We start from the raw sequence: 72,089 nt of genomic DNA on the forward strand, positions 1-72,089 counted from the left end.
ATCCCTTGTCGAAAGGGTCGCATGAGCTGATTGGGGATCTACAAGCTTTGTGCGGACACCTTCCTTATATCATGATAAATGTTTATTATTCATGCTAGAATTGTATTAACCGGAAACTTGATAGATGTGTGGATACATAAACAAAACATAGTGTCCCTAGTAAGCCTCTACTAGACTAGCTCGTTGATCAAAGATGGTTAAGTTTCCTAACCATAGACATGTGTTGTCATTTGATGAACGGGATCACATCATTAGGAGAATGATCTGATGGACAAGATCCATCCGTTAGCTTAGCATAATGATCGTTAAGTTTTATTGCTATTGCTTTCTTCATGTCAAATACAAATTCCTTCGACTATGAGATTATGCAACTCCCGAATACCAGAGGAATACCTTATGTGCTATCAAACGTCACAACGTAACTGGGTGATTATAAAGATACCCTATGGGTATCTCGGAAGGTGTTTGTTGGGTTGGCATAGATCGATATTAGGATTTGTCACTCCGAGTATCGAAGAGGTATCTCTGGGCCCTCTCAGTAATGCACATCATGATAAGCCTTGCAAGCAATGTAACTAATGCGTTAGTTGTGGGATGATGCATTAAGGAATGAGTAAAGAGACTTGTTGGTAACGAGATTGAACTAGGTATGAATATACCGACGGTCGAATCCCGGGCAAGTAACATATCGATGACAAAGGGAATAACGTATGTTATCATTACGGTACAACCGATAAAGATCTTCGTAGAATATGTGGGAACCAATATGAGCATCCAGGTTCCGCTGTTGGTTATTGACCGGAGAGGTGTCTCGGTCATGTATACATAGTTCTCGAACCCATAGGGTCCGCACGCTTAACATTCAATGACGATTTTTTATTATATTAGTTATGTGATTTGGTGACCGAATGTTGTTTTAAGTCTTGGATGCGATCATGGACATGACGAGGAGTCTCGAAATGGTCGAGAGGTAAAGATGGCCTCACAAGGTTTATATGATCGGACGGTCAAAGATGGCTAAAGCTTACCACGGCCGGTGGCCGGCGTCGGAGTTGAAAAGGATGGCAGCGTGGCGGCTCTCCTCGATGCGGGGGATGTCCCTTAGGGTTTTCGGGGTCGGGGAGAAACACGATGGGGCATGGCACATCTCGGCGACAGGGATGATCGCGTCTACAGCGTCGAGTGCTTACGATAGTGATGAAGCCGAGCGGCTGGAGCGAGCCAACTCCGGCGAGATTTGAAAGGCGTCAGGGAGTTGTTCCTGTGTGCTTCTGCGAAGGAGAAGGAGTCAGGTAGGTGTGGAGTAGAGAGGGATGAAGAAACAGAGGAGAAATACGGCTAGGGTAACCTTCGATGGCGACGGAATCGATCAGCGGAGGGGCTCCTGCGGCGGCTAACTCGAGCGAGATCGGAGTGGGATGAAACGGAATGGGAACTTCCAAATTTCTGCGAAAATCGGATGAGGAGGAGGAGGTCAGTATTTATAGAGAGGCTTGCGTGGGCAAGGGGCTGAGGAGATCGATCTAATCGATCTATTCGATCTGGTTCTGGTGTGTGTGCTGGATTCTGGGCGCGGCTTGAGGAAGAAGCACGCGCGGCGTCCACTGTTAGCCAGAGAGAGAGAGAGAGAGAGAGAGAAGGAAGGGATCGGGTAGTCGATCGCAAAGGGATTCGGCAGGGCGCGCGTGGCTGGGCTGCGCAAAGAGAGAGCAAGGGAGATGGGCCATGGCACCGGTGGGCTTTAGCAAAAAAAACTTTCTTTCAAATAAAGAAACAGAAAGAAAAAAGGAAATAAAGAAAAGAAGTAAAACTCTAACTAGACATATTATGTACCAAAATGTTTGGAAAAAGAAATCCTAAAACTTCAAATATTTTCCAGAGTCAAATAAAATCTACAAAAATTCATAAAAGTCAAACAGTGCTTCTTTTGCAATAAAACCCAATAAACATTTTTTAAATACCAAAATGATTTCAAATTTATTTTTCTCCATTTTTCTACTGTAGGGAATCATTTTACCCTGTTTCCATATATTTTATTTTTGGAGAAAAATAATTTGAATAAAACCCAAATAACTCCAAATTGAAAATGGTTTTCAAAATACCTTCAAAGGGACTTTAAATTTGATTTTTCAAAATTCCAACTCATATTTCATATGATTTGAAGAAGTCATTTTATCTTCTCTCATGAAAATCATTGAGTTGCATAAAGTTGCTGAATTTGAAATATTTTCAAATGGAATCCATTTTTTTCAAAACCCCTTTTCATTTCAAATGGAAGAAGTCATGTCATCTTCACTCTAGGGTTTTGTGTTTGAATTGAGTTTGAATTCACGGAGATCATAAATGCAAGGGTGAAAGTTTGGGAAAGTCATTTCATTCCCTCTCATTCAACTTTCAAAAAAAATCCACTCAATTTCACTCAATTAATCAAACAAACAATCATAAATATTTATTTAATATAACATTCCAAAATTTAGAATTTTGGGATGTTACATAGTAGGACTCCCCCCCCCCTTGGCGCGCCCCCTTGGTGGCCGGCCTCCTCCTCCCCTCCTTTATATACGGGGGCAGGGGCACCCCAAAGACAACAGTTATTCTCTTAGACGTGTGCGGTGCTCCACAGTTTACTCCTCCGGTCACAGCGCCGTAGTGCTTAGGCGAAGCCCTGCATGGATCACATCACCTTCACCGTCACCACGCCGTCATGCTGACGAAACTCTCCCTTGACCCTCTACTGGATCAAGAGTTCTAGGGACGTCATCGAGCTGAACGTGTGCTAAACTCGGAGGTGTCGTACGTTCGGTACTAGATCAGTTGGATCGTGAAGACATTCGACTACATCAACTGCGTTAACCTAACGCTTTCACTTTCGGTCTACGAGGGTACGTGGACACACTCTCCCCCTCTCGTTGCTATGCATCTCCTAGATAGATCTTGCGTGATCATATGAATATTTCTGAAATTACATGCTAGTTCCCCAATAGTGGTATCAGAGGCAGGTCTATGTGTAGATGATATGCACGAGTAGAACACAAAGAGTTATGGGCGATCATAGTCATACTGCTTACCACCAACGTCTCTATTTGATTCGGCGGCATTGTTGGATGAAGCGGCCCGAACCAACCCTACATGACCATGTTCATGAGACCGGTTCCACCGACAGACATGCAACTTGTTTTGCATAAAGGTGGTTGCCGGGTGTCTGTTTCTCAAACTTTAGTTGAATCGGGTTTGACTACGGCCGGTCCTTGTTGAAGGTTAAAACAGCACACTTGACGAAAAATCGTTGTAGTTTTGATGCGTAGGTAAGAACGGTTCTTGCTAGAAGCCACGTAAAACTTGCAACAACAAAGTAGAGGACGTCTAACTTGTTTTTGCAGGGCTTGTTGTGATGGGATATGGTCAAGACATGATGTGATATAAGTTATTGTTTGAGATGACCATGTTTTGTAAAAGTTATCGGCAACTGTCAGGGGCCTTATGGTTGTCGCTTTATTGTATGAAATGCAATCTCCATGTAATTGCTTTACTTTATCACTATGTGTTAGTGATAGTCGTAGAAGCAATACTTGGCGAGGCGACAACGATGCTACGATGGAGATCAAGGTGTCAAGCCGGTGACGATGGACATCATGACGGTGCTTTGGAGATGGAGATCAAAGGCACAAGATGATGATGGCCATATCATGTCACATATTTTGATTGCATGTGATGTTTATATTTTATGCATCTTATTTTGCTTAATACGCCGGTAGCATTATAAGATGACCCCTCACTAAAATTTCAAGGTATAAGTGTTCTCCCTGAGTATGCACCGTCGCTATAGTTCGTTGTGCCGAGACACCACGTGATTATCGGGTGTGATAGCTCTACGTTCACATACAACGGGTGTAAGACAGTTTTGCACATGCAGAATACTCAGGTTAAACTTGACGAGCCTAGCATGTACAGACATGGCCTCGGAACACTGTGACCGAAAGGTCGAACGTGAATCATATAGTAGAGATGATCAACATAGAGTTGTTCACCATTGAAAACTACTCCATCTCACGTCATGATCGGACATGGTTCAGTTGATATGGATCACGTGATCATTTAGATGACTAGAGGGATGTCTATCTAAGTGGGAGTTCTTAAGTAATATGATTAATTGAATTTAAATTTATCATGAACTTAGTCTTGATTGTTTTTGCATATCTATGTTGTTGTAGATCAATGGACCGCGCTACCGTTCCCTTGAATTTTAATGCGTTCCTAGAGAAAGCTAAGTTGAAAGATTATGGTAGCAACTACACGGACTGGGCCCGTAACTTGAGGATTATCCTCATTATTGCACAGAAGAATTACGTCCTAGAAACACCGCTAGATGCAAGGCCCGCTGCAGGAGCAACTCCAAACGTTATGAATGTCTGGCAAACTAAAGCTGATGACTACCCGATACTTCAGTGTGCCATGCTTTACGGCTTAGAACCAGGACTTCAAAGACATTTTGAATGTCATGGAGCATATGAGATGTTCCAGGAGTTGAAGTTAATATTTCAAGCAAATGCCCGAGTTGAGAGATATTGTAATATCCCAATTTTTCAATTTGGATGTTATACATAGGTCATCATATGCATCTCATATTTTACTTGCATTGTTCGTTGTGATCCTAGAAATCTTAAGCAACTCAAGGACCCAAGGAGAGAGTTGGCGATTTCATAAATTTTCATATTCGAATTTTTCTCGAATTTGAAAAGAGGATCTTTTTTATTTTAATAATTTCCTCTCCAATTATTTCCAATATTTAAATTAAAAGAGAGAAGATAATATGACTTCTTAAAAAAGGAGAGGAATATTGGAGGAAAAATATTAAAATCAAATTATATTTTATTTGCTATTTTATTTGAATTAGAAAAATATGCATTTTTAGGCCAGAAAAATGTTCACTTTGTTCTATATATTAGATTTAGACTGTGAAAATTGTTTTTGGCATTTTTACAATTTTTATTATATTTTATTAGGATTTTCTTCGGGCGAGATTTTATTTTTTAAAAAAACTTCGCCTGACTGGGCCGAAGGCCCAGCCGGCCCACGCGCACCGCCGCCTCCCCGAGCCCTGGCCGAGGCGGACTCGCCGGAGTCCGGCGCCGCCACGCCACCTGCGTCGCCCCCTGCCCAAGTCGGAGCCCCCCGACCCCCTTTATATGACGCCCCGCCCCGGCGCCACCTGTCCACCGCGTCGCGGCAGCCCGCCTCCACCGCAGTCGAGCCGCACCGCCGCCGCTGCCGCTCGCCACCATTGTCGCGCGCCGCCGCCGCAGATCGCGCCTGCGACGCCTGCCGCTTGCACGCCGCCGCCGCACGCCACCGCACGCCGCCCCGCTTCACCGGAGTCCCGCCACCGCCCGCCGGATCTCGCTGTCGTCAACCCCGACTAAATGGTATAAATCGTTCGGTTTTTTTAGGTTTACAGTTTTTTTCGGTTTTCGATTTAGATCGGTTAGATCGGTTTTTTCGAGTTCGCTAATTAGCGAACGTTTGTCCGAACGTTTCTGTTAGCAAACATATTCGTTCGTTTGTCCCTGATAACGAACGTTCATTACGTAGTTTTTCTTTTTATTTTATTTTTCGGCCAGGGACCTATTCGCGATTATTTTTATCGTAGATTAGCCCCTAATTTTCAAACCTCCGCAACTTTTTGCTCGCTCGTCCAAATCCAGTGAAACCAACGCGAAATTATTCGTCTCGAACCCCTCTTTCTAGTTAACCAACTTGAACATGGTTTTGACAATTTAAAATTTGGTTGCAAGCAGATTTGATTTTGAACTTCTTTTTATCGTAGTTTGTGTTTCGTAGCTTCGATTCGTTTGATTCTTTTTGCAAATCGAAGCTCTTCACTTGTACTTTCAGTTTGGATCTTTTCATTTGAGTTTTACCCTTGCATCTATTGCTTGAGTGCTTATGTATGTTATTGTTTGTTTACGATAGAGTTTCCGGAGTGCGAAGCGTGCTACTACGAGTCACTAGGGTTTTCAGATCGTCAGCAAGGCAAGTAACACTTTGATCATATCCCTTATCACCCAGTTTTTATGCATTAATCTCAATCCTTAAACATTGCATCAATAGGATCTTCTTAAACATGTGGGTATTGGGAAGTAGTTGTTGAGGTAGTACCTATTGCCCTTTTCATTCAAACCCTGGGAGTTACTTCTACGTTACGCTTATTATACTTTGCTATGCTATGCTCGTAGACGTGGTTTGGTTTGAGTGATTCATGACAGTTGTGAGTATTATTATGAACTAAGGGTTTACTTAAGGTGGCTACTTTAACACACATCTGGGTGGATTGGTTTGTGGGCACCTGGGGTAATCCAGTGCTGTCCAAAGGAGAATCCCGGGGTATCTGTGTGATTTTTCCTATGGTTCTCCACCCAGGCTCAAAGGGATCATTATGTTATTCATGCTGGAAACTTCCATGTGCAGCCACATGCCATTATGGGCTCTGACATAGTTGAGTAAGTTGTGGGAATCCTTTCCATGATGGGCTAGCAGATGTAGGGGATTGTAGGTGTACCGGCGTATCTATCGGTTATGGGGACCTCTTCGGAAAGACTGTATCTCGGTCATCCGTTTCTCAAACATCATGCAGTGCAAGAAATACAATGGAGGAGATCGAGTCTTGTGGGGAAAAGTGCGCAAACCTCTGCAGAGTGTACAAACTAATTATGATTAGCCGTGTCCCCGGTTATGGACATCTTAAGTATTTGGTGCTTGAATTATTATGTTGATCTCATCACTTTACTTAATTAACTTTTGGGTTAATGATTATTAATTTGGGATTGAGATGGGATTACCATTCTCAATGTTTTCAACAAACTTTGTAGTTAAATAAAAATATATTCCTTTGTTGTAGGGAAAAACTAGCTTTCTGCAAAAATATAATCATAGAGCCTCCACCAGCCAAATATGCATATAGTTATAGGTATTACATATTAATTGCTCTACGGTGTTATTTTGCCAGCATATTCCATGTGCTGACCCGTTTCGGGCTTCAACGTATTAAGTTGCAGACTTTTCAGATGAAGAGTAAGGTGCACTAGGTCGTTGTCGTGCACTCAACTATGCCGTTGGAGTTGATGGACTCATTTACCTCCGAAGCCTTCCGTTGTTATCTTCATTAGATGGCCTTCAGCCATATTATTGTAATAAGTTCTCTTTTGAGACATTCGATGTAATAAGTGTGTGATTTAACTCTGTTATAAATCCTCGAGTATTGTGTTTATCAGCATTACCGATCCAGGGATGACACTTATGCACAGATATTTGACCGTCTGAGGTCGGATCGCTACAAGATGGTATCAGAGCACATGCTGACTGTAGGACGCGACCACTAAGATAAGCCATAGTACCCTCTTCTCTACTCATTTCTGACTCTTCTCCACTTTCTACTCTATAGATGGCAGACCCAAGGAACAAGTTTACACAACCGGATGAAGATACACCTTTTGGACGACACTTGAAGGAGGCCACTAGGTACCTGAACATCGGAATACCGAGCTTCACCGGGACCTACACTGCCACTCTACCGGAAGAAGAGCGCTGGACAGTTCGAGTACATGTTCCATGAAGGACTTTCACGTCAGTTACGGAGCCCATAGAGTTTTCCTTTGATGCACTGACCTGGAGTCTGGGAAAGAGCATGGCAGCTCACATCGCCATGGGATGCATCGGCGAAGTATACCACAAGGATCTTAAGGATGTCGAGATGAGCAATGGGAGATGATTTGCACCAGGAGGGACAAGTCCATTGCAGCCTACATCCAGGAGTTAGACCAACACATTCATCGTCAGGAGAACCAGATGTGCGCCAGCATGATAGACCTGAAGAAGGTGATGACCAGGAACATGGAGCTAGAAGAAGAGCTCAAGTCTACACGCGATGGATATGAAGAGGAAATTGTGGTACTACTAGAGAAGAATGAAGACCTGAAGAAGAATCTAGGAGTATTCATGGGAGACCGTGCGCCAGGAGAGGACAACCATCCCGAAGACTACATCATCACCGACGACACCGACTCCGACCCCGATAGTGATGATGATTATGAAGACGAAGCTGGAGCAGATATCATGGAGTCTTCTTTCGGTCAAAATTTCTAGTCAACCACCATATTATCAGTAGTATTCCTCCATGTATATAGAATAGTCCGAGTATTTTGTAACGGTAGCTAGATTGCTTGTATGCCCTTGTTTGAATTGAGTGTTGTGATTAGGATTGTGTGTTTGTCTCATGTGCATATGGGTAGTGATTTTCTCCTTAGACCCCACTCTATTCTAATCTCTCCCCTGTAAACCTATCAGATGCCTCCGAGATGTGACCCCGGATTTGTCTTCCCACCGAAGCTTACTCAGTTGATCCAGCAGCAGAATGCCTTGATGCAGTTGCTAGTCCAGAACAAAGGCAACAACAACAACAACAACAACAACCCACCGCCACCACCTCCAGTTGACAACATAGCCCGTTTTCTGAGGTTGAATCCGCCGGTGTTTTCCAGTACCACCGAGCCGATTGCTGCTGATGACTGGCTCCGTGGGATTGGAAGGGAGTTGACCACCGCAGGTTGCACAGATGCTGAGAAGGTGCATTTTGCCGCACATCAATTGGATGGACCCGCAGCCTAATGGTGGGAGAATTACACAGCCACTTTTCCCATAGCCAATGTCACATGGGATCAATTTCAGCAAGCTTTCCACACAGCCCATGTCTCTATAGGAGCAATGAATATGAAGAAGCGTGAGTTTCGCAACTTACGCCAGGGAAATCGTACTGTGGGGCAGTACGTGGATGAGTTTAGCAAGTTAGATCGCTATGCCCCAGATCATGTGGCCACAGATGCATCAAAGAGGGAGAAGTTTATGGAAGGGCTGAATGATGAGATGAGTATGCAGTTGATGGTGGCAACATTTACTAACTACCAGGAGTTGGTAGACAGGGCCCTTATGATTGAAAGCAAACAACAGCAGATAGAGAGCCGCAAACGAAAGTATGGACAGGGGAAGTACAATTTTGGAGCTCAGCAGAAGCCTCGCTTTACCCCTAACTCTGGAGGTTACACCCATAACCATGGAGGCCATACTCACAATGGAGGAAGCTCACATAAACACAGTGGGCCTAAGAATGGAAATGGGAATGGGGGAAGCATCAGCCAGAACCGTTCCACTCCAACAACGCCCGCCAAGAAGGACCTGAGCCATGTTACCTGTTACAAGTGCGGGAAGACAGGACAGTACGCCAATGATTGCTCAGAATTGAAGAATGGCAACAGAAATGGAAACTCTGGGAAGAAGCCCAACCCTTTCACCAGAGGACAAGTGAACCACGTTAACGTGGCGGAGGTTGAAGAACAACCAGATGCAGTTATAGGTAAGTTTTTGATTAAGTCATTTGCTGCAATAGTTCTTTGTGATACTGGTGCATCACATTCATACATATCAAGGGGATTTGTGGATAAATATAAGTTGCCCACCAAAGTTCTTAAGACACCAATGTTAGTAAGCTCACCTGGAGCGGACTAATATGGCAAGCAATGGATGTTTTCAGATGCCATTGACCATAGGTAGTCATGTTTTCCCCTCAGACCTGATAATTTTGGAGTCATAAGGATTGGATGTGATATTAGGCATGGATTGGCTATCCATGTATGGAGGAAATATCAATTGTGCTAGTAAGTCAATTCTACTCACCACCCCGGAGGAAAAAGGATCAAGTATGTGTCTAGGCATGCGCCAAGGAGGACCCAAGTAAATTCCCTCTCGGGAGTTGTTCAGGAAGAAGTGCCTGGTGTGAAGGATTACCCGGATGTATTTCCAGAGGAACTACCAGGCATGCCGCCAGATCGAGACATAGAGTTTTTGATTGAGCTGTTGCCAGGCACCGGACCAATATCGAAGAGACCGTATCGGATGCCCGCAAATGATCTGGAGAAAATTAAGAAGCAGATTAAGGAGTTATTGGAGAAAGGTTACATCCGACTAAGTTCATCACCGTGGGGAGCCCCAGTGCTCTTAGTTGAGAAGAAGGATGGATCTTTGAGAATGGTTGTTGACTATCGGGCGTTGAATGAAGTAACGATCAAGAATAAGTACCCACTACCGATGATCAATGATCTGTTTGACCAGTTGCAAGGAGCTAAAGTATTCTCCAAGATTGATCTTCGATCAGGTTACCACCAGTTGAAGATTCGGGAACATGATATACCTAAGACAGCTTTTACCACAAGGTACGGGCTATATGAGTACACGGTCATGTCTTTTGGATTGACTAATGCCCCTGCCTATTTTATGAGCATGATGAACAAGGTGTTCATGGAGTTTTTGGATAAGTTTGTTGTGGTGTTCATTGATGATATTTTGGTGTACTCGAAGAATGAAGAGGAACACAAGGAGCATTTGCGCTTAGTTCTCGAGAAGCTCAGGGAACATCAGCTATACGCCAAGTTCAGCAAATGTGAGTTTTGGTTAAAGGAAGTTGGATTTCTTGGACATGTTATATCGGGAGAAGGTATAACAGTAGATCCTACCAAGGTTCAGTCTGTCACTGAGTGGTTGGCACCCACCTTAGTTGGAGAGATCCGCAGTTTTCTGGGACTCGCAGGATATTACAGGAGGTTCATTGAGAATTTTTCCAAGATTGCGAAACCCATGATGGAGTTGTTGAAGAAGGACACCAAGTTCAAATGGACCAAGGATTGTGAGGCCAGTTTTCAGGAGTTGAAGAAACGTTTGGTTACAGACCCAGTACTGATTCTTCCGGATATATGCAAGGATTTCCAAGTGTATTGCGACGCTTCTCGCTTAGTACTTGGAGGTGTACTTATGCAAGATGGAAGAGTTGTTTCATATGCCTCACGACAGCTTCAACCTCATGAGTTCAATTATGCCACCCATGATTCAGAGTTAGCAACCGTAGTGCATGAGCTCAAGACCTGGAGACATTTTCTTATTGGAAACCGTTGTGATGTGTACATGGATCACAAGAGTTTGAAGTACATTTTCATGCAGAAGGAGCTGAATCTCAAGCAGAGGAGATGGTTGGAGCTCATAAAGGATAATGATATGAAGCTACACTATCACCCAGGAAAGGCCAATGTCGTAGCAGACGCTTTGATCCGCAAGAGTTATGTAAATACCCTCGTAAGCGGAGGATTACCGCAGGAATTAGCTGACGATCTAAAGGAACTTTGTTTGGAGATAGTTCCAAGAGGTTTTGTTGCAGCAATGGAGGTACAGTCTATATTATTGGAAGGATGATAAGGAAATTGCTGAGATAAAGGAGAAGATGAGCAAAGGAAAATCCAAGGGTTTTCATGAGGATGAGCACGAGAATTTATGGTTTGAGGATCGTATATATGTGCCCAATAATGCGGAGATCAGGAAGTTAATACTTCAGGAAGCTCATGACTCGCCATACTCAATTCACCCAGGAAACACCGAGATGTATTTGGATTTGAAGGAACATTTTTGGTGGACAGGTATGAAGAAGGATATTACCGAGTATGTAGCAGTATATGATGTATGTTAGAGAGTGAAGGCAGGACATCAGAAGCCAGCAGGATTATTACAGCCTATGCCGATACCAGAATGGAAGTGGGACAAACTTGGCATGAATTTCATCACCGGATTACCCAGGACCTGATCGGGATATGATTCAATCTAGGTAGTAGTTGATCGCTTGACCAAGGTAGCTCACTTTATCCCAGTGAAAACTACTTATACGAGCGCGAAGTTGGCCAGGATATATATGACCAGGATCGTATGTCTGGATGGAGTCCCGAGGACCATCGTATCGGATAGAGGGACACAGTTTACTTCAAAGTTTTGATAATCAGCTGCACCAGACTTTGGGTACCAGGCTAGAGTTCAGTACAACCTTTCACCCGCAGACAGATGGACAGACCGAGAGACTCAATCAGATTCTGGAGGACATGTTGAGAGCTTGTGCGCTAGATTATGGATCTAGTTGGGATGACAATTTGCCTTACGCAGAGTTCTCATACAACAACAGTTATCAGGCTAGTTTGAAGATGGCACCCTTCGAAGCTCTGTATGGAAGAAGGTACAGGACACCGTTAATGTGGGATGAAGTCGGAGACTGTCAGTTGTTTGGACCAGATTTAATCAAGGAGTCTAAAGAGAAGGTTAAGTTGATTCAAGATAGACTAAAGGTAGCTCAGTCTAGGCAGAAGAGTTATGCCGACACCAAACGCAAGGAGGTAGTCTATGAAATCGGAGAAAGAGCATATCTTCGAGTGTCACCTCTGTGGGGAGTTAAACGCTTTGGAGTTAAGGGAAAATTAGCCCCGAGATTTGTAGGACCATACCGAGTTCTGGAACGTATGGAGAAGTTGCCTACAAGTTGGAGTTACCCGAAGGATTGTCAGGAGTTCATGATGTGTTTCACGTTTCCCAGTTGAAGAAGTGCCATGCAGAGATGGCTGATATTCCTCTGAGAGATACAGTGCCCCTAGAAGCAATTCAGTTGGATAGGACCTAACCTACGAGGAGAAGCCTGTCAAGATTCTCGAGTTTGCCAGCCGAGTTACACGCAGTAAGGTTATCAAGTTTTTCAAAGTTCAGTGGAGCCACCATACCAAGGATGAAGCCACCTGGGAGCGAGAGGAAGACCTACTAAAAGACCACCCACACCTATTTTCTAGCCAACCGAATCTCGAGGGCAAGATTCATCTTAAGGGGGGGTAGGTTTGTAACATCCCAAATTTTCAATTTGGATATTATACATAGGTCATCATATGCATCTCATATTTTACTTGCATTGTTGGTTGTGATCCTAGAAATCCTAAGCAACTCAAGGACCCAAGGAGAGAGTTGGGGATTTCATAAATTTTCATATTTGAATTTTTCTCAAATTTGAAAAGAGGATTTTTTGATTTTAATAATTTTCTCTCCAATTATTTCCAATATTTAAATTAAAAGAGAGAAGATAATATGACTTCTTCAAAAAGGAGAGGAATATTGGAGGAAAAATATTAAAATCAAATTATATTTTATTTGTATTTTATTTGAATTAGAAAAATATGCATTTTTGAAAATTGCATTTTTAGGCCAGAAAAATGTTCACTTTGTTCTAAATATTAGATTTAGACGGTGAAAATTGTATTTTAGCATTTTTAGATTTTATTAGGATTTTCTTCGGGCGAGATTTTATTTAAAAAAAACTTTGCCCGACTGGGTCGAAGGCCCATCCGAGCGGCCCAGCCGGCCCACGCACGCCGCTGCCTTCGAGTCGTGGTTGAGGCGGACTCGCCGGAGTCCCGCGCCGCCACGCCACCCGCGTCGCCCCCTGCCCATGTCGGAGCCCCCCGACCCCCTTTACATGCCGCCCCGCCCCGCGGCCACCTCTCCACCCCGCCGCCACAGCCGAGCCACACTACCGCCACTGCCACCCGCCGCCGTTGCCGCGTGCCGCCGCACCAGCTCGCGCCCGCGCGGCCTGCCGCATGTGTGCCGCCACCGCACGCCGCCCCGCCTCACGAGAGTCCCGCCGCCGCCCGCCGGATCTCGTCGTCTGTAACACCCTCGATGCGACTATAGCTCCCACGTGTCGAGGCACGACTTAGAGACATAATCGCATTGAAGGCATATGTCGCAAGTTAGACAATCTTCACAACATCCCATGTAATATATAGATAATAAAAGGGGAGATAACATAGTTGGCTTACACTCGCCACATCAATCAAGTACATAAATAACATTACATCATCCAAACACTCATGGCCCGACTACGGCGCCAAAATAAAAGATAACCCAACATGCGACACGGTCCCGATCACCCCCAACTGGGCTCCACTACTGATCATCAGGAAAGGAAACATAGTATCGTTGAGAGTCCTCGTCGAACTCCCACTTGAGCTCGAGCGCGTCACCTGGAGCGGAATCATCAGGCCCTGCATCTGGTGTAATAGTAATCTGTGAGCCACAGGGACTCAGCAATCTCGCACCCTCGCGATCAAGACTATTTAAGCTTATAGGTAAGGCAAGGTAAAAATATATGTGGAGCTGCAGCAAGCGACTAGCAAATATGGTGGCTATCTTGTTCGCAAAAGAGAGCGAGAAGAGGAGGCAAAACGCGAGCGAGAAACTAGAGAGCAACCTGCGCAAACCTTACTCCAACACCGTGTCCACTTCCCGGACTCCGCCGAGAAGAGGCCATCACGGTAACTCACACGGTTGATTCATTTTAGTTAAGTTAAGGTTCAAGTTATCTACAACCGGACATTAACAAATTCCCACCTGCCCATAACCGTGGGCACGGCTTTTGAAAGTTCAAATCCCTGCAGGGGAGTCCCAACTTAGCCCATGACAAGCTCTCACGGTCAACGAAGGAATAGACCTCCTCCCGAGACGTTCCAATCAGACTCGGTATCTCGGTTCTTCAAGACACTTCGACAGGTTAAAACAAGACCAGCAACACCGCCCGAATGTGCCGACAAATCCCGATAGGAGCTACACATATCTCGTTCTCAGGGCACACTCAGATGAGCGCTCCATACAACTAAAACCAAACCTCGAGTTTCCCCGAGGGGACGCTGCATAGGACTCTAGTTCAGACCAACACTCAGAGGAGCACTGGCCCGGGGGGGCTAAAATAAGATGACCCTCGGGCTCCGGAAACCCAAGGGAAAAATAGGCTAGGTGGAAAATGGTAAAACCAAGGTTGGGCATTGCTGGAAAAGCTTTAATCAAGGCGAACTATCAAGGGGTTCCCATTATAACCCAACCGCGTAAGGAACGCAAAATCCGGGAACATAACACCGATATGACGGAAACTAGGGCGGCAAGAGTGGAACAAAACACTAGGCGAGAGGCCGAGCCTTCCACCCTTTACCAATTATATAGATGCATTAAGATAACATGGCAATATAATGATATCCCAACAAGTAAGTAATGTTCCAACAAGGAACGGTCTCCAATCTTCACCTGCAACTAGCAACGCTATAAGAGGGGCTGAGCAAAGCGGTAACATAGCCAATCAACGGTTTGCTAGGACATGGTGGGTTAGAGGTTTGACATGGCTATTTGGGAGGCTTGAAAGCAAGTGGTAGGCATCGTAGCATTGGCATAGCAAAAGAGCGAGCATCTAGCAAAGCAAAGATAGTAGTGATTTCGAGGGTATGATCATCTTGCCTGCAAAGTTGTCAGAGTTGACTGGATCCTCGAAAGCAAACTCAACGGGCTCCTCATTGGCGAACTCGTCTCCCATCTCTACCCAAACAAGACAAACAAGCAAAAGTAACACAATCAACCACGTGCAAAGCTCAAACAATATGATGCAAAGGATGGTATGCTATGCGGGATGCGATGCGGGATGCATATGCAAGATTTGACAAGGGATGCATGAACCTGGCCTCAACTTGTGAATCCAAGTGTGCCACTGGAAATATGAGATGAAATCGCTTGAAAACGATATAAAGAACGCCGGAATCGGAGTTACGGTTTGGAAATGGCAAGCAAATCAAATATGACCACGTTCTGCGATTTACAGCAAGTAGCCATCTAAATGCAACAAGATGAACATGCTACAGCACCCAAACATGGCAACAAAATACATGGAAGGGATGCATTCCTGATGCTTAGCAAAAGTCTAGCACTGAGCTACGGCCAAATCATCCATTAACAGGTTCAAACAAGCATGGCAAAAATGCATATGGCAAACAGATTTCAGACTTAGTGAAATTAACACTTGTCTGGAATTTCAGATCAGGTAGCACTCTTCGGAGCAACAAAACTATATGCTACAGGACCTGAACATGGCAAAGTAAAGCATGGCCTGGAGCTACTCAAAGAGCTTAACAAAAGTCCCTTAGTGACCTTGAGCCAAAAGGGATCAGAAAATACAATTGCAAGCATGTGAACATGGCAAAAACATAATCAGTTCTCAGACTTTGTGAAAACTGGAGCATGCTGAAAACAGACATCAAGTAGGCATGTTTACGAGCTCGATGCACTCACTACGGAGCAAGTCATGACAATCTAAGAATACACCCATCAAGAATACACAAAATATAAGCTAGACATGGCAAGAACAATAGCATAGCATGCATGGATCAACTACAACATCCTCGGCAAAATCGCTAACAAGTAGACAATCTGCCCAGATTCACGAAGTAGCAAAAGTAGATCTCGATTGACTCAAGCTAGGGTGCTCCATAAATTCAAACAAAGACATGGATGGATAGAGAACTACAAGATTAACAAAACATCCTTACTGATCATCCTCAAAAGAGGCACAGATCACTAGGAAACAACATGAACATATGGCATCATGAGATAAACAGGTCAAGGACTTAGTGAAAATGCTAAGTCCCTGAAAACAGAATTACCAAGTGCCTCACTTTGCAAGCTCGTGCTAGTCACCACACACATCATAAAAATACATGGGTTGCACCTCTAGAAAGACGGCAAAATCCTTAACAAAACATATGTAGAGCTCATGGGCATATCATGCACACAATAATCATGGCAAAAATGACAAATATCTAAATGGAGTAGCAGATCTGGCAATTATCTCAAGTAGCACTCTTCTAACAGCATTTCGGGCATCAAGATGAACTCAAATGAAAATGATGCAATGGAATGAAATGATGTACTCTCTGAGACGAACATTTTGATATGCTATATGCCAAAAACGGAGTTACGGATGCAAAGTTACAATGCGATGAACAGCAGCATATGAGCTAGGGTTTCGGGCAAAAAGTCAACCGTCTCCGGATCTAGATCTGGCGGGTTACTGTAGCTGGCCAGGTACTGTAGCACGAACTCGCCGGAGATGGAAGTTTTCGCCAGAGAAGACCGAGGCCGGCGGGGAAGGGGTCTTCGGAGATGGATCCGGCGCGGGGCGGCGCCGTGGGGGCGAGGGCGACCCGCGGCGAGCGGTGCGAGGCCGGGCAGCGAGGGGCGCGCGCTCCCTACTCCGGCCGACGAGGTCAGGGCGGCCGGCTGGACGAAGCGCGGCGGAGCGGCGAGGTGAAGGCGGCGGCGCGAGGTAGAAGAAGGGCGGCGGGGCGCGGGCGCCGTTGCGGGAGAGCTCGGGCCGCGGGGGCCCTACGCGGGCCGAGCGGGCCGGCGCGCGGGTGGAGGCGCGGCAAAGTGGGCGCGGCGACCGGGCGAATAGGGAGGCGCCATGTGGCAGCGGCGGGCGGATCGAACGTGTCCGGCGGCGACGGATCTGAGATTTTTAGGGTTTCTGGGGAGGAGACCCGGGATTTGGAATGGGGGTTCTTTAAATAGACATAGAGGGAGCTAGGAGAGTCCAAATGAGGTGCGGTTTTCGGCCACGCGATCGTGATCGAACGATCTAGATGATGGAGAGGGTTTTGGTGGGTTTTGGGCCAACTTGGAGGGGTGTTGGGCTGCAACACACACGAGGCCTTTTCGGTCCCTTGGCTAACCGTTGGAGCATCAAACGAAGTTCAAATGGTACAAAACTTGATAGGCGGTCTACCGGTAGTAAACCAAGGCTGCTTGGCAAGTCTCGGTCCAATCCGGAAATGTTAAATCCCCACACACGAAAGAAAAGTAGAAATGACCACCGGAGGAGAACGAAGCGCCGGAATGCAAAACGGACAACGGGGAAAATGCTCGAATGCAAGAGATGAACATGTATGCAAATGCAATGCACATGATGACATGATATGAGATGCATGACAACGATAACAACACACGGATACAAAGACCCGAACCCGAGAAAATAAAATAACTTAAAGCCGGAAACGGCAAGAGTTGGAGTACAAATTGGGAAAGTCATATCCGGGGTGTTACACCGTCGGTCAACACCGGCTAAACGGTATAAACCATTCGGTTTTTTTAGGTTTATGTTTTTTTCGATTTTCGATTTAGATCGGTTAGATCGGTTTTTTTCGAGTTCGCTAATTAGCGAACATTCGTCCGAACATTTCTGTTAGCGAACGTATTCGTTCGTTTGTCCCTGATAACGAACGTTCGTTCCGTACTTTTTCTTTTCATTTTATTTTTCGGCCAGGGACCTATTCGCGATTATTTTTATCGCAGATTAGCCCCTGATTTTCAAACCTCTGCAACTTTTCAAACACTCTAGTGCAAGTGGGAGACTGAAGGAAATATGCCCTAGAGGCAATAAAATTGTTATTATATTTCCTTATATCATTATAAATGTTTATTATTCATGCTAGAATTGTATTAACCGGAAACTTGATACATGTGTGGATACATAGACAAAACACAGTGTCCCTAGTAAGCTTCTACTGGACTAGCTCGTTGATCAAAGATGGTTAAGTTTCCTAACCATAAACATGTGTTGTCATTTAATGAACGAGGTCACATTATTAGGAGAATGATGTGATGGACCAGACCCATCCGTTAGCTTAGCATAATGATCGTTAAGTTTTATTGTTATTTCTTTCTTCATGTCAAATACATATTCCTTCGACTATGAGATTATGCAACTCCCGAATACTGGAGGAATACCTTGTGTGCTATCAAACGTCACAATATAACTGGGTGATTATAAAGATGCTCTACAGGTATATCCGAAGGTGTTTGTTGGGTTGGCATAGATCAAGATTAGGATTTGTCACTCTGAGTATTGGAGAGGTATCTCTAGGCCCTCTCGGTAATGCACATCATGATAATCCTTGGAAGCAATGTGAGTAATGAGTTAGTTGCAGGATGATGCATTACGGAATGAGTAAAGAGACTTGCCGGTAACGAGATTGAACTATGTATGAAGATATCGACGATCGAATCTCGGGCAAGTAACATACCGATGACAAAGGGAATAACGCATGTTGTCATTACGGTACGACCGATAAAGATCTTAGTAGAATATGTGGGAACCAATATGAGCATCCAGGTTCCGTTGTTGGTTATTGACCGGAGAGGTGTCTCGGTCATGTCTACATAGTTCTCGAACCCGTAGGGTCCGCACGCTTAACGTTTGATGACGATTTTGTATTATATGAGTTATGTGATTTGGTGACCGAATATTGTTCGGAGTCCCGGACGAGATCACGGACATGACGAGGAGTCTCGAAATGGCCGAGAGGTAAAGATTCATATTATATATATATATATTATATAGGACAATGATATTCGGACACCGGAAGTGTTCCGGGGGTACTGGGTACATATCGGGTCACCGGAAGGGGTTCCGGGCAACCCCCGGCCAAGATTTGGGCCTATTGGGCCAAGAGGGGAAACACAGCAGCCAACATGGGCTGCTGCGCCTCCCATGTAGGCCGAATAGTAAGAGGAAGGAAAGGGGGGAGAGAGAAAGGAAGGGGAGGGATTCGACCTCCCCCTTCCTTCTTTCCCCCTCCTCTTTCCTTCTCCCTCCAGAGAACAAGGAAAGGGGGCGAATTGGGGTGGGAGCCCAAGTAGGATTCGGCCTACTTGGGCGCCCCCTGGCTGCCTCTTCCCCCCTCCAACCTATATATATGTGGGGAGGGGGGCACCTAGAAGACACAGAAACAAATGTTAGTCGTGTGCCCCCCTCCACAGTTTACTCCTCCGGTCATTTTTGTCGTAGTGCTTAGGCGAAGCCCTACTCGGATCACTTCACCATCACCGTCACCACGCCGTCGTACTGATTGAACTCTCCCTCGACACTTTGCTGGATCAAGAGTTCGCGGGACGTCATCGAGCTGAACGTGTGCAGAACTCGGAGGTGTCATACGTTCGGTGCTTGATCGGTCGGAACGAGAAGAAGTTCGACTACATCAACCGTTTTGTCAAATGCTTCCGCTTTCGGTCTATGAGGGTACGTGGACACACTCTCCCCTTCTTGTTGCTATGCATCTCCTAGATAGATCTTGCGTGAGCGTTGGATTTTTTTTGAAATTACATGCCACGTTTCCCAACACGTTGAACTTGCTTGCTAAGCCGAAGACTATCCAGCCAAAGACATTATCCGAAGAGGATTATCATCCTCGACTTTGAAGACAAGTTTGGGGGCTACTAAAGGTGTCTAGGACTAGGGGGTCCCGGCCTAGCCGGTCTAGTCCATGGACCGGAGTGCCAGCCCATAGAGGAGAAGAGACTTCGGAGGCCTCTAGTCTGTTTCGACCGAAGACTTGGGTGTACTTCAAGTACATTTGTTAGATTCGGCATGTAATCCCTAGATGGTAACCAACCATGTATGATCCTGGTTACCCCTGGTGCCTATATAACCAGAAGGGTTTAGTCCGTAGAGGGCCATTCATTCATCATCATCACCGTTACCCCTAGGGTTTAGACCACAACTTACGATCTCAAGGTAGATCAACTTTGTACTTTGATACTCCCATAATATAAGCAAGAGCATGACGTAGGGTTTTACCTCCTTGGAGAGGGCTTGAACCTGGGTAAAAGCATCGTGTCCTCTGTCTCTTGTTACCCATCGAGCCGATCTCACAGCTCGGGCCACCCTACCCGAGGTCTGTCGGTTTTGACACCGACACTTATGCACTGATTTTGTGATAGCCATAGTGCTTCATGTTATATATCTTGCTATCACATAGTTATTTATCTTGATTAGCATAAGTTTTTAGTGCACATAGTTAAGCCTCGTATATTTAGGTTTTGTTCTTGACAAATTAAACGCTAGTTTTATTCCGAATTTTTGAGCCTAAACCGCAATTGTTTCTAAACCGCCTATTCACCCCCTCTAGGCGACATCCACGTCCTTTCACACTATTCTTGTCAGTTCATAATACTTTACAAAAATTGATGCTAGTCTCCTCGTTACCGGTTTTGTTCTTTTTTCTCATTCTTGTGTTTTGATATCCATGTGAGCAAGTCACGCTTTGTATGGACAGAACATGGTAGATATTGTCACACCGATAGGGCCCCAATAATATCTCTTCATCACCAGAGGAGCAAATCTCAGTCTCGAGTATCGTCCCTTGTCATTCATTTTCGATGAACCTATAAGCTACCGTTATGATCACCCTATCACGGGTGATGTTAGAAGAACCCTAAAGTGCATCGTCCAGTATGAGGTGACTCGATACTCTCATGGTCTAAGGAATTATGCATTCGTCAAGTTTCTCATGTTATGGACTATTGACTTGTGATGAAATAATCTCCTAGTATAATATACAACTTTGGTCAATTCAGCACAAGTGTCCTTCTAACATCGTTCCCTCAATGTTGTTGGCATCATCATTACACTTAATTATTCCTTTGATCAGGAAAACAGAACCATCATGCAACACTTAAGCTAGTCCTAGAGGCAATACTAGGAATCTATTTGACCGCTTATAATTCTACATGTGCACATGTGTTTTCCTCTGAGCCTCTTGGTTTTCGCTGACTCGAGAACCATAGTAGTCATACATAGAATATAAACATTAATCATAAACTAAGAAAAAAGTAATATTTTTATTATTGCCCCTAGGGCATATTTCCAACAAGCACCATGTCCAGAAAATGAGCTTGAGGATACTACCTTGTAGGTAGAGTTACCAAAGACATTGTCTTGGACGCCTCCTCGAAAACTTGCTATTGTCGCTCATCACGGTAGGGATAGCAATCGTCATAAGATTGACCATAGGAGCCCCGAACTTGTTACATACCTTGATTACCACGGGCTCCATAAGAGTTGATGTGGCCACCGTTGCGATAACCTCGTCCGCCATCACCATGGGAACCACCACGTTGGGCAGTGGCGCACGCCGGTCACCAGGACCAGCACGAGATGTGCTGCCATGGGAGGAGGAGCACTCCCAAGATCACGATCATCACCGCCCAGCTCCATGCCTCGCCCTGCCATGACGGCTTTGACAAAAAGGTGTGAATCCGAAGTTTGCCACACCCGTGTATATTTTCCACGTCCCAGAGACCTAAACCCAAGTTTATCCATACAAGCCGCAAAGGCTGAACGTCAATCACATGGTGCAGTAGGGAAGGAAATGATCAATATCGTCCCACGCATGATTCCTGTCACAGAGTCATGGGGGGCATGCAGATCCTGATGGGCCACATTTGTCCCATCATCATCTAGCCGGGTCCGACATGCGAGCAAATTTGAACTTAACAGCCGATGTCCATCCACCAAGGTTGCATCCGACTCCGACAATGGTGATGCCGCAGATCGGGGAAGTAAGGAGGCATCCCTCCTCAAATTACGAACACTTTGAAGATTAACATGCACTGCCACATGGTGCAACCTACCCTTCCTTTTCCAAGGCATTACCTTGGTCCATAAACTATCTAGAAAATTGGTGAGTGTGATGATCGGATGGCCGACCACCGAGAGAGGTCCACACCGGGGCTTTGAAGAGCGTCGAGCGACAACCCCGCACACCAAGTCACCCACCATGGCCTCTTAAAATCCTTGCATGCCATCTCGTCGTTGCCCCTCTCGCGCCGGATTGAAAGCCGAGATCTGTAGGATCGCCCCAACCTCCTCGGCCAAGTATCCCGCGACGTGGTAGTCGTAGGCCCAAAGAAAGGGAGAACACAAACCAGGAACCAAACCACCTTTACTGTTGGGGTCGACTTTGTCCTCAAACTCATCGGAGAGAATCCAAAATCACCCCTCGACGGTCATCCGCTCAGCCCCGATCCGAAAACCAAGCATCATCCGCTTGGCCCCCGTCTGAAAACCAAGCATGGCAAACAATTTTGCCTAAAACTTTGGTATAACCCGTGGCCAAGAAAACCAGAGGAACACAACTTAGCTGTAGTGAATGATGATTTTTGCCACATTTCCAAGACTTGGTCAAACTTGACGGTACACCGTCCCCCGCGGCATCCAATCCAATGGCCGAGAATTGTCCACGTTATCACCGGACGCAACTTCCTCACCCAATCCACTGGGCCGTTAGAACGAGCTAGAGAGAAGCGTCCTCTCGTCACGCCATGAGAGCCGCTTGCTTCTGCTTGTCCTTCACCGCTGCCTCTCCCCCCCTCCCTTCCACCTCCACCGCTGCCTCGAGCCCACGCTGTCAGAGTCACGCCTCCTACCGCTGGTCCCAGCCACGCCATAGCCGCGGCGGGGTGGTCCGGGCCCTCCACGAGCGGCTGCTAGAGACACCAACCCCCGCACCAGCGGAGACCGAGGTCGAGGATGAGAGTGGTGTCGGTGAGATAGAAGACGGCGGTGAACGGGAGGGAAGAGATGGGCAGGCTGATATTGTGGGCCCGTCGGAGGCCCAGGAGCAGCCGAAGAGCAGGCGACGACAGCAGCAGGAGGAAGAGGATGCCACGGCGGAGCGCGCCCGGTTCAAGCTCATCAACGGCAAAGAGGTAGACGACTTCGTATTGCTTAGCTGCTCTAGGATCATGAATTGCCCCCGCACAAATAAGAATCGCTGATGCTTGTGAGAAATTGAGGATGAGACAATTAGATGCAGCTACCGAATTCACCGGAGATGGCCCTGTTTTCTTACATTCCAGAAAGTAACTCTATTTGTTATTTGAATCTATGGTGTGGTCCAAGGACTGAAACTGGAAGCTTGCTGCAGATATTTCAAGAGAAGACCTACCTAGTTGGAGTCGAGTGCAAGAGGGCCGCAAGAGATAACTTCAGCATAGAGGAATCGCTCAAGGAGCTTGAGCAGTTAGCTGATACTGCTGGGCTCATGGTTCTCGGATCGACCTATCAAAAGTAAGCTCCTGACCCCCTCTTTTCCTAACTGATTCTCATTGAGTTGTTGAGGTGGACCCTGCTATATCGGAGTAACTGATTCACAACGAGCTATATTTACTCCCCAAACGGCCTGCCATAAAGGCATTCAAAAAAAAAAAACTCCCCAAACGGCCTTTTTTTTTTCTTCTTTCTAAAAATCCTTCCGTTTGCCACCCAAATGTAGGAACCAGGAACCATGCTTTGTCTTGTCTACATCGTGTTTGAGGACATGCGGAGAATATTTGGCGTGACAAGTCCGAGTCCATTGTTGACGATTCATGTGCAAAAATAAAATTGATGAATGATCAGTATAGTTATTATAGGATGTGGCTAGGTCTCAGTCGACTGAGATTTAACCAAGTCTCGGTCAAATGACAATAACATGCAAGAGAGAAAAAGAAAAAACTGAATTATTTTTTTGCACGGATTTCAATGTAAGATCTTATGGATATAGCATCGACTGAGACTTAACGAAGCCTCAGTCGACTGAGACATAACAAGACTTATAGTAATACTAAAAGGAGTTCCAAACCTGGTAAGCAGGTCGCACAATCATATTATCAGACACAACTGTAGCAATGGATTCTTTCAGCAAGCGCCAAGCATGCTCAGATATCTAACTTGCACAACTTTATAGTGTTGGATTTGGTGGAAGCGTCTCAACACCCATACATGGGTGCCCGCGCAGTATTTATTGATAGATCGAGACTTTGGGTCTCGTAGGATTACAGATGGCTACGGTTGTTGAACCGTGAGGAAGAATACATGGAGGGACAGAGAGATAGAAAAATTAATATGTAACATTGCATGTACTTTTAGTGTGTCACGTACAGTCCTAGATTGTAGGATCGAACTGCTACTTATTGAGTTTGCGTTGGTTTTTTCCTTGAAGAGGAAAGGGTGATGCAGCAAAGTAGAGATAAGTATTTCCCATGACAACCTTGTGACACAAGAGATGATACCAAGATATGCACCAATGATATATGTATGCTATGGGAAGTATGATCACTAATGTGCACAAGTCACGTTGCCGGCAATACTCAAAGGCTAGTCTCGATGGGTAAGCAACGCGAAAGAGTAAGGCTATGATGGCTAGCAATGTAATGGCAAGAATGATGTATCACTATACCAAGATGAGTTTACCGCTTCTTGCTTACGGTATGGTGTCAAAATGGTCGAGTGGTCGTTATCGATGACGCGTCCGTGGCGAAGATGAGCGGCGGTGATGTTGATGTCGAACCGTACCTAAATAGCCGAAACACAATAGGACATGGAACCGCAACTCAAATTCTCAAAGCAAACGTGACAAAATTGTTGGAGTTGGTAGTGGTAAGTGATGGTGGTGTATGTAGTATATGGCGGTGCTATGCGGAAGAGGTGGTGGTATCCGGAAGTGTATGTGGGCACCGGAACAAAATTTGGCGAAATTGGACGGGAAACGGGCGGTGGATGGAAGTGATGCTGCCAGGGGCCGGATGTCCCGGCTTGATGGTCGGATGTCCGTGGGTGGTCGGATGTCCGGGTTGTCGGACAGGATGTCCGGGCTCTGGATCCGTGGACGAACTTGGTGAACTTCGCATGGAGAGGTCAAATCCAGGCAAAATTCGGGGGAATTTGTGGATGGAAATTGGGGAAAAGATGACGAAAAGCTAGATCTACCTACAACACATGAAATCCGCGGATCAAAACCAACAAAACTTCATCACACCAACAAATCACAAAAAAAAAATTGGGGCTATTTTTGTGGGGAATTTTCGAATTAGGAAGAAAATCAACAAAACAAGGCTAGAAAACACAACGGGGAGGCTCCGAAATCATGATCAACGTGGCTCTAGATACCAAGATGATATAGGGTGGAACCCTAGATGGCCGATCTTTCACGAAAGGAGCGGATCCCGCGAAGAACACGAAGAACACGAGGTGAAACACGAGAGAATCACTCAAATCAACAAGAACGATCACACATGTGCTAGATCCATGAACACAAAAGGAGATACAAGATCCACGATCAACAAGGGACGATACACGGTAACCGGTTCTTCTCCAAAGGAGGTCTTGATGAGGGCCACCCAAAAGGGGGTCTTGAATCCAAGGGGATCTTCTCCGTAGAGGGGCCGCGGTCTCTCTCGTGGAGTAGATCCGATGTGGATGAGCGAGGCTCTATCTCTAATATGAGCTATCACAACGCTAACCCTAAAACATAGGTAGGAGGAGAGTATATATAGTCTAGGGGGGAGGGGCGAAAGAGTACATGGGCCTCGGCCCTTTACTGTGCATAGACAGACGGGGCCGGACGTCCGGGCGTCGGGCCGGATGTCCGGGCTTTCGGGAGAAGCCGAATGTCCGGGCTGACGGGCTTTTCATCTGTCTTGTGTATGCAGCTTGTCCGGATATCCGGGCGTTGGGGCCGGATTTCCGGGCCGGGCCGGATGTCCGGGGCCTGTAGATGCTTGGCGGCTGGAATGCTGCTGTAGTTGATGTCTCCAGCGGCCGGATGTCCGGGCTCGGGGCCGGATGTTCGGGTCGTGGAGCTGCCTTCTTCTCCTTTCGGCGTTCCTCTTCATCCTTGGACTTGGCGGCTTGTCCATCTTCACGTGCATCTTCGGGAGGGTCCTCTTGGTACCTGATCATGCACAACATCTCGGATTTAGGTAGTAGCCATGTCTCTAGGGGATCATATGCAATATCACTAAGGAGAGAAGTCACCTCGGTCTCGAGAGCTCTAGCTCTAGCTCGAGTCATAGGTCCTCTTGGCACTTCGTGAGACGATGGTAGGTCCATGGGGATGACCGTAGGATGCTCCACATCAATACGTGACTCGCTGCCCCTACTGTCACTGGGAGAGGACACCGCAAGATTGAACCCAAAGCTAAGCACTTCTCCCATTGCAAGAAAAACCAATCTAGTTGGCCAAACTAAACTGATAGTTCGAAGACAATTACAAAGATATCAAATCATGCATAAAAAGAATTCAAAAAAGATTCAAATAATATTCATAGATAAGCTGATCATAAATCCACAATTTCATCGGATCTCTACAAACACACCGCAAAAGAAGATTACATCGGATAGATCTCCAAGAACATCGAGGAAAACATGGTATTGAGAATCAAAGAGAGAAAAGAAGTCATCTAGCTACTAGCTATGGACCCGTAGATCTGAGGTAAACTACTCATGCTTCATCAGAAGGGCAATAGAGTTGATGTAGAACGTGATCGTATCTCCCTCCGGCAGGATGCCTGAAAAGGCCCCAAGATGGGATCTCACGGGAACAGAAGGTCGCGGCGGTGGAAAAGTGTTTTCGTGGATGCTTCTGGTGGTTTGGGAATATATGTGAATATATAGGAGGCAGAACTAGGTCAGGGGGTCACTGAGGGGCCCACAAGGTAGGGGGGCGCGCCCTACCCCCCTAGGCACGCCCTCCACCCTTGTGGCCGCCTCGTGGCTCTTCTGACTTGATCTCCAAGTCTTTTGGGTGTCTTCTGGTCCAAGAAAAATCATTGCGAAGGTTTTATTCCGTTTGGACTCCGTTTGGTATTCCTTCTCCGCGAAGCTAAAAACAAGGAAAAAACAGAAACTCGCATTGGGCTCTAGGTTAATAGGTTAGTCTCAAAAATAATATAAAATAGCATATTAATGCATATAAAACATCCAAAATAGATAATATAGTAGCATGGAACAATAAAAAAAATTATAGATACGTTGGAGACGTATCACGCACCCGTCGCCCAGGCCTGCGTGCCACTAATCTCGGGCGCTCTTCATGTATCTATTCGGGGCAACCCTCTGTAATCGAATAGGGTGTGCAATTCAGTTATTCAACTTGGTATCAGACTCCACGCTCCTCTCGCCATGGCTACAGACTCCTCTTCTTCCTCGGCCACTAGCTCCGCCACCTCGCTTGGCTCTCTCTCCGCCACCGCAAGCACCCCCGCCGACACCAACCCTAATACCACCGGCAGCTCTTCCCCCCCATTCATCTTCGGCACCCAATCCTCCAACCCTAGTACCACTGCCGCCGCCACCACCTCTTAGTTTGCGCCGCTATTCTCCTTGCCGGCGCCGTCCCCACCGCCTCCTGCCCCTACTACTCGTCACCTCATCTTCAACGCCGACATCACCGCCCACTTCAAGTTTCTCTTGAACCCTGCCGATCACAACTATCATAAATGGAAATCTTTCTTTCTCATGGTTCCCGTTCGCTACGGCGTCACCTACCTCATTGAGCACCCCCCTCCACCCAACGCGGACTCCCAATACCGTGAGCTCGATGCCCATGTTGCCCTATCCATGTATGCCACCCTTGCCGATGCCATCGTTGACCATGTGACCGGTGCCACCACAACCTATGATCTCTGGCACTGGATCCGAGACTATTTTCTCGCAAATCGCGCCACTCAATACATGACCCTCAATCACCAGTACCGCAACCTCTAGCAAGGGGACCTCTCGGTTGATGAGTACGCGTGACGCATGAAGCTGCTCATCGCCGGCCTTGCCGACATCGATCACGTCGTCACGAAGGTGGACCTCACCACACAGTTTCTCCACGGCCTCGACAAGCGCCTCAACACCATCCGCGTCGTTCTCTGTGACACCGTGCCTCTCACGCCGTTCGAGACAGTCTTCTCGTGAGTCAAATTCGCGGAGGAGTATCTGGCCCAGCGCGCCTCTAAGGAGAGTGCCACTGTGCTCGCCGTCCACGACACCGATGGCCCCTCCAGCGGCTCCTCGGGTCACGGTGGCTCATCTTCGGCTGGAGGTCTCACGCCGCGCCCCGACGACCGTGGCGACCGCTCCGGCGACCGCGGCTCTGATCACAACCAAGGCCAGCAGCACGGGCGCGGCTACAACAGCCGCCAAGGCGACGGTGGTGACCGTGGCCGTGGGCGCGTACGGGGGCGTGGTGACCAGGGCAGCTGCGGCAACCAGTTCCCACTGCAGCACAACCCATACTTGGGGTTCTTCGTGCCTTACGGCATGGCTATACCGCCCCCCTCCCCCCGCCGTGGAGCCGCGGGCGCAAGGAGGCGCCGAGTGAGTTAGTCATGGGCGCAGTGGTGTCGGAGTAGTGGTGCGCCGGGAAGAAGATGTTGTTGATGAGGCGTCGCGCAGGGTTTGCCAAACCCGGGGACACGTCATAGACGAAGGCACGCGTCGGTGTTGCCAGCACCGGGCATGCATAGACGGACGAAGACGAAGTTGACGAAGCGTCATGCCAGGCTTGCCAGGCCCGGGGACACGTCGTGGACGAATGCACATATCGGTGTTGCCAGCACCGGGCATGCGTAGACAAGGGACCTGCACGAGCCATACGCCATGTCGAGGAGTCGGAGGGCCAGCAGAGAAGAAGACTCGACGACGGTTCTGGCGCCAATCGGCATGGGGGCCGATGTCACCAACGGTGGTTGGAGTAGACGAAGTGGTGGGGTAGATGACGGCGACGCTGGCGACGGGCTGGTGCTTGGACGAAGACGAAGGAGGTGGACGGGCGGCGGCGGTTAAGGGGGTAGCGGCGGCTGCCGAAGAAGAGCAGCGGCGGCTAGGTTAGTAGCGCGGCGGCGGTGCTCGAAGTAGGCGAGGAACTTGACAGCATGACGAAGACCGGTGCGGACGGCGGCGTTCCCGCGCCAAGGGAGGCGATGCGGCGCATACCACGGGAGGTCGACGTGCGGGGACGGCGGTGGACCATGGGCCGCGGTGCTACGGCCCGAAGGGGCGACGCAACAGCGGCGGGCAGGTCCGGGCGACGGCGAAAGACCTTGGGGCGGTCACGGGGCCGCGGGCCACGGCGCTATAGCCGGAAGGGGCGGTGCAGCGGCGGAGTGCGGGTCGGTGCAACCGCGGGGGACGGCCTCGGGGCGGCGGCGGGGACCGCGTATCGCGGCACTACGCCCCGAAGAGGCGACGCAACGGCGACGCGCGAGTCGATGCAGCCGCGAGGAGAACCACGGGGCGGCGGCGCTGCAGTCCGACAGAAGGATGCAGCGGCAATCTGTTGCTCGATTGGTGAAGAGGCGCGCTGAACTCGGCGATGATCTTCACGGATCTAATGGAATTGCACGCATGCGGTTGATCAGACCGGACATGGCTAGCCAGATCAAGAAGATGTGAACGAACTCGACGAGGTATCGGGGACATGCATCACGCGACTGTACAAGAGTGTTAGGTATGCAAGCATACATGCACGGGACGTGCAAGCAACCAACTCATGCACGCCGTGAGGAGCTAATGCAACGACGGGCTAGCAAAAGAACAGCCACGCCGCGAGCGGCCGCCACAGCTGGGGTGCAGCCCAGCCGGCCTCGGATGTTGTGATGCAGTCATTCTTGATGGATGATGAAGATATCGATGGATGACGATGGCTGGCGGAGAACATCATGCGGACGAACGCGCGGACCTCAAGCGTCCCTGAGACGCCGCATCTCGTTCCAGCTGAAGGCTGCCGGTGTTAGCGCCACAAGGTTGGAGTAGAGGTGCGGGGGTCGACGACGGCGGCGGGCGACGCAAACTGATCTAAGATCGGAAAACCAAAAAGTAAACGCCGATCAAAGCGACTGGAGAGAGAGAAAAACCCCGAAGCAAGGGCTCGGGAAAACAACTCTCTTGGGCAGCCGGTCAACACAACCGGCGGACGAACCCTAGGTACGGGCGGCGCGGCCCTCGACACGGCGGTCATGGAGGTCGACCGCCCCGGGGGCGGCGTGCGGGTGTGGAAGCGGCGGCGGCTAGGGTTTAGGATTGATTAGGCTGATACCATGTTAGAAGGGAGAGAGAGATTGTTACGGAATATGATGGATGTCATGCTTAAGCCTTGTGGGCATATATATATATATATATATATATATATATAGGATGGTAGTTTGGGACACCTAGGTGTCTGGGCACCTTACCTCGTAGCCGTTAGATGGTGAGTTGATGTATGACGTTTGTATATGGTAAATAATTAATGTGATTATATATGGCAATAATTAATAAGTATGGTAAGCGTGCATGCATGCATGACAACCATTTATGTTTAAATTAATAGATAGTCATAAATGGATTAAATCTTCCAAATTTTACGTTCAGGTATATACACATATATTTCTCATCAGAGTATGTACACATAAGTATATGCCGGTGCATGTATACATTAATTTAACGTTGGGGTATGTACATTTTTATGGGTATGTAGAGAAAAAAATAATGTCAAGGTATATACGCATAAATTTTATGTTTTTTTGCAATTGCATAAATTTTATTTTAGGTTATGTACATTTGTGTGTATGTGCATATAAATTTCACACAGGGATAAGTATATTTATGAGTATCTACACATAAATTTCACGTTGGATATATATATTTACGAATATGTACACGTAAATTTTAAGACAAGGTATGTACAGTTATGGGTATGTACATATAAATTTCAAGTCAGGGTATTTTTTTTTGCGGGGCAAGTCAGGGTACGTACATATAAATTTCACATCGGGGTATGTACATGATATGTAAAAAAGATTTCATGTCGGAGTATGCATATTTTTGTATATACATTTTTTTGTGAGGGCTTGAGTACGCACTAAAAAATATATTGGTTATCATCATACATTAATTATCATCTTGGGGTATGTTATGTTTGGGACGTATATTTCTTAGGTATATCAATTCGCTTATCGTGCATGGGTATATCATTTCTAGGTTTCTGTCATAGATGTATTATTATATGTGTATAAATTCTTTGTGTTAGGTATATGGGTACATAGGACAAATTCTTACTACATACATAAAAGTATTTTTTATTTTTAATAGCAAAAAAAGATGGGTGCATCATATGTTTATGAGTATTGTATTCCGATAAAGAATACAAGGCAAAAGCAAGAAATTGTACGCAAGGTATTATAGTGCATATATTATAAATAAAGATTTAAAAGAAACTAGGATGTCATATCATATATGGAAATAAATGGTATGCTATTATAATGACGTGCATTTTATGACAGGTATGTCATGCACCAATATTTGGAAAGAGATCAATCACATGGGGCATTAATTGCATGGTGCTTAGGTGCCTGGGCACCTAGGAGCCCCAAACAATTTACCTATATATATATATATATATATATATATATATATATATATATATATATATATATATATAGGAGTACAATGACCAACTTGGAGTACAAGACAAGGCAGGAACAAATCCTAGTCTATCCTATACTTCCTAATATACACTAGTAATCGTACACGTGCAAATGCACGTTTATCTAAAATAAAATTGATCCTTATTCAGTTTTCAGACTGGTATAGGTGTGAGCATATAATTTTAGTGATCTAAAACGTCTTATATTTGTTTATAGAGGGAGTATCTTTTATTCCAAATTGTTGCTACGATAGAGATCTTATTTGAAGATGAAACCATCCAAATATATTCACACGATTTTTTTAAGGGAATATATTCACATCGTTCACAGCAAACATCAATAGAAAAAACTCTCTATTAATATTTCAAACGACTTAAATGACTTCCACTATACATTGGAAAACTGAAAACATGTCTATGCTTATATGGTTGACTTACAATTCCATGCATGATTTGATTCCATTGTTTGATACTCCATCCAACTCTAACTCTTCTCTATAACTGAAAATCAACCAAGCAAAACAGAAAAGAGAAACAAACTATAAGAACATGAGTAAACCTTATCTCGCTTCGACGCAAATCATGGATGATTGTGGGCGCCCAGCCGCTGATTATGTAAAATTACCTTGAAGGTCCAGCTCTGATGGTTCTGCAAGCAAGTATCTTGTCTGGATATAATAGTTCTAGGCACAAACTTAAAAACTTTATTAGATGCTCCTGATGCACTGTAAGGCCTTGCAGTGTTAGCTCGAACAGCCCAACTGTATGGACATGTAAATCAGGTATCGACATGAAAACATGGACGAAGATTCTATATATTTTTGTAGGTGAAAAATAAATTTCAGTTAGTAGTTGCCGCAAGTATATATGTATTGACACATTCGACATACAGTATGATATATCAATAGTAAAAGTTCATATTATAACATTGTACAAATAGTAAGATATTTGCTCAAGATAACACATCGATTCACAAAACCAAGTCCCAAAAAGGTAGACCATCCTTCTGCATATTTGCACGGCAACACAATAGTCAGACATATGGAAAACTTAGCTGCATGTCAAAATCATACGATTAGAATCCATTAATCTTTAGAAATATATACTTGTTTTATCTAATTCAATCATCAAAAGCATATAGGTCCAGGAATAGGAGTTAATCTGAAGCATGTGTCTTGTTCTTAACTTCTCTTTGGCTGCTCTCTTCTCCTTCTGGTTGATCTGTTGAGATCCTTTTCCAGAAGCATATTCAGTAGAAGGAAAAATAATACTTTGAAGGAGAACCGTATTTTGATATTACAAAAAAGCACAAATTCAGTACAGGTAAGATTTAGTAGCTCCCGATGTTTCGAGTCATTTATGCAACTCAGAAATACCACAAAATATAACCAGGACTGAATAATTGCACAAGGAAAAGAGTAGCAAGTGTCCAGTAAATGCAACTTGGCACACGATCTAGCTTACGAACTAATGAATAGATTGAAAGGAAGTATTGCTACATGCATATATAATGAACATACAGTGAAGTACTGTCACAATGCACAGGTCAGTGAATTTGAACATTGTTCTTTATGTAACTGTAAAAACTAAGAATAAAGACCGGAACCATTTGTAATGAGTAAGAAGCCAATCCTTGAATTTTGGAAAATGTACAGTAAAATAATTAATCAAAGTTCAATGCAAAATAGAAAGATGTCCATTAAGAGACATACTCCTTTTCCAGGTTCCTTATGATCACATTTAGCACACCATCGATGTTAATAAGCTCATACGCAGCCTTGATCAAGCACCTGGATTATAAGAGAACATACATTGGACACTTTAGTAAAATGATGCTTCATGAACAGCTACATGCATATGTACCAGTCTGAAAGTGATACCTCCAGATTGCAAAAGTTTGTGACCTCTTGAGTTACAAATTTACAAGCACAAGGATGAAGAAAATATAAAGGGAAAGAAGAGAAGAATGCACCAAGCTGCGTCTGCGTGACTACTGTAGCAATTAGCAGTGTAATCATGCATCAGCAAGTCTTCTGAAAATCTCTCCGATTATAGTAGGTGGTTAAGGCCCGGTTTAATGAAATGTCTCCAAAGTGGCAAAGCTAGGAGATAGTACATTTGTAGCGAGAAAATAATTACAGAAACAATCTTTAGAAATGCATGCTTCAGTTCAGAGTAGTTGTTTCAAGAAACCAAACAACCCATTAAAAAATGCCAACTACAAATTGAGTAGCGGGCTTCAGAATTCTCGGAAGTCAAAATTGATTCATGCAATCTGTACACACTTGAAACCTACACCCCGTAGTCCGTGAACAGTTGAGGAAACTTGGTATGTGCAATCTGTACACACTTGAAGCAGTCAAGCAGCAAACAGAAAACTGAATATGAAGCTCTTTGCAATGGTTTACGAAAAGGAAAATCACATGAGTATGAGGTACACCGCACTGGAAACTGAACATGAAGCAGGCCCATCCATGGTGTTTCATGGAACCAGATTTCCTTCGCTGCTCCTCGTCTTGCATGTTCTTGCAAAAAATATAGAGTATGAGGATACACCGAACTGGTGGCTTGATGTTAGGTGTTCAGATAAAATAAACCTGATCAAAGTTCGCCCGCGTGGTGGCGAGGGCCCCAATGTGGCGGTGGTGGCGGCCCGCTCTTGCATCTGTGGGGCAGCAGCCGACCCGCGCTCATGTCCGTGTGGCAGATTCGAAGGAGCGGCGGGGTGATCCATGCTCACATCCGTGAGGCAGAAGAGGAGAGCAGCCGGCGGCGGCGGCGATCCGCTCGCATCTGTGAGGAAGCAGCGGTGGGCGGGACGTTGGCCGTGCGCAGCCGTTCGTCTGGCAGAAAAGGAGCGTTGGCAGAGGAGGAGCAGCGAGCGGCGGGCGGCGGGGGCAGAAGGCGTGCAGGCAGTTTCTATTTTTGTTGAGGCGTGGCGTGCGGTTAGTTTGATGATGACGAGCGGTACGGGGATTAGATCGGTTGATCAGTGGCTTGTTGCCTTAAACACAGAGATGTTTTAGACCCTTGGATCAGCTAGATAAACGGTTCTGGTTATTTGGATCTGCCTCCTCTCTTCCTTTTATAGGGGTAGTAGATAAGCATTTGTAGCTAAGAATGGATCGATCAAACTGTGACAAAGAAACAAAATTGTGTACAGAGTTGTAGTAAGGAACCAAAATCAAAGGGGTTCCAAACCTGGGTTGGGGAAACCTATCAAACTTGCAACCTGAGCAAGCTAAAAAGGCGATGAAATCAATGCTCTCACCTAAAGCAAGGAGGAAGCTTGCATGTGGTTGACAGTGAGGTGCAGAGGTTGTGGTTGTTGAACAATCACACATACAAAATTTAGGATTTTCTATTCCGTTGTGAAACACATACCTTCAATAATGAAAGAGTGACATTGCAAGACACTGGATATTACAATACATTTCAATTTAGCATCTAGAAATTGTTCTCCCGGTGGCACACCTGCAGGCATAGAAATATAGGACATCGCGGTGAACAATTTGAATAATATATTCTTATTGAAGTACAGTGAGAGCAAAACATAGCACACAAAGCGTAAATAGCAGACCTGAATATTCCAGCAGGAGTATTCAACTATTAATGGTAAAGACAAATGAACAGGTTTGCATTTCATTGAAGATGCTCTAGCCATAGGGTTAAATTCATTTGAAAAATCTGAAAACACACAGTTGTAAACCATTGCCTACGGAACTGAACACACATATCCAAAACACCTGAAATCGGGTTTCCATAATTCTTTGTGGTACACAGCTAAATTGTAAACTTATTCATATATTTCATTGCTTATTTGATTCTACAAAGAAATTTTTGGACACCATTGAGGACATCAACACTATAAGAGTGTGATGCATACTGTGTATATATTCCTAGAGCATATGTAAGTATCATGAGTAGGCGTATTCTTCAGATCTTTAAATGGGGAACGCTCGGCTGATCCTAACGCAGACGGACGATGATTTCTCATCTGTGACATGTATTGGGGAACATCCTAAATTAGTAGAATGACAAAACAATGGTACATAGGGATCTTAAGAGTAGGTATGCGGAGCTGTGATGTAATATTGAGAAGCTTAATTCTTAAATCCTAAATCAGTCCAATGACAAAACGATGCTACACAGGGATCTTAAGAGTAGGCATGCGGAGTTGTCATGTAATATTGAGAAGCTCAATTCATAAATGTTTGAGTAAATCAAACTGTTAAGTGTTTTAGTAAATCTGAAACTGTGACAAAATGGACCTTAGATGCAGGGAATGGTGATGAGTGGGAATGGTCTGAACCTGTATAAATAAAGTAGGTGTTCTTAGGGAGGAGGCAAAAATAGTAGATATAAAATATTGTGAGTGAGATTGCCTAAATATCTTAGATCAGAAAGCTCAGAATCTTCTGGGTGGTAATTTTCGTGCCACCCAAGGAATGTGCAGAATTTTGAGAGCATTGAAAAGGTAATTGGAGTGACAGCAAACAATTTGTGAACCATACAAAGAGCTTAAATACTCATAAATCAGATTGAGCTTAAATACTCATAAACCAGACTCTAACCCTTTTAGTGCTGGGTGTGGCATTGGCGTTGGATCATGATAATTCACCTGCGGCAATTGTCCCAGAATAATGGTGGTTAATTTTGTTCGCTGTGTGGAAGGATCATCTATGCACTAAAATAATCATAACCAGAAGGATCATGTATGCATCAGATTGTCTTGTGTGGAAGGAACATAACCACAAGCATGCTGTTCAAACAATTCACAATTCAATGTAAAGAAAACTTACTGGCTGGATGAGGTCGTTGTCGGCAGCAGAGGAGGACACCGCCACCCGGCCGCGCTCGCGTTTTTCCGAGTGGCAGCAGAGGAAGGCCGGCGGGATGCTCGCGCTCTCCCACCTTGTTGGGGCAGCAGAGGAGGACCGGCGGGCGACTGCTCATGCTCGCGGCGGAGGAGAAGAGGATGGGCGGGAGGAGGGCGGCGGAGGCGGCAGAGGACCGACGGGCGGCGGAAGGTGGGCGAGGATGAGCGGGAGGCGGGAGAGGATGGCGGGCGGCTGCAGACGGTCGCGGCGGCTCCGGCTGTCCCGCGGCGACGGGCTGTGGCGGCTCCCCTGGTGCGCGACGGGTGGCGGCCTCCAACTGTCCCAGGGCGAAGGGCGCGACGGTCAGCAGCGACTCCCGCAGGAAGGAGGGTGGCGCCCGCGGCGGCGGCTCCGGCTGTCCCGCGGCGAAAGGCGCGACGGTGGGCGGCTCCCGCAGCGAAGGAGCGACGAGCGGCGGACGGCGCGGGGAGGAGCAAGAGGGGGCGAGAGGTTGTGCGGAGGGGGCGAGAGATCGTGCGTACAGGTTTTTTAAAGGGCGTGGCTGGTTAGCGATCGATTAAGGGTGGGTTAGCGATCGATTAAGGGCGTGGTTGGTAGCGTTAAACACAGAAGGATTAAGAGCCATTAGATTTGGATGATGAATGGATGTGATTGTTTGGATCTGCCCCTCTCTTTCTTTTATGGTAGTAGTAGATTATACTCAACAGCCTCCACCACTGCCGCCATGGTTGTTGTTGTAGTGGCCACCGGCGCCGCTATTGTTGTAGCTGCTGCCGCCGTTGTTGTTGTAGCCGCTGTTGCCACCGCCGTTGTTGCTACCTCCGCTGCTGGAGCCCCTGCCGCTGGACTTGGGGCGGCCACCGCCACCACGGTAACCCTTGGAGGGCCCTTGTCGGCGATGTGATGGGAGAGGAAGCTCTGATACCATGTTGGATTTGGTGGAAGCGTCTCAACACCCATACATGGGTGCCCGCGTAGTATTTATTGATAGATCGAGACTTTGGGTCTCGTAGTATTATTGAGGGCTACGGTTGTTGAACCGTGAGGAGGAATACATGGAGGGATAGAGAGATAGAAAAATAAATGAAATATATCTCTAACTACTTCTGATTCCACAACTGCCTGATTCTATACGTGAGAGACAAGCTCAAGGCTGTCATGTCACGTGGTACAAAATATCTCCAACATATAGAACCAATAGCCTGCAGAAAAAGGAAATGCAATCTTGAATTATTGGTTGTCATATGACCACAGTTTGCCTGGATTGGTTCAATCCAGCCCCAATCTGTTGACGTATAATATGCTGCCTAGTCTCTTCCATCAGATCGGTCTTTTGGTTGCATTGGCTAGAGCATGTACTTCTACATGGTATCAGAGTCAAGAGGTCTTGAGTTCAAGACCCGGCTGGCGCAATTAAATTGCAGCCCACTTTCGGTCCACCTTCAGGCCTGAGGGAGCCACACGTGAGGGGGAGTGTTGACGTATAATGTGCTGCCTAGTCTCTTCCATCAGATCGGTCTTTTGGTTGCATTGGCTAGAGCATGTACTTCTACACAATCTAATACGAATATTTATATCTTATTGTTTGAGCTTAGGAAATGAAAACATACCACATACAACAAACTTTAGTCTGCTGTCAAATCCAGTAAGCTCATTTGCCAAATGAACAATCTAGATCTACTTTTTGGGTGCATTAATCCTCAGAGTATCTCCAGCAATGCCCCTAGTCAGGCCCCCAAATCAGTTTTTGAGGCCGGAGGAAAAAATAACTATCCAAACACCGAAATAGCCCCCCCCCCCCCTTCCCAAGCATCCAGTCCTTGTGTCAGGTTAATTAAATCCAATCGGGATAAAAGATTTTGCCCCCATCTAGCCTGTAGGGACTATTGCTAGAGATGTTTGTCACGTTGTACATATCTTTTTTTCTCAGTTAGGTCTCATGTTTTCTACTTTTCATCAGGCTTTCAAGTCCAAATCCAAGGACTTATATTGGTTCAGGGAAGGTTGCTGAAATTAGGAGTGCAGTTCAGGCCCTTGATATTGAGACTATAATTTTCGATGATGAGTTGTCTGCTGGGTGAGCTCACATCAGACTCAACGTGTTTATTTTATCTACTGAAGCTATTGCAATCAAAGAACTGTTTTTGTGTTGAAATGAGAAAAATATTACTCTCTCCGTTTGGAAATGTGATATGTACTTTGACTATTGAATATCAAACTTTGGCTAACAATTATGATCCAGTAATATGTGGGTTTGTTACACACAATTGATATCATTGGACTTGTGTTCAAAAGTACCTTTTATGACTGAACGTTGTAACGATTCAAAAATGCTGTACAAGAATTATAAGGTTAGATTTCAAACTTTGCACGGTCAAACTCTGCCCTGCATTTCCAAACGAAGGGAATACCACTCTATCTTTTGTTCGGTTTGCAATTTACGGTATGTTTGGTTGCTGCCCAATTTTATCCCACCAAAATTATGGTAGGATATGTTACTTCGACTCTTGCTTGGTTGGTCGCCAAGATCTTGGTTGCCTATGGAATCTCGCCAACTTTTCTCACACTCTTTTCATAAATCTTGCCAACTTTTGGGCCAATAAATGGTCAAGGAATTAGCAAATTGTTGGCCAATTTTGGTAGGGCATTGTTATGGCATGAACCAAACATACCCTTAGAGTGCCTCTGTTTATCTTCACTTCTGCGCCCCGAGGTTAAACACAAAGAAAAAAAAAAGAGAAGTCCAGTTATCTTTGTTAAGCTTCATGCACTAGCCAATCCACGCACTTCAACACCCCTCTCACGTGTGACGCGGGAAGTCAACTCGTGAATAGACCAAGTGGTACGACTCAAGAGGCCTATACATGGAGAGAGAGGGGACAACAACAATTTTTGGACATATTACGAAATCTAAGACTTGAACTCAAGACCTTAGGCTCTGATACCATGTTAAGCTTCATGCACTAGCCAACGTAATCAAAAGTCCGAACTGATGGAAAGGGCTAGGAAATCCACATATACACTTCAACAATCTTGTCCTGAGAGTTTATTCCTTGATTATTTGCTCAATTTTAAACAGACAGCTGCGTAACTTGGAGAAGTCCTTTGGTGGAGGTGTTCGAGTCTGTGACCGGACTGCTCTTATTCTGGACATTTTTAATCAAAGGGCAGCGACACATGAAGCTGCTCTGCAGGTAAACATAACAAATAGGTGTTAAGCGGTCCTTTAAGGTATTCTGTGACTGCTGCACTAAGTGATCCTATAAGATATTTTCTGAGGTTATGACTTCTCACCAATATTCGGATAACATGGAAAATGATCTTTTCAATACACTACTGGTGTAGTAGTGTATGTCCCTTGCCCCCTTTACATTTATGAATGCTGAGGGGGTATGCTGGGCTGTTAGGTTGCCATAAGGTAAAACATTTCTCTGGCATACTATCTTGAAGACGAAGTTGTACCAGCTCATCACCGTTTTGATGACATGATATTTGGAACTATATTGCTATTTGTGAACATCTGAAGTTATGTGCATAACTCTGTATCATCATCAGACTAAATTTCTACATAAACATTTAATGTGCGGACTTAATTGAGATATCTTTACAGTGGAAAGTAACTTCATTTGCTTTGGAATTGATGCACAAGTCCGATGTTTCCTTTTTAGGTCACCCTGGCACAAATGGAATATCAACTTCCTAGGTTGACAAAACTGTGGACTCACCTTGAGCGGCAGTCGGGAGGCCAAGTCAAGGGTATGGGTGAGAAACAAATTGAAGTTGACAAGCGCATCTTGAGAACACAAGTAATATTCTTGTTCTTACAGTTAGATAATTTATATGTGAACTGCCAAATACGAAACCACCAAGGTTCAAAATACTCCAATGCTTTAAGGACATTTAATTGTTCAATAGAGGAATAATGTTCTTATTCTGTACCTTTTTTTTGTGCCATGGAATCTGATCTCATCTTTTACTAGTTAAGATCTTCTCTATCATGTAAATTGTATCAGGGTGTGTATACAGTTCAATATATGTAACCAGAACATAGCCAGAGATGCTCCATTTCTTGTTTATTAAGTAGTTCGAGCAATGTAATATGTGTGACTTCATCATTTTGTAACCACCTATTGCCCATTTGTTAATTACATGTCACTTTCACCATTGTTGTGTAGAAGAAATGATGATTTGTAGCCATTTACTAGTTATGCACAAGTTCCTCGTGTTAATGTCTGAGAAACTTGTATATAATTTTGTTACTTCCTCCGTCCGAAAAAGCTTGTCCCAAGCTTGTCCCTTAAATGGATGTATCTAGCACTAACATGATGCTAGATACATCCATTTGAGGGACAAGCTTTTTCGGACGGAGGAAATACTTACTCTAGTTGCACTTCCTGTTCTTTTTCTGGAATTGATGATTTTCGAACCTAAGTATCTTCTGTAGATAAGCACTTTGAGGAAGGAATTGGAGTCTGTCCGAAAACATCGAAAGCTTTATCGCAACCGTCGACGGTCGGTGCCTATTCCTGTTGTTTCTCTGGTATAACCATGGAATTTTTGTTGAGTCTAATAGGAAGGTCCTTTTAATTATTAGTTATTAATAGATAAAGTTTCCAAAAAAATCAGGTGGGATATACAAATGCTGGAAAAAGTACACTCTTGAACCGCTTAACTGGAGCTGATGTGCTCGCTGAGGATAAATTATTTGCCACACTAGACCCAACAACACGGAGGGTGTTGGTATGTTGCTAAGAAACTGACATCTCAAGGAAACTTAGATATATGACACTTTTAAGTGTCCGTGCAAGGTACGACGTCTAATCAGTGCATGGACCACTTTGCAGATGAAGAGCGGCACTGAGTTCCTCCTAACAGATACTGTCGGGTTCATTCAGAAGCTACCCACTATGCTGGTATGCTTTCTAGACATCATCTTCGTGAACAAGCTTTATTGTGGCCCTCCTCCCCTTTATGATCTTCTGAGCATTAACTATTGGTGCTTGTCCAGGTGGCAGCATTTAGAGCAACACTGGAGGAGATATCAGAATCATCAATTATTGTTCATCTTGCAGATATCAGGTGTGCAACTAAAATACTCCCTCTGTCCCGGAATATAAAAACGTTTTTGACACTATGCTAGTGTTAAAAACGTTCTTATATTTTGGGACGGAGGGAGTACAAAAGATATTCTCATCATTATGATTCAATTCAATGCATCTATTTAGGTATCATAGTGTTTGTGTCATGTGTGTTCCAGCCATCCATTAGCTCAACAACAGATAGGTGCTGTTGACAAAGTACTGAAAGAGCTGGATATAGACTCGGTTCCGAAGTTGGTTGTGTGGAATAAGGTTCGTTGTTAGGAGTGACCTATACTGACGACAATCTAATCGCTTTAAGCTAATTTCAAGTGTTAGTACATGTCAAATTTTAAGCTTCCAGCTTGTGTTTGCTCTAATTTTTTTTTCGAGCCAGGCATAACCCCTTTCCATTACTTAGCATAACGGAAATACAAATAGTTTTAAGAGTTCAAAAGGAGACCTAGAAAGGGGAAGCGAGCTCAAAGCACCGCTGGGAAACCCACAATGAGCACTCGTCATCGAGCAGCTCACCATGGGGCGAAAACCCAACGACACCCTAAAACCAGCCGACTAACTCTAACCAGGAGAATTCCAACAAGTTTTAGGAGGGTTACTCCAGACATAAACCATGAGCCCACGCAGGGGCGAAAGGACTATTTTTCCAGATATAGTTAAGCACTAACTCACGCAGGAGCAAACGAACTATCTATCAGCAGCAAACGCTTCAGCTCTCAGTTTGAGGTTCCCCTCGGCGCTGCACAGATCCGCATCATGTTCGATGCATTGGTCCTCAGCATCTTGGCTCCGCGCTCCATCATCAAACCTGCCCAGTAGGTAGGAAAACCACATGTAGAGTAAACCACATCAAAAGGCGACCTCATCTGTTTAGACTCAAAGGTAACACTGTTACGATTAATCCACATCGCCCAACATAAACCTGCTAGACCAAAGGTATAAAATTTCTCCCCATCAGGTAAAAACATGTAAGCCCATGAATAGTACTGCCAAATGTTACTTGGACACAGATCCGTGCCTAGTACACAGCCTACAGTCCTCCAGAGGACTCTGGCCACAGGGCAAGTGAAGAAGAGATGCTGGGATGTTTCTCTCTCCGCACAGAAGGAGCAGGTAGGATTTCCCAGCCACTTTCGTCTACTCATCACATCTCTAGTTAGGATAGCGTCCTGAAACAGTTGCCAAAGGAAAATTTGAATTTTAAGGGGAATTTTTGCTTTCCATATCCACTTGTAGTTTGCCCCCGCCACATTTCTTTCCAAATATTCATAAACAGATTTCATAGTAAACCTACTTTTCTTCCCCAAGGTCCAGACCACTTGGTCGGCTTCGCCAGTCATCGGCCAAGTCCCCACTATAGATTTGATATTATTCCATTGCTCAAGCATGGGAGGGTGGAGTTGCCTTCTAAAAAAGTTTTTTTCCTCCACCCCTTCCCTGAACTTAGCAACCGTGATATCCTGATCATTGCAAATATCATAAATCATAGGAAACTGCAACTGGAGGGGAGGTTCATTGCCAACTGGATCAACCCACAGTCTAGCAAGATCTCCAGATTGTAAATTCACTTTTCTGCCAGCCAGGTAGTAATCTTTAGTTTTCATGATTGCTTTCCAGATTGGCGAGTCATTGAATTTAGTTTTGACAGAGGTCAACGTGTCTTGCTTAAAGTACTTGGCCCGGATCACATCCTGCCATAGCCCTTGTTTAGTTTCCAGCTTCCACCACCACTTGGTGAGGAGGCTTAAATTCTGTTTATGAAGATCCTTGACTCCCAGTCCCCCTTTCTCTTTGGATCTACAAATTCTATTCCATCTCACTAGATGGTATCGTTTACGCCCCTCATGTTCTTGCCAAAAGAACCGCTTACGGTGTTTATCCAGTTTCTCAATCACCCCTTTAGGAAGAAGGAACATAGACATGTAGTAAAAGACAATGCTAGTTAATGAGGAATTGAGAAGGATGAGCCTCCCACCCGAAGATGCTGCATTACCAATCCAGGATTCACAGCATTTAAGGAACCTCTCATCCATAAAATCCCAGTCTATGCTACGCAAAGAAGAGAAGCTGACTAGGACTCCCAAGTATTTCATTGGAAAATGTCCAATACTACAATTAAAGAGATCAGCATAAAAGGAAAGGGTACTATCATCTCCACCGACACAGAGGATTTCGCTTTTCATAAAATTGATCTTCAGTCCTGACATAAGTTCAAACAGGTACAATAGAAGCTTCAGATTCACAGCCGCTTCCTTATCATGTTCAAAACATATTACAGTGTCATCTGCATATTGCAGGATAGCCACACCCCCCTCAATCAAGTCAGGTGATAAGCCCGTCAGCATTTTCTCTTTTTGTGCATTAAGAACCATTTTCGAGAGTGTCTCTACAGCCAGGTTAAAAAGGAAAGGAGAATGGGGATCGCCTTGCCGGACCCCCTTGTGACTTTGGAAATACGCACCTGTTTCATTGTTCAGTTTAATGCTCACCGTGCCATTATGTAGGATTCGTTCGATCCATCCACACCAGGTTGCCCCAAAGCCACGATTACGATGACATTCTAGCAGGAAGTCCTAGTTTATCTTATCGTATGCTTTTTCAAAGTCCAATTTTAATACAATCCCACATTTTTTCTTTTGATGAGTGTGATGCAACACCTCATGTAGCGTGAGGATTCCATCCATTATATTTCTATGCTTGATAAAAGCATTCTGGTGCTTGCTAATCAGCTTATCAGCAAATACCGCAACCCTATTGTCCAGAACTTTCGTGATCAGTTTGTATGGGCATCGTAGGAGGCATATTGGGCGGTACTGTTGTATTTTCTTTGCTCCATTCATCTTAGGGATCAGTGTTATGACACCATAGTTCAGGCGTGCCACATCCAAGGTATTGTTGTGGAACGCTTTGAATAGGTGCATAATATCGTTTTTAACAAATCCCCAACAGTGTTTATAGAATTCCACAGGGATATTGTCAGGGCCGGGCGCTCTGTTACTTTCCATACTAAACAAGGCTTTTTTAACTTCATCTTCTGTAAATTCACTTGTAAGGATCAGGTTATCTTCTTCCGTAAGTTTTTCTTCATCCATCCAAGTATCAGGGGCAAGGTGAAATAAGTTTCCACTAGCAGGTCCAAAAAGATTTTTATAGTAGGCAGTGGCATGGTCAAGGAGATTTTGAGTCCCTTCAATAACAACTTCTCCATCAGTAAAGGAGTGTATCGTGTTTTTTCTCTTTCTGCCATTGGCTATTCGATGAAAATAGGCTGTGTTTTGATCCCCTTTAAGTAACCAACGCTCATTAGAGTGTTGCAGCCAAAAAAGTTCCTCATATGCAAGGATTTCATTAAGCTCTATATTTAGGGTTGTCCTCTCATATGATTCCGGGTCGAGGGGGCCTTCTTCTTCCTGTTTTTCTATTTTTTCCAACTCCTCCTTAATCCATTTTTTCCTCTTTCTAGCATGCCCAAAGGAATGTGCCCCCCACCCTTTATAATATTTCTTGAGGCGTTTCAACTTGATATTAAGGATATCGATAGGGTCATCAGAATGCACAGGTCTTTCCCAAATCTTTTTAGCCGTCCTAAAGAAATCCTCATTCTTAAGCCAGCTCAACTCGAATCTGAATTTGCGCTGCCGGGTGGGATTTTTTCTAATAGGGTTCGTCGACAGCAACAACGGGTTGTGGTCTGAGACATCTCGTACCAACTTACGAACTGTAACCATAGGGAATAGATCTTCCCAAGTAGGGTTCATAAGGATTCTGTCCAGTTTCTCCAGCGTAGGGTGTTTTTGCTTATTGGACCAGGTGTATTTTCCCCCTCCCATATGAATCTCTCTAAGGTTCAGGGATTGAATGATAGCGTTGAAGCTATCTGTATATTGGGAGTAGGTTAATTTTTTATTCTTGTCACCACTTTCACGTAAGATATTAAAATCACCACCAACCACATAAGGATTACTAATCGTGGCACATGTCGTGGCCAATTCTGCAAGGAAATCATTTTTTCTCTCTTTTTGGGCTGCCCCATATACCACCACTAGGGTCCACACACATTTGAGGTTCACATCAAAGACAGTAGTCTGCATAAGGAATTCACCCCCCGACCAGGAAATAATCTCCAAGGTTTCTCTCCTAGTCCCACACAATATGCCTCCAGACTTACCAATCGAAGGGATCCAGTTCCAATTGAACTTATCAAGAGGGTCAATTTTTCTAAGGAGTTTAGGGGTGAAATTCTTCTTCTTAGTTTCCTGGATACCAAGGAAGTCCAGGGAATGATCTTTTATTATATCAGCGAAGCAGGTAGTCATCCCTTTCTTACCTGCTCCCCTGCAGTTCCAAAATATACCGTTCATTTTTTCTTTTTGACACCCTCCTGCCTGGTGTTTCTACTAGGAAGCAGAGTAGATCCACCGGCAACATTTTGCAAGGAAGCCCCCCCTTTTTGACTTCTAGTGCAAGGTCTAGCTATCACCACATTAATCTTTCTCTTTTCTTCCTAGATCGGACCACAACAAAGTTATCATTATCCACATCACTATTATCCTCCCAGTTCATATTAAGAGGAGTCTGGTCCCCTTTTGCATTAGTTAATACCAAATGTCCCCCACCCACATCAGGTTGAGTCTGTTTGTCCTTAACAGTTTCCACATTTCTACATTTTTCTAATTCTCTAATGATATCAACATTAGTAAAATCAGCATCTGGGATGTTTACTCCCATTTTCACAGCTCTGAGAATAAGTTCAGGATTAGATAGCGTATCAAAAGAGTTGGGGACTCGAGGAATACCTTCGATGTCTCTCTTTTTTGCAGCTGCCCTGGCCTTTTCGTCAACCCTCTCCATCTTGTTCTGTGCATTCCTCAGACTGAACCGAAGATTTTCTTCAGTGACCGGGGGAGGAGCAGGGATCATTTCAATATCCCCCTCCATATCAGGAAACTCCACTCTGTATTCATTATTTTTGGCCGTCTTGGCCTCCCCAACCACCTTCTCAACCTGCTGATTTTTTTTCACAATATCAGAGTAAGATTTTTTGTTTTTTTGCATACTTATAACAGCAGAATTTTCATTTTGTTCTCTTACTTTTTCATCCATTGTCTCTTGATTGAAGGAATCTAAAAACAAGGTCGTGTGTTGTGACTCATCAGATTCCACACTCTCCTGCGACTCCCGAATAGGGTCCTGTTTTTCCCCCTGGGGAATGCAGGGAGATTTCCCTCCAAGCCCAGTGGAAAAACTACCCAGGTTAGCTCCAGGAGTCGACAGCAAGGAATTTTTCATCTCCATATTTTTTTCACCAGGATTAGAGGAAGCTTGAACAACTTTTTTCTCTCTATTAGGATCCCTCACCAGAATCTGATCCACTTCATAAAAGAAATCATAAAAATGATCACCAAGCACAGCCTCTGCGACTGCAGGAATCTCCTCCACATTTCTACAACCAATCCGGACCCTGACAGATGCCGGACGGTGCAAGGTAGCAGCATCTACTTCCAAAGGAACACCCACCAGCGAGGCAACATAAGCCAGATTCCTATTACTCCTTTTGTCCAGAGGGATATTGCTAATTTTGACCCAAGCTATTTCCATAACCCCTTTAGCCCCAACAGCAGATGACCATTTAGTAACATGAATAACAGCCCCGCTAGTTTTAAGAGTGATTTTCCCCACATAGCAAATTTGGGCCACTGCTCGAGGATTAGGAAAGCGCACTACAAAGGTTCCTGGTCCTATTGCATGAGCTGAACAGCGCCAATCAGTAGCTAAGTAAGCAGATAAATCAAGTTCCATTTGTCTAGTAGATGTTTCTCCCTCTACAATCGTGACCACAATGTTATTAGCCCTCTCTTTAAGCTGGTTGGCGGAGCAAGCGTCATGAATATAGTAAAACCCTTGCCCTTTGCCCTGGAACGCACACATCGGTGCCACACATTCCCATGGCAGAAATTCAGTACAAACATAAGCAAGGTGTCCTAATTTGCCGCATCTTTCACAATATGCTTGAGGGCATCGAATAGGAGGATGTTCATAAGACTTGCAAATGGGGCAGGCAATGGATTTTTTGGACGGAGGCACCTGAGCAGGGTTTTGTATTCCCTGTATGTGGCGCCGAGGTGAAGCAGATTGATGCCCGGTGGAGATGCCGCCAGATTCGGACTATTCCTTGGCCTTCTGCACCTAGATCCCGCCGTCTTGGTCGCGATGCTTGGGCGCCGCCGCCTCGTCCCACCGCGAGGCGCCCTCCGAGGCCGGCGCGATTGTGGAGGATGTAGAGTTGGTGTGGCCGCTTCCCTCGTCCCGCTTCCATGAGAACTTGCTGCGGTCGCCTCCGCGACCGTTGCCACGGCCAGGTTGCCGCCCTCCTCCGCGGTTCGCATGTCCCGCTCCGCCCCCTCCACGGTTCCCACGCCCCACCTCGGTCGCCATGGGAGGTGGTACCTTAGCGGTCGCGACCTCCGCAAAGGATCTGGGATCCCCTCCGACCTTGCCCTTCCACCACTCGAACGACTCCGAATTTCTCGATCTAGGGTTTTTCTCCGCCCCCCAGAAGTGGGAGAGTGAATCCTCTAGGTCAAGGATCGGGCGAGGCGGGGGCTTTATACCAGTGTTTCCCACCTGCCGATGGGGATGGATGGCCGGATCAGCTCCCACGTGGCTTGCATCCGCCATTGGCGGGCGGTGAGTGGGGCTTGGGTCCGTTTCGCCTGGACTTGGCCCACGCACACGCAGCCCCGTGCCCTTCCCGTGTACCGCATTGCCACGTCCCTCGCCCCGCGCCTCCTTCGTCGGCGTAGCGCTCGCCGCCGGTAGTCGATCTCGAATCTTCGCGAAATGACACGGGAAGGAAACAATCTCGCCGATGTCGACGATTTCCCCCGAACGGAGAAACCGTGCGTCCACCGTAACTCCGCGCCTGTCCGAGAGAACAAGGCGGAGAGCGTCTCGCCGTAGCGTGAGCACGCCGTCGGAGAAGGAGACTGTGCGTGTGATGAGATCGGCGGCGAAGGAAACCCGCCATCGCATATCCTGTTCGTCGCCAGTCGTGTTGCTACTCGAGCACGCCATATCTCTGATGTTGTCACACCCTGCAGTCAATGGCAGCTGCTGCTAGTCATCCTCCCACTCGTTTCCCTATAAAATGTTATTTTGGTGCACCAAGACATTGATAATTAAATTAGTAAATACCTAAGATCTGGATAAATAGTATTTTGAATTGCTGTTAATTAATATGTTTCTGAATTGACCGAAGTAAGTTGTATGGCATGCAGATTGACAATACCGATAACCCATTGAGAGTGAAGGAGGAAGCCGAGAAACAAGGGATAATCTGCATATCCGCCATGAATGGTGATGGTTTGGAAGAGTTCTGCAATGCAATCCAAGCAAAGTTGAAAGTATGAGCTGTTTCGGTTCTGGACTTTTGAGGCATGTGGTGCATCTTTAATTTATCTGAGGTGAATCACGCCTATGTATGTGTCTTGTGCAGGACTCACTGGTGCCCATAGAAGCTTTTGTTCCGTATGACAAAGGAGATCTGTTAAATGACATACATAAGGTTGGAATGGTTGAGAAAACGGTGAGTGTCCTGTTTGCTCATTGAAAGCAAAACATCAACTCATTTTTTTAAATACGGAGTACCCCGCTATGAAGTCAATCCAAACCCAGCATGTAAATTTCATAAACTACAAAAAAGGAGGACGCAAACTTTGAGATTTTTATGACCTGGCGCAATCAATCTTACCTGCAGGAGTACATGGAAAATGGCACGTTGATAAAAGCACACGTGCCTCTACCTCTTGCAAGGCTTCTCACGCCGTTGCGGCAGCAGGTGGCTGCTCCTCTATGATCATCCCTTTTCCAGCTCGAGTCCATCATCGGCCGTCATATGGTTTTTGTTGGCGGGCGACGTACAAAGTTTAGTAGGAGAGATTATCTTGTTTCCCACTTGACCTTTGTAGGGCAGCAAGTACACAGTTTTCCCAACAATAACAAGTACACAGTTTTTTTTCCTCAAATGATAACACCCATAAGTGTGGGCGTTTGCAACTTGGTCCAAACGCATCCGCTGCGGTTGGATGCTGTTGCACGAATCTCACAGCAGAGAGAGGGGGGTTCGTGTGCCACATCATCCCATGGGGGTGTGCGGGCGTTAGAGAACTTGCCCGAACGCCTGCAACCGCGGCTGGATTAGCGCGATTGGCACCCTCGTTGTGCGGGAGGTTGCCACATCGCCCGAACAACCCACGAACGCCACCTTCGCCCCCCATTTCACTCCGTCTCGCGTATTCACTCACAGTCTTCTCTCATTCCATTTCTCACCCCCTCTCATCCTCTCTGTCTCCCACACTGATGATGTCACAGCGTGATAACCCATAAGTGTAGGGGATCTATTGTAGCCTTTTCGATAAGTAAGAATGTCGAACTCAACGAAGAGCAGAAGGAAATGATAAACGGTTTTCAGCAAGGTATTCTCTGCAAGCACTGAAATTATCGGTAACAGGTAATTTTGTGATAAGGTAATTTGTAACGGGTAACAAGTAATAAAAGTAAATAAGGTGCAGCAATATGGCTCAAGCCTTTTTGTAGCAAAGGACAAGTCTGGACAAACTCTTATATAAAGAAAAGCGCTTTCGAGGACACATGGGAATTATCGTCAAGCTAGTTTTTATCACGTTCGTATGATTCACGTTCGGTACTTTGATAATTTGATATGTAGATGGACCGGTGCTTGGGTACTGCCATTACTTGGACAAGCATCTCACTTATGATTAACCCCTATTGCAAGCATCCGCAACTACAACAGAAGTATTAAGGTAAACCTAACCATAGCACGAAACATATGGATCCAAATCAGCCCCTTACGAAGCAACGCATAAACTAGGGTTTAAGCTTCTGTCACTCTAGCAACCCATCATCTACTTATTACTTTCCAATGCCTCTCTCTAGGCCCAAACAATGGTGAAGTGTCATGTAGTCGACGTTCACATGACACCACTAGAGGATGGCAACATACATCTCATCAAAATATCGAACGAATACCAAATTCACACGACTACTTATAGCAAGACTTCTCCCATGTCCTCAGGAACAAACCTAACTACTCACAAATCATATTCATATTCATAATTAGAGGGGTATTAATATGCATAATGGATCTGAACATATGATCTTCCACCAAGTAAACCAACTAGCATCAACTACAAGGAGTAATCAACACTACTAGCAACCCACAGGTACTAATCTGAGGTTTGGATACAAAGATTGAATACAAGAGATGAACTAGGGTTTAAGATGAGATGGTGCTGGTGAAGATGTTGATGGAGATTGACCCCCTCCCGATGAGAGGATCGTTGGTGATGATGATGGTGATGATTTCCCCCTCTCGGAGGGAAGTTTCCCCGGCAGAACAGCTCCGTCGGAGCCCTAGATTGGTTCCGCCAAGGTTCCGCCTCGTGGCGGCGGAGTTTCGTCCCGTGAGCTTGCTTATGATTTTTTCCTCGACGAAAGACTCCATATAGCCAAAGATGGACATCAAAGGGCCACCAGGGGGCCCACGAGGCCACCCTCGTGGATGGTGGGTAGCCCCCCTCTGGTACTTTCTTCGCCCAATATTTTTTATATATTATGAAAATAATTCCCGTGGAGTTTTAGGACTTTTGGAGATGTGCAGAATAGGTCTTTAATATTTGCTCCTTTTCCAGCCCAGAATTCCAGCTGCCGGCATTCCCCCTCTTCATGTAAACCTTGTAAAATAAGAGAGAATAGGCATAAGTATTGTGACATAATGTGTAATAACAGCCATAATGCAATAAATATCGATATAAAAGCATGATGCAAAATGGACGTATCAACTCCCCCAAGCTTAGACCTCGCTTGTGTAACACCCCGGATGTAACTTTCCCAATTTGTACTCCAACTCTTGCCGTTTCCGGCGTTAAGCTATATTTATTTCTCGGGTTCGGGTCTTTGTCTCCGTGTGTTGTTTCGTTGTCATGCATCTCATATCATGTCATCATGGGCATTGCATTTGCATACGTGTTCATCTCATGCATTCGAGCATTTTCCCCGTTGTCCGTTTTGCATTCCGGCGCTTCGTTCTCCTCCGGTGGTCATTTCTAGCTTTCTTTCGTGTGTGGGGATTAAACATTTTCGGATTGGACCGAGACTTGCCAAGCGGCCTTGGTTTACTACCGTAGACCGCCTGTCAAGTTTCGTGTCATTTGGACTTCGTTTGATACTCCAACGGTTAACCGAGGGACCGAAAGGCCTCGTGTGTGTTGCAGCCCAACACCCCTCCAATTTGGCCCAAAACCCACCAAACTCTGCTCCATGTCCTAGAGCGTTCGATCACGATCGCGTGGCCGAAAACCGCACCTCATTTGGACTCTCCTAGCTCCACTTATGCCTATAAATACACCCCTCCATTTTCGGATCTCTCCCTCTCCGAAACCCTAGCCAAAAAAAAAAGATCTCCAGCCGCCGGACATGTCCGGAGCTTAGCCGGACACGTCCGCCGCGCCCCCTCGCCCACTCCGCCGCCGCCGCCGGCCCGGGAGGCCCAAGAGGGGCCCCCGCGAGCCCGTCTCTCCGCCGCGCGCCCCCGCGCCTTCGTCCCCAACGCCGAGCGCCAGCCGCCGCCGCCCCGTTCGACGTCCGCCGCCACCACGCCGCCCGAGCCGGCCCGTGCCACCGGCGACCCGCCTCGGATCCGAGCTCCGGCGAACTCCTCCCGGCCATCCTCGTCGCGCGAGCCCGATGAACAGTGTCGGATGAACAGTGCATGAACAGTGATTCCAGATCTAGATCCGGTTGACTTCTCTCCCCCGAACCCTAATTTTTTATGCGATCTTTGACCTGCTGTAACGTGGCATCCGTAGCTCCGTTTTGGACATATAGTATATAAAAATGTTCGTCTCGATGAGTACATCATTTCATTCCATTGCATCATTTTCATTTGAGCTCATATTGATGCCTGAAATGCTGTTAGAAGAGGGCTTCGTGAGTTAATTGTCAGATCTGCTAGTTCATCTTAGACTTTTGTCATTTTTGCCATGATTATTGTGTGCATGCTATGCCTGTGAGTCCTTCATATGTTTTGTTAAGCATCTTGTCATATTTCCAGAGGTGCAACCCATGCATTTTTAGGATGTGTGTGGTGACTTGTGCAAGCTTGCAAATTAAGGCACCCGGTAAATCTGTTTTCAGGGACTTAGTAGTTTTCACTAAGTCTGGGATTATTTAGTTCATTATGCCATATGTTCTTGTTGTTTCCTAGTGATCCGTGCCTCTTTTGAGAATGATCAGTAAAGGAGTTTTGTTAATCTTGTAGTGATCTATCCATCCATGCCTTTGTTTGCAATTATGGAGCACCCTAGCTTGAGTCAATCGAGCTCTACTTTTGCTTCGTGGTGAATCTGGGCAGATCGTCAACTTGTTTGCGATTTTGCCGATGTTATTGTAGTTGATCCGTGCATGCTATGCCATTGTTCTTGCCATGTATAGCTAGAATTTTGTATCTTCTTAATGGATGTATGCTTGGCTTGCCATGACTTGCACCGTAGTGAGTGCATCGAGCTCGTTTACATGCCTTCGTGAGTTATATTTCAGCATGTCTCAGTTTTCACTAAGTCTGAAAACTGATGGTGTTTTAGCTATGTTCGTGTGCTCGTTTATATATTTTGTGATCCCTTTTGGCCCCAGGTCACTTAGGGACTTTTGTTAAGCTTGTTGAGTAGCTCCATGCCATTTTCTTCTTTGTCATAATCAGGTCATGTATCATGTTGTTTTGCTGCTCTGAAGAGGGCTTCGTGATCTGAAATTTCAGACAAGTGTTAATTTCACTAAGTCTGAAATCTGTTTTGCATTTGCGTTTTTGACATGCTTGTTTGAACCTCTTAATGGATGAATTGGCCATGTCTCAGTGCTAGTCTTTTGTTAAGAATCTTGTGGGCATCCCTGCCATGTATTTTGTTGTCATGTTTGGGTGCTGTAGCATGTTCATTTCATTGCATTTAGAGGCCTACTTGCTGTAAATCGCAGACCGGTGTCATTTTTGAAATGCTTGCCATTTCCAAACCGTAACTCCGATACCGGCGTTCTTTATATCGTTTCCAATCGATTTCATCTCATCTTTCCAGTGGCACCCTTGGAATTCCAAGTTGAGGCCAGGTTCATGCATTTCCTGTCATATCTTGCATTTTGCATCCCGCATTTGCATCCCGCATAGCATATCATCATTTCATCATATTGCTTGGTCTTGCACGTGGTTGATTGTATCCTTGTTGCTTGTTTGTCTTGTTTGGGTAGAGCCGGGAGACGAGTTCGCTAACGAGGAGCCCGTTGAGTTTGCTTTTGAGGATCCAGTCAACTCTGACAACTGTGCAGGCAAGATGATCATACCCTCGAAATCACTACTATCTTTGCTATGCTAGTTTGCTCGCTCTTTGCTATGCCAATGCTACGATGCCTACCATTTGCTTGTCAGCCTCCCAATTGCCATGTCAAACCTCTAACCCACCTTGTCCTAGCAAACCGTTGATTGGCTATGTTACCGCTTTGCTCAGCCCCTCTTATAGCGTTGCTAGTTGCAGGTGAAGATTGGAGGCCGTTCCTTGTGGGAACATCTTTTATTTACTTGTTGGGATATCATTATATTGCTATGTTATCTTAATGCATCTATATATTTGGTAAAGGGTGGAAGGCTCGGCCTCTTGCCTAGTGTTTTGTTCCACTCTTGCCGCCCTAGTTTCCGTCATATCGGTGTTATGTTCCCGGATTTTGCGTTCCTTACGCGGTTGGGTTATAATGGGAACCCCTTGATATTTCGCCTTGATTAAAGCTTTTCCAGCAATGCCCAACCTTGGTTTTACCATTTGCCACCTAGCCTTTCTTTCCCTTGGGTTCTGCAGACTCAAGGGTCATCTTATTTTAACCCCCCGGGCCAGTGCTCCTCTGAGTGTTGGTCCAAACCGTCAGCCGCCGGTGGCTACCAGGGGCAACTCTGGGCTGGACTACCGGAAGTTTAGACAATCTGAGTGTGCCCTGAGAAAGAGATATGTGCAGCTCCTATCGGGATTTGTCGGCACATTCGGGCGGTGTTGCTGGTCTTGTTTTAACCTGTCGAAGTGTCTTGAGTTACCGAGATACCGAGTCTGATCGGAACGTCTTGGGAGGAGGTCTATTCCTTCGTTGACCGTGAGAGCTTATCATGGGCTAAGTTGGGACTCCCCTGCAGGGATTGAACTTTCGAAAGCAGTGCCCACGGTTATGGGCAGATGGGAATTTGTTAATGTCCGGTTGTAGCTAATTTGAACCTTTATTAATTAAAATGAATCAACCGTGTGTGTTACCGTGATGGCCCCTTTCCGGCGGAGTTCGGGAAGTGGACACGGTGTTGGAGTAATGTTTGCGCAGGTTGCTCTCTAGTTTCTCGCTCGTGCTTTGCCTCCTCTTCTCGCTCTCTTTTGCGAATAAGATAGCCACCATATATGCTAGTCGCTTGCTGCAGCTCCACATATATTTGTCTTACCCTTCCTATAAGCTTAAATAGTCTTGATCGCGAGGGTGCGAGATTGCTGAGTCCCTGTGGCTCACAGATACTATAACTCCAGATGCAGGTCTAGGTGATTCCGCTCCAGGTGACGAGTACGAGCTCAAGCGGGAGTTCGACGAAGACTCTCAGCGTTACTACGTTTCCTTTCCCGATGATCAGTAGTGGTACCCAGTTGGGGGTGATTGGGACCGTGTCGCATGTTGGGTTCTCTTCTATTTTGGCACCGTAGTCGGGCCATGAGTGTTTTGGATGATGTAATGTTATTTATGTTCTTGATTGACGTGGCGAGTGCAAGCCAACTATGTTCTCCCCTTTACTATTCATATTACATGGGATGTTGTGAAGATTGCCTAACTTGCGACATATGCCTTCAATGCGATTATGTCTCTAAGTCGTGCCTCGACATGTGGGAGTTATAGTCGCATCGAGGGTGTTACAGCTTGTCCTCAAGCGAAAGCCGAAATCGAAAAATATGTCCACATGTTTAGAGATAGAGGTGTCGATAAAATAAAATATGGACATGAGGGCATCATGATCATTCTTAGAACAACGACATATACATATATTGTCATATGATCTCTTATGCTAAAGTAACAATTCATTCACATACTCAAGTATGAATCAGAAACTTCGTTGAAAACTAACAAACTACAATCTCAGTCATTGAAGCAATTGCAATTTATCTAACATAGGAAAGAGTCAATATAAGAGCTTCTCAGCAAGTCCACATACTCAACCAAAATTTAGTCTTTCACAATTGCTAACACTCACGTAATATTTGTGGTTATGAAGTTTTAATCGGACACAGAGAAAGATAGGGGCTTATAGTTTTGCCTCCCAACCTTTTACCTCAAGGGTAATGTCAACAATAATAGTTCATGAAAACTCACATCCAATTAGCCATATATATCAGGATCTTTCCAACACGTTGTGCTTGCCAAAGGATAAAATGTAAAAAGGAAGGGTGAAGATCACCATGACTCTTTGCATAAAGTATAAGACATGAATAAAAGATAGGACCTTCACGAAGGGAAGCAGAGGTTGCCATGTGCTTTTATGGTTGGATGCACAAAATTTTAATGCGAAAGAACGTCACTTTATATTGCCACTTGTGATATGGACCTTTATTATGCAGTCCGTCGCTTTTATTTCTTCCACATCACAAGATCGTATAAAGCTTATTTTCTCCACACTAATAAATCATACATATTTAGAGAGCAATTTTTTATTTCTTGGAATGATGACAACTTACTTGAAGGATCTTACTCAATCCATAGGTAGATATGGTGGACTCTCATGGCAAAACTGGGTTTAAGGGTATTTGGAAGCACAAGTAGTATCTCTACTTGGTGCAAAGAATTTGGCTAGCATGAGAGGGAAAGGCAAGCTCAACATGTTGGATGATCCATGAAAATATAATTTATCTTAGATGTGAGAAAACATAACCCATTACGTTGTCTTCCTTGTCCAACATCAACTCTTTAGCATGTCATACTTTAATGAGTGTTCACAATCATAAAAGATGTCCAAGATAGTATATTTATATGTGAAAACCTATCTTTCTTTATTACTTCCTATTAATTGCAACGATGACCAAAACCATGTTTGTCAACTCTCAGCAATGATCCATAAAATATGTGAAGTCATTACTCTCCATAAGATCCATATGATCTCTTTATTTCTTTTTATTTCTTCTCTTTTATTTTATTACCTCAAGATCATAGCAAAATAATCAAGCCCTTGACTCAACACTAATCTTTATTATATATAGCTCATGGAATTGATTACATAAAAGGATCATAAAGCAAAACTCACAACTAGATCATACTAAAACTTTATTCTACTAGATCAAGAAATTACCAAAAGGATAAAACTAAGAAAAACGGTAAAGATAAAAGTGATGGTGATACGATACCGGGGAACTCCCCCAAGCTTGGTAGTTGCCAAGGGGAGTGCCCATACCCATGTGTTTATGTCTCTTTCTTCGGGGATGGTGATGATGGAGATGTTGATGGCGTGTGCTTCTTCCTTAATTTGCGCTTGAGGATAGAATTTTGCTCCTTTAGGTTCTCGATCTCCCGCTCAAGGCTTAGTACCTTTTTGCATAGTTCTTGTTTGTTCTCCTGCAAGAGACGAAAAGGGATGAACTCGATCTTAGGTTTCTTTGCTCTATTGGGGAGGCTTGACTTTTTGAACTCCACATGTATGTCCCTAGGTTGAGGTAATGGGACTTCATCTTCATCTGAGCTCATCTCCTCCTTTCCCCTAGGCTCATAGTCTTCTTCTTCCTCCGTGGTCCAACCACCATGCTCCAAATCCCCGTAGACCTTATGATCTTCAAGGTAATCAACCACATAGCTTTCTCCCTCCGAATCTTGGGATGACATATTGCTCTAATCTGCAGCAGAAACAACTCGAAACAAAAACAGAGGATATTTGCGTGATACGGTGGTCAAAACCTTCGGGAGATTATATAGTGAGTTTTTACCGACCAAAAGAAGTATCGTGCAAGAAAACGGAGTCCGGAGGGCACACGAGGTGCCCACGAGGCAGGGGGGCGCGCCCAGGGGGTAGGGCGCGCCCTCCACCCTCGTGGAAGCCTCGTGTCCTTTCCGGACTACTTCTTATTTTCCTATTTTCTTAAATATTTCAAAATGGAGAAAAAATGCCATTAGAACTGTTTTGGAGTCGGTTTACTTACCGTACCACGTACCTATTCCTTTTCGGAGTCTAAAACGTTCCGGAAAGTGTCCCTTATGTATTCCTCCGGGGTTATGGTTTCAATAACATTAGTTTCAACATTTATGGGATTACCTGAGATATAATGTTTGATCCTTTGACCGTTCACCACCCTCGGATTTGTGCCTTCGAAGTTGTTGATTTTTATGGCACCGGAACGATAGACCTCCTTGATGATATAAGGACCTTCCCATTTAGAGAGGAGTTTTCCTACAAAAAATCTTAAACAAGAGTTGTATAACAATACATAATCACCTACCTTAAACTCATATTTTTGTATCCTTTTATCATGCCATCTTTTAACATTTTCTTTAAACAGTTTGGCATTCTCGTAGGCCTGGGTTCTCCATTCATCAAGTGAGCTAATGTCAAAAAGCCTCTTCTCACCGGCAAGTTTGAAGTCATAGTTGAGCTCTTTAATAGCCCAATATGCCTTATGTTCTAATTCGAGAGGTAACTGACAAGCTTTACCATAAACCATTTTATATGGAGACATACCCATAGGATTTTTGTATGCAGTTCTATAGGCCCATAATGCATCATCAAGTTTCTTGAACCAAATTCTTTCTAGATCTATTAATAGTCTTTTGCAAAATTAATTTAAGCTCTCTATTGCTCAGTTCTACTCGACCACTAGAGTATGGATGATATGGAGATGCAATTCTATGATTAACATCATACTAAGAAAGCATTTTACGAAAAGCACCATGAATACAATGTGAACCACCATCAGTCATTAAATATCTAGGGACTCCAAACCTTGGAAAAATAACTTCTGTAAGCATCTTAATAGAGGTGTTATGATCAGCACTACTGGTTGGAATAGCTTCTACCCACTTAGTAACGTAATGAACAGCAACTAAAATATGTGTGTACCCATTAGAGGAAGGAAAATGTCCCATATAATCAAAGCCCCAAACATCAAATGGTTCAATAACAAGTGAATAATTCATAGGCATTTCTTGACGTCTACTAATATTACCAATTCTCTGGCATTCATCACAAGACAAAACAAACTTACGGGCATCCTTGAAGAGAGTAGGCCAATAAAAACCGGATTACAATACCTTATGTGCAGTTCTGTCCCCAGCATGGTGTCCTCCATAAGCCTCGGAGTGGCACTTGCATAGGATCTGTTCCTATTCATGCTTAGGTACACAACGTCTAATAACACCATCTACTCCTTCTTTATAAAGATGTGGGTCATCCCAGAAGTAATGTCTTAATCATAAAAGAACTTTTTATTTTGTTGGTATGTGAAACTAGGTGGTATAAATTTAGCAACAATGTAATTAGCATAATCGTCTTACCATGGAGCAGTACAAGAAGCATTTATCACAGCGAATTGTTCATCAAGAAAGCTATCATCAATAGGTAGTGGGTCATCAAGAACATTCTCTAACCTAGACAAGTTGTCTGCAAAGGGGTTCTCAGCTCCCTTTCTATCAATAATATGCAAATCAAATTCTTGTAGCAAGAGAACCCATCTAATAAGTATAGGTTTAGCATCTTTCTTTTCCATAAGATATTTAATAGCAGCATGACCAGTGTGAACAGTTACTTTAGAACCAACAATATAAGGTTTGAACTTATCACAAGCAAATACAACTGCTAAAAACTCTTTTTCAGTAGTAGCATAATTTCTTTGGGCACTGTCTAGAGTTTTACTAGCATATTGAATAACATTTAATTTCTTATCAACTCTTTGTCCTAGAACAGCCCTTACAGCATAATCACTAGCATCACACATAATTTCAAATGGTAAATTCCAATCAGGAGGCTGAACAATAGGTGCAGAAATCAAAGCTTTCTTAAGTATTTCAAATGCTTCCACACAATCATCATCAAAGACAAAAGGAACATCTTTTTGTAAGAGATTAGTCAGAGGCCAAGAAATTTTAGAGAAGTCCTTAATGAACCTCCTATAAAAACCAGCATGACCAAGGAAGCTTCTTATACCTTTAATGTCCTTAGGACACGACATCTTTTCAATAGCATCAACTTTAGCTTTATCAACTTCAATACCTCTTTCAGAAATTTTATGCCCCAAGACAATACCTTCATTAACCATAAAGTGGCACTTCTCCCAATTCAAGACAAGATTAGTTTCTTCACATCTCTGCAAAACTCGATCAAGGTTGCTTAAGCAATCATCAAAAGAAGTCCAGTAAACGGAGAAATCATCCATGAAAACCTCAACAATCTTTTCACAAAAGTCAGAGAATATAGTAGTCATACATCTTTGAAAGGTAGCAGGTGCATTACATAAACCAAAAGGCATACGTCTATAAGCAAAGGTACCGAAAGGGAAAGTAAAATTTGTCTTTTCTTGATCCTCTTTTGACATAGGTATTTGAGAGAAACCAGAATAACCATCTAGAAAGCAAAAGTGTGTATGTCTGGATAATCTTTCTAGCATTTTATCAATAAAAGGTAAAGGGTAATGATCCTTTTTAGTAGCTTTATTTAATTTGCGGAAATCAATTACCATTCTATAACCTGTAACAATTCTTTGTGGGATCAATTCATCTTTATCATTATGAACAACATTAATACCTCCCTTCTTAGGGACACAATGGACATGACTTACCCACTGACTATCAGCAATGGGATAAATTATACTTGCCTCCAAAAGCTTTAGTTTTTATTTTCTTACTACTTCTTTCATCTTAGGATTTAACCGTCTTTGGTGATCAACAACTGGTTTAGCGTCTTTCTCCAGCTTTATTTTGTGCTGGCATAAAGTGGGACTAATGCCCTTAAGATCATCAAGAGTATATCCAATAGCAGCACGGTGCTTCTTCAAAGTTTTCAATAATTTCTTTTCCTCATGCTCTGAAAGGTTAGCACTAATAATAACATGATATATCTCTTTCTCATCAAGATAACCATATTTGAGAGTATCAGGTAAAGGTTTAAGCTCAAACACGGGATCACCCTTAGGTGGAGGGGGATCCCCTAGGATTTCAACAGGCAAGATGTGTTTAAAAATAGGTCCCTGTTTAAAGAATACTTCATCTATTTCCCTTCTTTCATTCATAAACATATCATTTTCATGACCTAGCAAATATTGTTCTAAAGGATCACTAGGAGGCACGACAATAGAAGCAAGACCAATAATTTCATCTTTACTAGGCAATTCTTTATCATGGGGTTGCCTACTAAACTTAGCAAAATTAAACTCATGAGACATATCCGCTAAACCAACAGAAACAATATCCTTATTGCAATCTATCTTAGCATTAACAGTATTCAAGAAGGGTCTACCAAATATAACGGGACAAAAGTTATCTTGTGGGGAACCAAGAACAAGAAAATCTGCAGGATATTTAACTTTCCCACACAAGACTTCAACATCTCTAACAATCCCAACTGGTGAAATAGTATCTCTATTGGCAAGCTTAATAGTAACATCTATCTCTTCTATCTCAGCAGGTGCAATATCATGCATAATTTCTTTGTATAAGGAATGAGGTATTGCACTTGCACTAGCACCCATATCACATGAGCCATGATAGCAATGATCCCCTGTTTTAACAGAAATAACAGGCATGCCTACAACAGGTCTATGTTTATTTTTAGTATCAGGTCTAGCAATTCTAGCAGATTCATTGCAGAAGTAAATAACATGCCCATCAATATTATCGACCAAGAGATCTTTAACCATAGAAACACTAGGTTCAACTTTAATTTTCTTAGGGGGGTTTAGGTGTCTTAATATTACTTTTGTTAACCATAGTTGAAGCTTTAGCATGATCCTTTATTCTAACAGGGAAAGGTGGTTTCTCAATATAAGCAGTAGGAACAACAGGATCATTATAAGTGATAGTCTTTTCTTCAACTTTAATAGGCGCAACTACTTTTACTTCAATGGGAGGATTATATTTAAACCACTTCCCCTTAGGGAGATCAACATGAGTAGCGAAGGATTCACAGAAAGAAGCTACTATCTCAGAGTCAAGTCCATATTTAGTGCTAAATTCACGGAAAGCATCGGTATCCATAAAAGATTTAACACAATCAAACTTAGGTGTTATACCTGACTCCTTACCTTCGTCCAAGTCCCAATCTTCAGAGTTGCATTTAATTCTTTCCAATAAATCCCATTTGAATTCAATAGTCTTCATCATAAAAGATCCAGTACAATAAGTATCGAGCATGGAGCGATTACTGAGAGAAAGCCGAGCATAAATTTTTTGAATAATCATTTCTTTTCAGAGCTCATGATTGGGAAATGAATATAACATTGACTTAAGCCTCCCCCAAGCTTGAGCGATGCTCTCTCCTTCGCGAGGCCAAAAATTATATATATAATTACGATCACGATGAATCAGATGCATAGGATAAAACTTCTGATGAAATTCCAATTTCAATCGTTGGTAGTTCCATGATCCAATATCATCACATAGCCTAAACCATGTCAATGCATCTCCCTTCAAAGATAAAGGGAAGACCTTATTCTTGATAACATCCTCGGGCAAACTGCAAGCTTAAATAATCCACAAACTTCATCCACATAGATTAGGTGCAAATCGGGATGTAATGTTCCATCACCTGTGAAAGGATTAGCTAGAAGTTTCTCTATCATACCCGAAGGAATTTCAAAGTAAATATTTTCAGTAGGTTCAGTAGGTTGAGGAGCAACTCTTTGCTCTACTAGTTGGGGTGAAGATACCCCGAACAAGCCCCTCAAAGGATTATGTTCCATAGTAACAAGTGACAGTAAATTCAGCACACTATATAAATTTTTCCTTACCAAATTCCACCTACCAAAGGCGCTTCACTCCCCGGCAACGGCACCAGAAAAGAGTCTTGATGACCCACAAGTGTAGGGGATCTATCATAGCCTTTTCGATAAGTAAGAGTGTCGAACCCAATGAGGAGCAGAAGGAAATGATAAGCGGTTTTCAGCAAGGTATTCTCTGCAAGCACTGAAATTATCGGTAACAGATAGTTTTGTGATAAGGTAATTTGTAACGGGTAAGAAGTAATAAAAGTAAATAAGGTGCAGAAATATGGACCAATCCTTTTTGTAGCAAAGGACAAGCCTGGACAAACTCTTATATAAAGGAAAGTGCTCCCGAGGACACATGGGAATTATCGTCAAGCTAGTTTTCATCACGTTCATATGATTCGCGTTCAGTACTTTGATAATTTGATATGTGGGTGGACCGGTGCTTGGGTACTTCCCTTACTTGGACAAGCATCCCACTTATGATTAGCCCCTATTGCAAGCATCCGCAACTACAACAGAAGTATTAAGGTAAACCTAACCATAGCATGAAACATATGGATCCAAATCAGCCCCTTACGAAGCAACGAATAAACTAGGGTTTAAGCTTCTGTCACTCTAGCAACCCATCATCTACTTATGACTTCCCAATGCCTCCCTCTATTCCCAAACAATGGTGAAGTGTCATGTAGTCGACATTCACATGACACCACTAGAGGGATGACAACATACATCTCATCAAAATATCAAACGAATACCAAATTCACATGACTACTTATAGCAAGACTTCTCCCATGTCCTCAGGAACAAACATAACTACTGGAAAATCATATTCATGTTGATAATCAGAGGGGTATTAATATGCATAATGGATCTGAACATATGATCTTCCACCAAGTAAACCAACTAGCATCAACTACAAGGAGTAATCAACACTACTAGCAACCCACAGGTACCAATCTGAGGTTTGGATACAGAGATTGGATACAAGAGATGAACTAGGGTTTGAGATGAGATGGTGCTGGTGAAGATGTTGATGGAGATTGACCCCCTCCCGATGAGAGGATCGTTGGTGATGACGATGGTGATGATTTCCCCCTCCCGGAGGGAAGTTTCCTTGGCAGAACAGCTACGCCGGAGCCCTAGATTGGTTCCGCCAAGGTTCCGCCTCATGGCGGCGGAGTTTCTTCCCGTGAGCTTGCTTATGATTTTTTCCTCGACGAAGGACTCCATATAGCCAAAGATGGGCATCAGAGGGCCACCAGGGGGCCCACGAGGCAGGGGGCGCGCCCAGGGGGTAGGGTGCACCCCCACCCTCGTGGACGGTGGGTGGCCCCCCTCTGGTACTTTCTTCGTCCAATATTTTTATATATTCTGAAAATAATTCCCATGGAGTTTCAGGACGTTTGGAGATGTGCAGAATAGGTCTCTAATATTTGCTCCTTTTCTAGCCCAGAATTCCAGCTGCCGGCATTCCCCCTCTTCATGTAAACCTTGTAAAATAAGAGAGAATAGGCATAAGTATTGTGACATAATGTGTAATAATAGCCCATAATGAAATAAATATTGATATAAAATCATGATGCAAAATGGACGTATCACGGCAACGCATCAGCGATTCCACGGCGAGACGGCGGTGGCGCTCTTGGTGTCTTGTTGCAGGTGATCGTGCTCCAGTAGCCGTTGCAGCGTTGTCGGAGAGTGCACCACCTGAGGTAATGTCATCGAAATCTTCGCCCCCCTTCTCTCCATCTATAATTTTGTGCCTCGAACCGATGGAGAATCCACGGCGTAGTGTTGGGGTTCTTCGTTCCCTGTCGGTGGGAACTCTTCGGGGAGTCGCCGGTGGGCTGTAGATGGTTTTTGTTTTCCGCATAGTGGCCGTTGGATCGGTCCTCCAGTCGCCTGCGGTATTCGTGCTCCCCTTTCTAGCGTCGAGTTAGTTTTTCTTCGAATTGTGAATTCTAGTGGATGGTGCACTTGGTCGATCGAGGTTGTTTTGTGCTACAAATGTTGTGAAGCAGGGATTGCCTCCCTAGTTTCGAGCGTTTTGATGTGATTTCAGAGAAGTTCAAGAGCATATCATGAACCCTAGATTCCGTTTCTGATGGTTAGATTCACATGCGGTTTTGTGCTTAGGTTGATGGCAAATGTGTGTGCTCTAATCATAATTAGTTGCCTCTGTGTTGTTCCAATTGAAGAGAAGCTTGTCCAACATCGTCTGAGATGGTTTGGGCCTATTCAGCGCAGGCCTCCAGAAGCTCCAGTGCATAGCGGACGGCTAAAGCGTGCGGAGAATGTCAAGAGAGAGCGGGGTAGACCGAATTTGACATGAGAGGAGTCCGTTAAGAGAGACCTGCAGGATTGGAGTATCACCAAAGAGCTAGCTATGGACAGGGGTGCGTGGAAGCTTGCTATCCATGTACCAGAGCCATGAGTTGGTTGCAAGATCTTATGGGTTTCACCTCGGACTAGATTTTGCTACCAGTTGCCGTTCTATTATCTCAACATATGGCAACTCCAATGCTACCCAAATGCATGATACGTCCATTTTACATCATGTTTTTATGTTGATATTTATTGCATTATGCACCGTTATTTCACTTTATGGTATAATACTTATGTCTTTTCTCACTTATTTTACAAGATTTGCATGAAGAGGGAGAATGTTGGCAGCTGGAATTCTGGACCAGAAAGGAGCAAATCTGATATACCTATTCTACACAACTCCAAATGTTCTGAAACTTTACTGAGAATTGTTTTGGAATATACAAAAAAATATTGGGTGAAGAAACAACAAAAGGGACCCACCATGTGGCTACAAGCCTAGGGGGCGCACCCTACCCCCCATGGCGCGCCTCCCGAGCTTGTGGCCCCCCTAGCCAGCCCCTGATGTCCATCTTATGCTATATGAAGGGTTTTGACCTAGAAAAAAAATCATAAGGATGCTTTCGGGATGAAGCGCCACCGTCTCGAGGCGGAACCTGGGCAGAAGCAATCTAGGGCTCCGGCTGAGCTATTCTGCCAGGGAAACTTCTCTTCAGGAGGGGGAAATCAAAGTCATCGTCATCACCAACGACCCTCTCATCATGGGAGAGTCAATCTTCATCAACATCTTCACCAGCACCATCTCCTCTCAAACCCAAGTTCATCTCTTGTATTCATTCTTTGCCTCAAAACCTCAGATTGGTACCTGTGAGTTGCTAGTAGTGTTGATTACTCCTTGTAGTTGATGCTAGTTGGTTTATTTGGTGGAAGATCATATGTTCAGATCCTTAATGATATTTATTACCCCTCTGATCTTGAACATGAACATTGCTTTGTGATTAGTTACATTTGTTCCCAAGGACATGGGAGAAGTCTTGTTATAAGTAGTCATGTGAATTTGGTATTCGTTCGATATTTTGATGAAATGTATGTTGTCTTTCCTCTAGGTGGTGTTATGTGAACGTCGACTACATGACACTTCACCATGATTTGGGCCTAGGCGAAGGCATTTGGAAGTAATAAGTAGATGATGGGTTGCTACAGTGACAGTAGTTTTGTAACGCCCCAAGACCGGAGCTTCAGTTACCTTCCAGGGTTTTCGGGTTTCGTCGTGTGTTTTGTTTGGTTCGTTGCATCATGTGCATTGCATCATGTCATCATGCCATCATTTCATAAATCTTTTGCAACTCAACTAAATAAACCGTCTGGATCTTCGATCCATTTAAACCGAGGGAATTCACATGGTGAGTTCTCTTTATAACATATCATCCCAGTATTTAGGGACCTACTATAAATATTCCATTAGTTTGGAATTATCCGCAACCCACTTGCATGTTAAATCTTTGACCTTTCCTTCTTCCAATTTCCGACTCTCAAACTTTGTCGATAATTCTTTTGTTCTTTTCCCAAGCTCCACCAAAAACCTGAACATTTTTGGCCACACCAAACCTAGTCCCAATTCAAAACCATTTGAATTATATTCAAATGAATTTGAATTTAATTCCTGCAATCTTGCCACTTCTATTTTTCTGTGGTCATGCTTATTTTTATGAGTCCAGGAAAATTATCCCATGCCCAGATTCCATCCCTAACTTCTCTTTCTTTTCTTTCTCTTTTTCTGTTTTGTTTTTAAATGGAAAAAGAGATTTTAGAGAAAGAGAGAGAGGGAGAGTAAACTAGCAGGCCCACAGCCTTCTAAGGCCCAGCCGGCGCCCTCCCCACTGGGCCGACCTCCAGGCCCATCTAATCCTAACCCTAATGCCAGGTGAGGCCTCCCACTCGATCCCCTGGCCCGATCTCTCACGAATCCCTCTCCCTCCGCCGCCAGACCCATCTCCTCGATCCCCATCTTCCATCTGTCCCTCCTCTCGCTCTCCTCGCATCGCACCAGAGGAGGAGACCCGCAGCCCGATCCCCATCCCTCGACCTCACCACTCGGCGGCGACCAAAGCCAGGGCGCCACCCACCTCCCTCCGCCGTCAAGCTCCAGCACCACGTCGACGCTCCGCCTCTTGCCGACTGGCCCCGGCCACCAGTGCGCCATGGTAAGCCCCGCCGCCATGTCCGGTCGCTGACGGCGACCACGACCAGCACCTGCGCCTCCCTGATGCCGAAGCCTCGCCACCAAGTCCCGCCTGCGCCCTCGGGACTCACCGGACCCCTTCCTCTGCTCCAAGTCCGCCGGCCACAGGTGCCGCTGCCGGCTGTCGCCCCATCACCATGCGGTCCTCGTCCACCTCCTCGCCCATGCCTCCCCGTTGTTCTGCCTTCACGTGAACTGCTGCAGGAGCGCCAACGTCACCATGCCGCTGTTCCCGTCGCTCCACCTCCCGCAAGCCCGACCTCGCACTACTGCTCCTCTGCTTCGTCCTCTGCCGCGACCATCTCCTCCTGGACGCCTTGCTGCTACTGTTGCTGCAAGACCACCACGGCGCCGCCATGGAGTCCCAGGTCCGAAGATGACCACGACCGTGCATCTCTCCTTGTATCACTTTGGAGTTCGAGACCATCAAGTACCCCGACGCTCATCACCATGCATGACTACAACATCAATGGAACCACTACCCTCGACTCAGGGACGCCAAGTACCTCTACGACCCGTGTATGACTGCGTGATTTCACCAAGTACCCCTCGGATGCGCCAAGTTCGACTACATGGACCACCAAGTTTCTCTACCGATGACTCGAACGACTACGAAACGCCAAACGTGTACCACTACCGTCGACCCTCGAAGATCCCTTGGACGTCAAGTTCCTTGTTGACCCCGAACACCTACGAAGTGTGAACATCTACGAAGCGAGAATGACTACTTCCACTACCGCCGTCGTGAGAACGCCTACTTCCCTCTACGAATGAGAGCCGTCCCCTTTGCACGCTCCGAAGGTATAACCCCGAGACGACATCCGTGAACGAATGCTTGCGATGTTTGAGATGCACCCGTTGTCTGCACCGTGTCCGAGTTGTCACTTGCTCGGTCCTCTTCGTTTGCCGCTAACCTGTGGGAATCCGGTAACCGGGAGCACCCCACCGTTTATCGCATGACCCGCATCCGCACACTTCTCCTTTGCATCGGTATCTCAATCGAGTTACCGGGAACCGGAACGTTGCCGTGGCACCGTTTCGTTATCGTTGCTATGGCACCCCTTTTGTTTCCGCCACGATGACAAATGCTTCTTAATGCTCTTGTCAACTTTTATAAAATTGCATAAACTTGAACATGCCATCCGCATCATGTTAACAACTTTATGTTTAAAATTGTTGTTGCACCAAATTGATAAATGCATATGGGGATTTACCGGATTTGTTGTTGGTTATATCCGGCCTCATTTAAATTGTTAGATGGTATAGTTTTGTTATACTTCACCTCTTGCCATATTAACCAACATTTAATATTGTTGGGTACCTAACCGGGAGAGAACTAAATAATTAATGTGGTGTTCCGTCAATATGAAACTCGTTGCATATTGAGCTCCACTTAATTTGTAGAATTTGCTTGTGCATTTTGCCATGCCATGCTTCATTAAACCGGACATGCATCATACTTGATTGTGCATCATGCCATGCTTAGGTGGTGGTTGTTTACTATGTTGTTTGCTTCTTTCCGGTGTTGCTTCTTCGGGTTGGTTCCGATAACGTCGTGTTTGTGAGGACCCGTTCGACTGCGTCCGTTTGTCTTCTTCATGGACTCGTTCTTCTTCCTTGCGGGATCTCAGGCAAGATGACCATACCCTCGAAATCACTTCTATCTTTGCTTGCTAGTTGCTCGCTCTTTTGCTATGCCTATGCTGCGATACCTACCACTTGCTTATCATGCCCCCCATATTGTTAAACCAAGCCTCTAACCCACCTTGTCCTAGCAAACCGTTGTTTGGCTATGTTACCGCTTTGCTCAGCCCCTCTTATAGCGTTGTTAGTTGCAGGTGAAGATTGAAGTTTGCTCCTTGTTGGAACATGGAGATGTTGTTCCTTGTTGGAACATGTTTACTTGTTGGGATATCACAATATATCTTATTTAATTAATGCATCTATATACTTGGTAAAGGGTGGAAGGCTCGGCCTTATGCCGGGTGTTTTGTTCCACTCTTGCCGCCCTAGTTTCCGTCATATCGGTGTTATGTTCCCGGATTTTGCGTTCCTCACGCGGTTGGGTTATAATGGGAACCCCTTGATAGTTCGCTTTGAATAAAACTCCTCTAGCAAGGCCCAACCTTGGTTTTACCATTCGCCACCTAGCCTTTCTTTTCCCTTGGGAGTCGCGCATCCCGAGGGTCATCTTATTTTAACCCCCCCGGGCCAGTGCTTGTCTAAGCATTGGTCCAAACTAGAGCCCCTTGCAGCGCCACCTCAGGGAAACTCGAGGGCTGGTTTTAGTTGTACGGATTGCTTATCCGGTGTTGCCCTGAGAACGAGATATGTGCAGCTCCTATCGGGATGTCGACGCATCGGGTGGTCTTGCTGGACTTGTTTTACCATTGTCGAGGATGTCTTGTTGTACCGAGATACCGAGTCTGACCGGAATGTCTCGGGAGGAGGTCTATTCCTTCGTTGACCGTGAGAGCTTGTGATGGGCTAAGTTGGGGATCCCCTGCAGGGATTTGAACTTTCGAAAGCCGTTCCCGCAGTTATGGGCAGATGGGAATTTGTTAATGTCCGGTTGTAGATAACTTGAACCTTAACTTAATTAAAATGAATCAACAGCGTGTGTTACCGTGATGGTCTCTTTCCGGCGGAGTCCGGGAAGTGAACACAGTGTTGGAGTTATGCTTGACGTAGGTTGTTCTAGGATCACTTCTTGATCATAGATTCTCGACCGTGCTTTGCCTTCTTCGCTCTCTTTTGCGTATATTAGCCACCATATATGCTAGTCGCTTGCTGCAGCTCCACCTCATACCTTTACCTTACCCATAAGCTTAAATAGTCTTGATCGCGAGGGTGCGAGATTGCTGAGTCCCTGTGGCTCAAAGATACTTCCAAAACCAGCTTGCAGGTGCCGATGAGTCCATGCAGGTGACGCAACCAAGCTCAGGAGGAGCTCGATGAAGATCTTGTCCTTTGTGTTGTTTCGTTCTAGTTGATTAGTAGTGGAGCCCAGTTGGGGTCGATTGGGGACCTTGTCGCATTTGGGGTTCTTCTTTTATTTTGGTTCCGTAGTCGAACCTTGATTGTATTTGGATGATGTAATGCTTTATTCATGTATTTGTGTGAAGTGGCGATTGTAAGCCAACTATGTATCTCTTTTCCCTTATTGTATTACATGGGTTGTTTGCGAAGATTACCTCACTTGCGACATTGCTTTCAATGCGGTTATGCCTCTAAGTCATGCTTCAACACGTGGGAGATATAGCCGCATCGAGGGCGTTACAAGTTTAAACCCTAGTTTATGCATTGCTTCGTAAGGGGCTAATTTGGATCCACATGTTTCATGATATGGTTAGATTTATCTTAATTCTTCTTTTGTAGTTGCAGATGCTTGCGAGAGGGGTTAATCATATTGGGAGGCTTGTCCAAGTAAGGACAGCACCCAAGCACCGGTCCACCCACATATCAAATTATCAAAGTAACGAATGCAAATCATATGAGCATGGTGAAAACTACCTTGACAATAATTTCCATGTGTCCTCAGGAGCGGTTTGCTTTGTATTAGAGTTCGTCCAGGCTTGTACGTTGCTATAAAAATGATTGGGTCACCTTTCTGGACCTTTGTTACACTTGTTACCTGTTACGAATTATCTTACTACCAAACTAGCTATTACCGATAATTTCAGTGCCTGCAGAAAATACCTTGCTGAAAACCGCTTGTCATTTCCTTCTACTCCTTGTTGGGTTTGACACTCTTACTTATCGAAAGGACCACGATTGAAGACTCTTTTCTGGTGCCATTACCGAGGAGTGAAGCGCATTTGGTGAGTGGAATTTGGTAAGGAAAAAAAATATATTACGTGCTGAAATTTACTGTTACTTGTCACTACGGAAAATCATCCTTTGAGGGGTTTGTTTGAGGTATCTTCACCTCGACCGGAAGAAAAAAGAGTTGCTCCTCAACCTACTACACCTAATAAAAATATTTATTATGAAATTCCTTCGGGTATGATAGAGAAACTGCTAGATAATCCTTATGCAGGAGATGGAACATTACATCCTGATATGCATCTAAGATATGTGGATGAAGTTTGTGGATTATTTAAGCTTGCAAGTTTACCTGGAGATGAAGTCAAGAAGAAGGTATTCCCTTTATCTTTGAAGGTAAAGGCATTGACATGGTATAGGCTATGTGATGATATTGGAGCTTGGAATTACAACCAATTGAAATTGGAATTTCATCAAAAGTTTTATCCTATGCATATGGTTCATCGTGATCGAAATATATATATAATTTTTGGCCTCGTGAAGGAGAAAGTATCGCTTAAGCTTGGGGAGGCTTAAGTGAATGTTATATCCATGCCCCAATCATGAGCTTTCAACAGAAATCATTATTCAGAATTTTTATGCTCGACTTTCTTGTAATGATCAATCCATGCTCGATACTTCTTGTACTGGTTCTTTTATGAAGAAGATTATTGAATTCAGATGAGATATTTTGGAAAGAATTAAACGCAACTCTGAAGATTGGGAGCTTGATGAATGTAAGGAGTCAGGCATAAAGATTGAATTTGATTGTGTTAAAACTTTTATGGATACCGATGCTTTTCAAAATTTTAGCACTAAATATGGACTTGACTCTGAGATAGTAGCTTCTTTCTATGAATCATTTGCTACTCATGTTGATCTCCCTAAGTAGAAGTGGTTTAATATCATCCTCTCACTAAAGTAAAAATAGTAGAACCCATTGAAGCTAGAGAAGAAATTACTACTTATAATGTTGA

General features: G+C 44.8%; 1 protein-coding gene across 4 annotated transcripts; it reads left to right on the forward strand.

The window, feature by feature from the left end:
* Positions 1-22,823: 22,823 nt before the first annotated feature.
* LOC125551495 (GTP-binding protein, HflX) lies at positions 22,824-49,761 on the forward strand. Of its 4 annotated transcripts, XR_007302738.2 has the most exons (14): positions 22,824-23,262; positions 23,481-23,623; positions 38,571-38,687; positions 39,690-39,804; positions 40,279-40,416; positions 41,055-41,150; positions 41,237-41,350; positions 41,455-41,523; positions 41,619-41,689; positions 41,868-41,961; positions 46,826-46,959; positions 48,984-49,109; positions 49,202-49,291; positions 49,463-49,761. XR_007302738.2 is itself a non-coding variant. In XM_048714753.2 (13 exons), exons 1-13 carry the CDS (start codon positions 22,876-22,878, stop codon positions 49,559-49,561), a joined length of 1,659 nt encoding a protein of 552 aa, XP_048570710.2. In that variant the 5' UTR covers positions 22,825-22,875; the 3' UTR covers positions 49,562-49,761. The 4 variants fall into 4 exon arrangements, 3 of the variants coding, with proteins under 3 accessions (XP_048570711.2, XP_048570710.2, XP_048570709.2); XM_048714753.2 differs by lacking the exon at positions 46,826-46,959 and having other exon boundaries at positions 22,825-23,262; XM_048714752.2 differs by lacking the exon at positions 41,868-41,961 and having other exon boundaries at positions 22,825-23,262; positions 46,863-46,959.
* The last annotated feature ends 22,328 nt before the right edge of the window (positions 49,762-72,089 follow it).

Source organism: Triticum urartu, chromosome 4A, assembly GCF_056163025.1.
Source record: "Triticum urartu cultivar PI428250 chromosome 4A, HENAU_Tu73, whole genome shotgun sequence".
In the NCBI taxonomy this organism is placed as follows: Eukaryota; Viridiplantae; Streptophyta; class Magnoliopsida; order Poales; family Poaceae; genus Triticum; species Triticum urartu.

What these genes read in the sequence shown, in the direction of transcription:
- LOC125551495 (XM_048714752.2), top strand. Translation starts at nt 22,876, where the DNA reads ATGAGAGCCGCTTGCTTCTGCTTGTCCTTCACCGCTGCCTCTCCCCCC. An exon ending in CTCGGATCGACCTATCAAAA is followed by an intron (nt 23,624 to 38,570) that starts GTAAGCTCCTGA and finishes ACTTTTCATCAG; the next exon opens with GCTTTCAAGTCCAAATCCAA. An exon ending in CTATTCCTGTTGTTTCTCTG is followed by an intron (nt 41,151 to 41,236) that starts GTATAACCATGG and finishes CAAAAAAATCAG; the next exon opens with GTGGGATATACAAATGCTGG.